At 51.7% G+C, this 56,124-nt stretch overlaps 2 protein-coding genes and 1 long non-coding RNA gene across 3 annotated transcripts; 2 read left to right on the top strand and 1 right to left on the bottom strand.

The window, feature by feature from the left end:
• The first annotated feature begins 1,323 nt into the window (after positions 1-1,323).
• On the top strand, positions 1,324-12,193 carry LOC148659623 (E3 ubiquitin-protein ligase TRIM39-like). The gene is made up of 6 exons (XM_088633854.1): positions 1,324-2,002; positions 4,904-4,999; positions 5,145-5,378; positions 5,505-5,664; positions 5,986-6,045; positions 11,359-12,193. The coding sequence occupies exons 1-6, from the start codon at positions 1,412-1,414 to the stop codon at positions 11,910-11,912; spliced, it is 1,695 nt and encodes a 564-aa protein (XP_088489980.1). The 5' UTR covers positions 1,324-1,411; the 3' UTR covers positions 11,913-12,193.
• An 8,881-nt stretch (positions 12,194-21,074) lies between these two features.
• On the top strand, positions 21,075-31,796 carry LOC148659622 (E3 ubiquitin-protein ligase TRIM39-like). The gene is made up of 6 exons (XM_088633840.1): positions 21,075-21,705; positions 24,240-24,335; positions 24,481-24,714; positions 24,839-24,998; positions 25,320-25,379; positions 30,924-31,796. The coding sequence occupies exons 1-6, from the start codon at positions 21,133-21,135 to the stop codon at positions 31,502-31,504; spliced, it is 1,704 nt and encodes a 567-aa protein (XP_088489966.1). The 5' UTR covers positions 21,075-21,132; the 3' UTR covers positions 31,505-31,796.
• Positions 31,797-32,844: 1,048 nt separating this feature from the next.
• Positions 32,845-34,523, bottom strand: LOC148659621 (uncharacterized). The gene is made up of 2 exons (XR_015939307.1): positions 34,393-34,523; positions 32,845-34,071 (listed from the first exon to the last, which is right to left on the bottom strand). It is a non-coding gene; the product is annotated as an uncharacterized LOC148659621 (long non-coding RNA).
• Positions 34,524-56,124: the final 21,601 nt, after the last annotated feature.

The following is a 56,124-nucleotide window of genomic DNA, read 5'->3' as shown; positions in this document are numbered from 1 at the left end:
GCCTGGCTTGTACAGCAGGGGGGGCAGGAACCGGAGGCAGGTGCAGGAGATCAACACTAAACTAGGAAGGGCTGGAGCCTCCTTAAGAGGAGGGGCTTACGAGCGTGACAGGCGTTTGTATTAAGGATTCCATTTGCTTGTGGTTCTCTTCCTAAAAGAGGGAACTTGCTTGTGTTTTAGGATGCCTTTGTTGTAAAAGACTTGAGGACGAAATCCTGGCTTTTCTCAGGAGTACAGCCCTGAGATTCCAGTTGGTTGTAACCAGACGACCTCTGAAAATGTCACACTGAACACCAGTGAATCTCAGCTGCAGGAGATACAGGAGGGACTTACTGTATCCAGGCTGATTAACTTCTCAGAGGTGTTGACAAGAAAGTGGGTTTCCATCACAGCACAGGAGTACTGCTTTACACAAACAGTGGTGGGAGTGTGAAACAGGTTCCACAACCCCTTAGAGTAACATGAGATGAGATGATCAGACTAATGAGTTTCTAGTAATTATCAGACACGTGGGGTGTTGTCAGTCCCTGTGGACGGAAGGAGAGCTGCTGCACACAGAGATCAGGGGCTCGCTGTTGCGCTGGGTGGATGGAGATCACAATCACACCCACATGACACTGCCCTGTCCATCTGCTCCTCTAGCGTCTCTCGGGGGAGAGATGGGCTCGTGACTCTCTGCAGCGCTCCGCAGGTCTGTGCGGCTCACAGGGGGGTCACTGCGCAGGTGAAGCACAAAGCCCTGGACGTACCCTGCTGGCCCACACGCTGCAGGGCAGAGCCAGACAGCAGGCTGGGCTCACTGGCCTGGAGAGAGAGACACAGCAGGCTGGACTGCTCGCAGTAAGAGCTCACACCCGGACAGTGAAATCCTCTGCACCATGTGGAGCTGTGACACCCCTCTGTCAAGACACAGCTGGAGGAGATCCTGGAGCCAAATAACTCCCAACGATTAAACAGCTGGATGGGCCAGCTGGCCTCCTCTTGTCTGTCACCATCATGCTCTGATCTTCTCATGCTGTGTGAGCGAGTTAGTATTATATTGTTTTGATTATTGGGAACACAAACCACTGGATTGACTTCACCTGAGCAGCTACTGACATCGACGTTTATTAAAAAAACTTATTTCTGTCAGGCTGAGTCCAAAATGACACAGAAAGTCACTTCTCTTACAACCACACACCTTCCCCAAACAACAACCACCAAAGCCGTTTCATAACTGCAGTTCTAAACCACACCCCCTGACAACCCTAATCACACCCCTAACAACCACACCCCCTAATATTCACACCCCTGCAGCTCTGTGCAGATCCAGGAAGTGAAACTCAGAGATCAGTTTCGTTTCACTAGAAACAGCCTCACTGCAGCTCCGTCTCTACTGCTCCTCTCTGTGCAGTTTTTACTTGTCAGAAAAATGGCAGAAGGCAGTATTTCAGTTTCTCAGGACCAGTTCAGCTGCTCAGTGTGTCTGGATTTGCTGAAGGATCCAGTGGCTCTGCTCTGTGGACACAGTTACTGTATGGGCTGTATTAAGAACTGCTGGGATCAGGAAGATCAGACTGGGATATACAGCTGCCCCCAGTGCAGACAGTCTTTCACTCCAAGACCTGATCTTCACAGAAACACCATCCTGGCTGAAGTGGTGGAGAAACTGAAGGAGACAGGGCTCAGTGGCCCTCCTCCTGCTCACAGTCCTGCTGGCCCTGGAGATGTGCTGTGTGATGTCTGCACTGGGAGACAGAGGGGAGCTGTGAAATCCTGTCTGGTGTGTCTGGCCTCTTACTGTCAGACTCACCTTGATCTACACAATGAGCTCAATCCAGGAAAAAAACACAAGCTGGTTGATGCCACAGGACAACTGCAGGAGAAGATCTGCTCCACTCATGACAAACTGCTGGAGGTCTATTGCCGTACTGACCAGAAGTGTGTTTGTTATCTCTGTCTACTGGATGAACACAGAGGCCATGATACTGTCTCAGCTGCAGCAGGAAGGACTGAGAAACAGGTGAGGACTTTGTGTCTGTTCATAAAGTGTCTAGTACAACATGTAAAAAGGATATTTAGTTTATTTGGGGGCTTTAAGTGATCTCTGGACTGTGTTTACTGTATCTGTAATGCTGGATCACCACTGTTGAGTTCTGCTCATGTACTCAGCTGTGATCCTCACTGGTTGTGTCTCTGAAGTGTCTCCTGTTCTTCTGTCTGTTGTTCATTATCTCCTCCTCCTCTCCTTCCCTGTTTCCCTTTTTGCTCATGAAGCACCAGTGACCCTGTACAACTGCACACAGCACACTGAACACCTCTAGAACAGACTGCACCCTCATTAATGCACAACACACTCAACACCTCTAGAACAGACTGCACCCTCATTAATGCACAACACACTCAACACCTCTAGAACAGACTGCACCCTCATTAATGCACAACACACTCAACACCTCTAGAACAGATTGCACCCTCATTAATGCACAACACACTCAACACCTCTAGAGGAAACTGCACCCTCATTAATGAAGTCCTGCTTTAATTTCAGCACAATAGTATTATTATTTATAATAATAAACTCTATTTTTATATGATAGATTTAAAATGGTTTCTCAAAGCACTTTACAGAACACAAAAGGTAGAAGGTAGAAGGGGGTTTTGGAAAACAGTATAAAAGCAAAGAAGCAGAAACAGACCCAGTTAAATTAAAACCCTTCTGAAACAGAAGATTTTGAGTCTGGATTTGAAAGAGCTCAGGGAAGGTGACTCTATGATATCCATAGGGATAGAATTCCAGAGCTGTGGGCTGCAGCAGGAGAAGCCTTGTCACCCAGAGTGCTGTCTTGGGGGACTGACAGGAGACCAGAATTAGAAGAGTGAAGGTTGTGAGGTGGGGAGTAGGATGATAGTAACTCTGACAGGTACTGAGGTGTCAAGCCATGCAGAGACTTTTACGGGATCATGAGGATTTTGAAGTCGACATGAAACCTGATAGGAAGCCAGTTCAGGGACTCCAGGACAGGAGTAACGTAATCACTTGCACTAGACCTAATCAGGATTCTGGCTGCCAAATTCTGGACATACTGAAGTTTGTTCAGTGTGGGTTTAGATACCCCAGCGTGTGGAGTGTTACAGTAGTCAATATGAGTAAAGATGAAAGAGTTGACCAGCTTTTCAACAACAGTTAGATATAACATAGGACGCAGCCTGGCAGTATTTCTGAGGTGGAAGAATGATGTTTTGACAATTTGTTGCACATGTCAAGCCTAGATCAGATATCACCCCCAAGACTGTGACTCCAGTACAGTGTCATCCACAAATAAGGATACTGCATTGGTGTGCCAAGAAGCATGCCTTCTGTCTTGTAGCAGTTTAAATGAAGGAAATTGTGAGTCATCCATGTGTTTATGTCAGAGAAGCAATTAGAGCAGAGACATGTCAGTGTCAGTTTAGTATGGACGTACTGTACTGCAGATTTGAGTATCATCAGAACTCATACATGCTGAAGGGTAGGGAGCCCAGTGTCAACCCCTGAGGAAGACCAGACTTAATGAGTCCAATTTCAGAGCTACAATCGCAGAGAGAGAGACAAAGTGAAAGTGATCAGTGAGGTAAGACTGGAACCATTGAAGAGCAGTGTCAGAAACTCCAAACACAGTCTCAAGACAAGAAAGTGAGAGGTCATGGCTGACAGTGTCGAAAGCAGCACTGAGTTCAGTAAGAATGAGGACAGAAAGAGAACGAGAATCAGAAGCCATTAGAAGATCGTTAGTGACTTTGACCAGGGCACTTTCTGTGCTGTGAGGTTGTCTGAAACCATATTGGAGTTCAAAGAGGATTATTTAACTGAAATCTAACAGCACACTGTAAACTTTCTGCATGAAAAGGTAATGAAAGGGTATGAAAGTTGGATAGAGGGTGAAAGTTGTTCAGGCTGTCCAGAGCCATGATTCTTTTTCTCACACAGGGGTAACAGCAGCAGCTGTGAATCCACTGGTACCACATCAGTGCTCAAGGATTCATTTATTATACTGAGAACTATGTGACAGAAGCAGAGAAACAGGATTGAAATAAAGTGCTGGGAAGGGGATCTAATAGGCAGGTGGTGGATCTCAGACACATAAACCAGTGAACTGTGGTATAATACCTTCACCTGCTTTATTAAATACAAGACTCACGCTGGGCTCTGCTGGAGTCAATCTGACACAGAACATGTTTCCTTTTGTCCTCTGAAATGATCTGAATTTTCCCAGAAGCAGACAGGATGTGAGATGTGGTCGGACACAGGGTCTGCCTGGTCCAGAACCTCATCCAGCGGTCAAGCACGTCAGCCACAGGGTCTCCTCTGACCACTCAGAGAAACTAGTGGCAACAAGGCTCATCAGCACTGCTGTAGTCCTCTGTTTTGAGATGCCGAGAGCAGTCAGGACACTAGTGTATATTGAGATGAATGAAATCTGAAATCTCTAGATTATGAAGGAACAAGTAATAGGTTTATTCTTCTTCAGGTGTGAGAAGGCTCCACGGCCGAAACGTTGTGTTTTCTTTCTTCTTTTTTTCAGTATGGAATAAACCTATTGCTTGTTCCTTTGCAGCCTACGCATGCTGACGCAGCTCCCCACCTGAACTATCTCTAGATGATGTTTTATATATCATTTGAAACACAATTATCTTCTTTTTACATTTCACCTCACATACAGATGTGCAGACCCAGGTGTCAGGTGTCTGCTGCGCTGCACACGCTGCCGGTGTAGATTAGACATGAAACAGGAGCATGTCAGACAGGACCAGGAAACACATCTCATGTGGATAAGACATCAGGGATACAGAGTGTGGTTTTCCCAGGGTGACTCTAAGGGGTGTCTCTGTGATGTGATTGTCTTACAGCAGAAATGTCCTGAGTGTCTCTGTTTCTCCACAGAAGCAGCTGGGGGAGACACAGACACAAACCCAGCAGAGACTCCAGGAGAGAGAGAAGAAGCTGCAGGAGCTGAGACAGGCTGTGGAGTCACTCAGAGTGGGTATTCACCAGATAAGTGGACACAAAAACACACATTTCCACAGCTGGACACTGGACAGTACCCTTTGGAAACAGAGCATACAGCATAATGTAGTTTGAGTGTTTTCCTGTGTAATAATCCACTGTGTGTCTCCTCCCTCAGAGCTCTGCACGCACAGCTGTACAGGACACTGACAGGATCTTTACTGAGCTGATCAGCTCCATTGAGAGAACACGCTCTGAGGTCAAAGAACTGATCAGAGCTCAAGAGAGGGCTGCAGTGAGTCAGGCTGAAGGACTTCTAGAGCGACTGGAGAAGGAGATCACTGAGCTGAAGAGGAGAGACACTGAGCTGAACCAGCTCTCACACACAGAGAATCACATCCATTTCCTCCAGGTAACATCACTGCTCTGTGACTCTGCAGTACAGAAGGGTGTCTCTCACACAGAGCTGCTCCTTGCTTCTCCTCAGGAATGTGTGCTGTGTTTGACTGGAAACTCCTCTTTCTCTTCCCTGCTGCAGGGTTTCCAGTCTGTCTGTGTCCCTCCTGGAGCTGGAGACTCACCCAGCATCCCTGTCCGTCCACACTTCTCTCCTGAGGCAGTGAGGAGAGCTGTCTCTGGACTGAAAGAGCGACTGGAGGATCTCTGCAAGAAGGAATCAATAAAGATTTCCATAACAGGTTAGTAGAGAAACACACTGATGTCTTTTTGGACAGCTTATATATTTCCTGTTTCTCTCTTATATTGTCAATGTATTTTTTGTGCAGTGACTGTATTTATCAGAGCAGCTTATCAGTCAATGATTCAAATTCTAGGTGAAATGTCTTAAAATCTCCAGTCTCACAAATCTTTATGACAGTAAGTGTGTTGTTATATTGTGCTGTATATAGTTTAACAGGAACGTTTTAATAGGGGCTACAGTCCCAGTCCAGTAGAACATGTTATTCCTGTTACTCTGTTACTGCAGCCCTGATGAGACATTTCTCTGTGTGTCTCCCCAGTGACTGAAGTCTACAGTCTGCTGACTCCAGAGCCCGGGTCCAGAGCAGAGCTTTTACACTGTGAGTCTGTTTTCACAACAGTTCCCCTCTGAAATATACCTGAAGCTCAAACACACAGCAGGAACAGTGATACAGAAACTGATACACACTCTGACACACACACATTGATTCACACTCTGATACATGCTGATACACGTCTGAATTCAGAAAGTCAAGCTTGCAGACAGTCACTCTGTGAGGATCAGAGACACACTGTGTCAAACACACAGATGGACACAGAAGTTCCAGTGGGTGTAGTTTATTTAAGAAAATGCACTTTATTACAACAATGTGCAGTGCACAGTGCTTACAGAGAATACAATTCTGACAACAACTCTTCTACAGAATTTAAATCGTCTCAAAAAGAGTGATTGTCCATTATCAATCATTCTATTTTGCAAGTCGTCAGTGAGGCTGGTTCACACAATAAGAGCCCCTCCAAGCCTCCTGGGTGTTACCACTGGCTGCAGTCCTGGCTTTGAAACTGCGATTGTCCATTTCTCAACAGAAGCACTAAGGAACAGTTTTTCTGGGTTTTCTTCAGTCCTCAGTCCTATCCAGTGCTCTTTTGCTCTGATGAAACAGTTCAGCAGTTCAGGAGTCGTTTAGAAACCAATGTCCTCAGGCAGCGGACTTGGGGCGACCTGGTGCTGGGCGGGTCTCAGGACATCCGAACATCAATGATGAGCGAAGGGGAATGAGAGACCTGGACATATATATCCCCAGAGACAGAGACACCGGAAGGACAGCAAAGCACAAGGAACTGGGGACAGGACAGAGTAGGAGCGCCCTTTGGCTGCAGAGGGCATGACACCTCTCTGGTCACCAGCTCTGGTGCACAGTCATCCAGCTGAGGGCCTTCAGCTTGTTGTCTAGTCCTCTGGGTTGAGTCTTTACCCAGGTCTCCCATGGGATCGTCAGCCCCTCCCCGGTGACCTGTAGGATCATCTGTCTCTCCCTGGTGACTAGTTCCTCCTTCCTCTTCCTTGTATAGTGCCTTTTGTTGGTGCAGAGCTCTGGCTGTCTCATGGCCTCATACCTCCTAGTAGGTCTCCGGTCAGTTTTCTGCTTTAGGACTGTGTTTGACACTGGATCAGATGCTTCATTGGGAGGGAGAACCACAGCCTGACAAAGTACTGAGAATTGTGACTGATGGGGTCCAGCCCCTAGTGACAGAGGTTGCAGAAGAAGATGCAGTGGAGTTTCAGAGGGAAATTCGACACATCTCTCCCCCTTCCTCACTGTCTGGCACATCTGGTTCCTTGTGATGTACTCATACCTGTTCCACCATCCCTTGAAGCGCTTGTCTTTGTCTTTCTGACAGAGGGTACACCACGACCAGGTCAGCTAAAGCCAGCAGGGTGTTTGCCTTTAGCACCCTCACTTTCCCCATGAGAGTCAGCATGCGAGTCTTCCACAGGCCCAGTTACACGTTGACCTTGACGGTCCTCTCTGTCCAGTTTATGTTCTTGTTGTCCTGGCTCTGGAATGAAACCACCAGTATCATTAGGGGCTCCATGCAAAGCTTGAGACCTTCAGGCGGCATGTTCCTGTCCCTCCAGGGTCCAAAGAGCTTGCCCTTGCTCCTTCAGTTTATTAGCCTAAAGTCTGACGCTCTGCAGTACTGCTCCCTGACCTGCAGCCCACTCTGCAACCCCCTGTCTGAAATCAGGAACAGCGTCATGTGTACTGGGAGATCTTGAGGACTTCCCCTGTGCCTCTGCCTACAGCTCTGTAATGAGAACATAGAGAAGAGGTGAAAGAGGACACCCTTGACCTACTCCAGATTCCTGGGGGATTAAATCCCAAAGATGTCTGTTCATGTTGACCCTACTGCCCACAGTACAGTATCTCTGTCCAGCAACTGAAACTTTCTCAGAATCTGAAGTGCTCCAGCCCTCTGAACAGATAGCTGTGGTTTACTGTGTCGAAGGCTTTCTCCTGGTCCAGGCTCACCACCATCATGGGCACGTTCTGGTCCTCGGCCCAGGTGATGGCATCTCTGGTGAGCTGGAGGTTCCAGCTGACTTATCACCCTCCCACCCCACATGTCTGGTCACTGTTGGTGATGTGGGGCAGGGAGGTCCTCAATCTAATGGCCAGTAGCTTGGACACGATCTTGATATCCATGCAGAGCATCTTTTGAACCCCTCCTGATGTGCTGGGAGATGACACCTTCCCTCATCCTGTGTCCAAGCTTTTTGCTGATGGAAGAGCTCTTGTTCCACCTCCACCAGGTCTGCCACTGGGGTGTTCCTGAAGCAGGTGTAGAATTCCTTGGGAAGTCCGTCTTGCCACAGCCCTTTGCCATTCTCCATCTGTCAGAATGTGTCAGAGTCTGAGACCCTGGATTTGTGAATAACTGGAATATTCAGGAGCAGAGCCAGTCTCACAATAATGATGGTATGATGACAGTGCTCTTCCCCTGCAGCTTCACAGACACACAGCCTCTTGTGAGCGGCAGCAGTGTGACTCTGGTACAGGGGCTCCTCTGGGGCCTGTAAGCCTCTCTCTTGTCTGAGAAATGGCTGCTTCTCTTCACACATCAACCAGGCTGATGGGTTAGCAGGAAGAAACAGTCAGGACTTGATCTGTCTGAACAAACAGAGCGATAGGAAAACCCAACATCATTTGTTCTTGATATCCTGCCAAAATAAGAATGTCTTAGGTTATTGTTGGTCAGTCACTAAATCTTTAAGCACAAAAACCTCAAACGCTTTAAGACTACAGTCTGCAGACATCAAATACACTTGAATTGGGAATTACACAGTAAAATGCAGGAGAGGTATAAGTTGAAGGGGGAAGAAACAGTATTTCTGTGTATTTTGCGCAGATGACTGTGAAGAGATAGGGGAATGACAGACAAAAAAAAAAGAATTCAGGACGACACACAACCTGTTACACAGTTTGTCCATTGCTGGCTTGCTGTTTACTGGGACCAACAGTAACAGGAAGCCAACAGCAGGTATAAGTCATCGTAAATGTATTCTGTTCAGTTTTGAAAGAATGAGGAAACACTCTGTACAGGACATGTTTCTGCAGTTTCACATCAAGAAGAACAGATGTTTGGAAAGCTGTGTCAATTCTACTTGTCACAGAAATGGTAAAAATGACACACGTTTAAGATCAAGATCTCTTTATTTGCCATATACAATCTCTTGCATTAGGAATTCATTTTTTCACATACAGTACCCCAGCTTGCTCTCCATGAGACACAGACACACAGACAGAGAGAAGCTTGGGGTCACAGTACAGCCTGTTTTCCTCAGATCAGCTCAGACATGTCAGAGTCAGGTGCTCATGGTTAAATTAAGAGGGGTATTTACTGGGGCTGTAGGGCTCCTCTTACTGGCCAGGGGTAATAACTTTGGGGTCTTTCTCTTCAGCCCAGCTGGTGTTCTCACATGGTCCTGGTCATTAACAGACCCAGTGGTGTGTTTCACTAAGAATGACACTGGAGTGTCAATATTATTTCACTAGTCCCACCAGAGTGAGTGTGTATTGGGGTGTTTGCCTGTGATATTGGGGACCTCGTTTCAAACAGGAGTGATCTAGAGGGTGTCTGTGTTTCCAGACTGATAGACTCTCCTGTGGAGTAAATCAGTGTTTGACACTGTGTCCTGTTCTACACAGAATAAGTGTGAAATATCAGAGGAAGATGTTGTCATGATGGCTTCAGAGTTGCAGTGTCCAGAAGAGGGCGACCTCTCTTATCTTTGAAATAAAGGCGCTCTGAGCCCAGAAATGAATTCAGGTATTATTAATAATTGCTTACACTTATATAGCGCTTTACAGGTAATGGGGACTCCCCTCCACCACCACCAGTGTGTAGCCCCACCTGGATGATGCGACTGCAGCCATAGTGTGCCAGAACACTCCCCACACATCAGCTCTCAGTGGGGAGGAGAAAAGAGTGATGAAGCCAGTTCAGAGAGGGGGTTATTAGGAGGCCATGATGGGTAAAAGCCAGGGGGAAATTTGGCCAGGACACCAGGGTTAAACCCCTACTCTTTTCAAGAAACACCCTGGGATTTTTAATGACCACGCAGGACCTTGGTTTTAAGTCTCATCCACAGGACAGCGCCTGTTTACAGTATCATGTCCCCATCGCTATACTGGGGAATTAGGACCCACATAGACTGCAGGGTGAGCACCCCCTGTTGGCCCCACTCACACCTCTTCCAGCAGCAGCCTTAGTTTTTTCCAGGAGGTCTCCCATCCAGGTTCTGACCAGGCTCACACCTGCTGAGCTGCAGTGGGCTGCCAGTTGTGAGTTGCAGAATGATATGGCTGCTGGTGTTTTTATAAATTCATGTAGGTGACTGTGTCAGCCTTTCTAGGCTCCAGGAGTCCAAAAATAAGAGCTGATAAGAATATCTTTGATCGTCACTAGATTGACAGGCAGACAGGCAAAGGGGAGTATTTACTCAGTATTAAGTATTGTAACGCTTACGGCCGACAAGTGTGTGTAAGAGCCGGCGTACCAGAGCGGGTGACGTCACCGCCCTTCCCTGTGATAGCAGGACCACAGCTACTGGGCTGTGAAGAGATCTCTCTTAAGCTCACGGGGCTAGGTCGCTGCAGAGAGACGCGGAAGTCCCGGGTTCGAGCCTCCAGTTGTGATGGGGCCGACCAGATGCGGCAAGGGCGCCTGCCGGAGCCCCCGTTGCGTTACAGTATTAATAGTTTACGCTGAAGTATTAAGTATAAGGAGAATATTAAGTCAGTATTCATTAGTCATGCGAATAAAGCTTCTTGAATCGATTAAAACCCCCATTCGCTCTGGGCATGTATAAGCCCCGCCCCCATCTGTCAGTGGTCAGAGCTCACTGATTGACAGCTGGTGTCTCCTATCAGAGAGGCGGACAGTGAGCGCGAGCAGTCTGAAGTCAGTATGAGCGCCTCTGTTTCTCTCGTCTTTCTCTCCGGGTTTCTGGATGTGTTATTTCTGCTTTAAATTGAACACTTTGGATATTTCTTCGCATTTTCAAAGTAAGGGGGAAGGCTTTCTTATATCTCAGCAAGGTTTTGCTTTTTCCATTATATTTTTTTTCTGTAAAAACGAGCATTATGCAGTCTTTGAATTCAGCACTTTTTTTATTCTACGTCATCAGGAAAATGGTCTTAGAGAAGATGAACGAGCTGCTGAACTGGGATTTGAAATAAACCGGTTTAACAGACAGGCTGTCCAGTTTCTTACAGTATACAGGTCGTTGTGGTGGGTTGTGAAGTGTTTGAAAGCGAGTGGTCGGGTTGTAGTTTCACAGTCTGATGGAGTTGAGTTGGACTGTGATCGGCAGTAGCCTGTTGTGATGTTTGTGTTTTATTCCCCAGCTGCTGTGACTCTGGACCCTGATACAGCTCACTGTGGGCTCAGCCTGTCTGAGGATGGGAAGAGAGTGAGACGGGGAGAGAAGAAGAGTCTCTCTGACAATCCTCACAGATTTGATCACTGGTGCTGTGTCGTGAGCAGGGAGGCCTTCACCTCAGGGAGACACTACTGGGAGGTGGAGGTGAATGATAACTGGATAATAGGAGTGACCAGAGAGTCTGCAGAGAGGAAAGGATGGTTCATCTTCTCTCCCCAGCAGGGTTACTGGTGTCTGTTCTCTGACTCTAACCGGTCTGTTTTCGCTGCTCTCACTGACCCTGTGACCCGTCTCCCCCTCAGTCTGCGGCCCAGGAAGCTGGGGGTGTGTGTGGATATTGAGGAGAGGAAGGTCTCCTTTTACAGAGTGGAGTCCAGAGCTCATCTCTACACTTTCACTGACATGGTCTTCCCTCAGGGGGAGAAGATCTATCCTGTCTTCTATACCTGGGATTCAGATAAAGACCTTGAGCTGCTGCCTGCTGTCAGTGTGGAGATTAAACCTGTCACTGACTCATGAACACAGGCTGACTCTCTCCCAGCTCTCTGTCCACTGCTCACACTGGGAGACGGGTTTACTGACGGGCAGTGAGATGAGGTCAGAAATATAATAGTAATTGTAGATGATGTTGTGTTTAAATTGTTTTACTATAATACATTTAAACGGGGAAAAATAACATGTACGAGAGAGGGCGAGATAACTCGCTACCAGCCTGCTGTACTCCTGACTTGTAAATATCTCTGGAAACCCTGCTTTGTTTTTTTTCTAATTTTTGAGAAAATATACTTTTAAAAATGAAATCCCGTGTGAGTCTCTTCTGCGCGCGCCGGTGACATCTCCACATGGACAGTCGCGTCGTCTAAATCCGCCGGGGCTGAACCTCTGGAGGGGCTGAACCCCCCGAAGTGTTCTCCCGAAGAGGGGCGCTCCTCCTACACAACGCCACAAGCGGCCGAGGGGAGAGGAATTTCTTAAGCGGGACCTCCCAAGGTGCTCTCAAACGCTAGAAGACCGGAAATCTCGTGCCGGCCAGCGACGTGGGGGCTGGGGCGGTAGAGAGGTTCAGCGGAACTATCAACACAAAAACGTGGAGGCGCCGCCCCACAGAAACACCTCCTGCTCCACTGGGGTCCTAACTGGTCTCGTTTGCTCTTCTAACCCCAGTTCTCCCACACGGCTAGTGAGCGATCTCCGGCCTCCGTCCCACCAGACGACTCCCTTAAGGGCTGGAGAACAGTCTAGGGTGATCTCTGAACTGGCCTCATCACTCTGCTCTCCTCCCCACTGAGAGCTGGTGTGTGGGGAGCGTTCTGGCGCACTATGGCTGCCGTCACATCATCCAGGTGGGGCTGCACACTGGTGGGCGTGGAGGGGATCCCCATTACCTGTGAAGCGCTTTGAGTGGAGTGTCCAGAAAAGCGCTATGTAAGTGTGAGGAATTATGATTATTAAACTGTCCCAAGTTTTCACTCCAATGTGGGTGACCAGGTGCGGGTGTCCAGAATCAAGGGAGTGTTGGAGAAGGGGTATGAGCAGACCCTCATGGATGAAACCGTCACCGTCCAAGAGCGGACCCCCGGCTCCGAGACCCTCTTACAAACTGCAGGGCCACGCCGCTGATGACACGCAGGGCCCCTTTGACGCAGAAGAGCTACAGCAGGGAAACCGGCCGGCCGAGCGCGTCTCTTTCCGGACCCTGGGCAGACGGCACAATCCGGGGAGGAGTGAGGAAAACGGGGAAAGAGGCAGGCAGGAGGCTGGAGGGAAACAGGGGCGTGTCCACGGTGCGCTGGTGTTCGGGGGAGGTGTGTCCGAGGCAAACTGTCCAAGGGAGTCCGAGGTGAATCCATGAGTGTAGCAATAGTCCAAGACCGGGTGATCCATCCTGACAGACGAACAGAGTTACAAGCCGGAGCGGGATCTGGCGGAGGGTCGAGGGAATAAAAGGGGGTCACGGGGCCAGACGCTCCCTCATCCCGGACCCAGAAGATCAGGACACCGTGATGAAGCCTGTGCCGCTGAGTCGCTCCTGGACTTCCGGGTGTCCATCTTCCACAGCTGAGCCCAGACTGGCAGAAACGCCTGGCTTGTATAGCAGGGGGGGCAGGAACCGGAGGCAGGTGCAGGAGATCAACACTAAAGTAGGAAGGGCTGGAGCATCCTTAACAGGAGGGGTTTACGAGCGTGACAGACCGCATCCAGAAGATTCTAGCTTCCGAGGTGAAAGAGATATAGAGTTGATGAAAAAAACACAATGAACCGCAACGGCTTCTGTGTTACGCTGGCGGGTGATTCATCCTCAAAGATGTTTCCAAATAACACCAGCGTGTGCTTCTCGGGGTATTCAGGAAGGGCGACTGGCCTGGACGGGAGCTGGGATGTGGGCCTGGGAGAACTACACTACCCGCACACCCTACACACGGTAGACCGAGACGAAGAGTCTTCTGCGCGTCGGCGAAGAGACCGGAGGCTGCAGGGACCGCCCCCCCCCCCCCCAAGGGTACGCCGGCGGCATCGAGCAGCTCGCGCTTGAAACGAAGCGCGCTGTGGACAAAACCAAGCTCACTGGCGTAGGTTTCAGACACGTCAGAGCCCGGGGAGGGGCCATCGGTGGGGGGGGGAGTGATATCGAGGGAACGATTTACAATTCGGGCACACGAAATAACGTTTCCTCTTCTCCTTCGTTTTCTTTGTGTGACTGAAGTCGCACGCACACAGAAAGTGTCTAACGGGCCAGCATGATCCCCGGCTCCTAACAACAACGCTATCAAACACTATCAAACGCGTTACTGTGTCTTTATATCAGTGCAATAAAGCCGAACTGTCTGACACTGCTGTAGATTGGGATAATGGAGAGAGATGAACTGATGAAGTTTTATTCTGGTTTGGGGAGGAGTTATTAGGGCACTGTAGCTCCTGTACTCTTGAACTTCCTAGTGAGGACTGCAGCTCTCTTTCACTGCTAGTGCCGCACCTGTCCTTGCGAAGGGCAGAGTTAGAAAACGTTATTTTGAGAGAAAACGAGGGAACGATTTAGCCTTTTCGTGCGCACGCATTGTAAATCGTTCCCTCGATATTTAACTTTTTTTTCCTACTGATGGTCCCCTCCCGGGCTCTGGAAAAGACCACCCCATGAGCCGGGCTGTGGGGGTTGTTGGGAGGGATACCCGGTTTCTAATGTACAAGCATGACCCTCTGGCGAGGGTGCTGGGTCTCAGATCAGGTGGCGGAAGTGTAAAATCGCCCCATCCTGTCAATATGACGGGCGGGTTTATCACCATGCGCGTCTATACACAGAAATCATAGAACACCCCCCTGCAGACAGCACAAACGAAGAAACCCCCCCTCCTTCGACAGCGCTGCGCTCGTGTGCCGTTGAAGGTGGCGTCGGCGCTGCTGTCGTTCCCCAGATGTAGCGCCTTGTCGTTTCGGGGTCGTGACGTCACTCAGCCCCCCCACAACCTCATAGGGGAACCGGACCGGTCTCACTCATCAGTGCCAGGTCAGACGTCAATCGTTAGACATTATATCTCGGGAACGAGAGCAGCAGGGAAGTTACTTTCACCGGCACAAGCGCAGCGCTCGCGCACGAGACCGCTGTGGCTTCCCCGCCGCGTCTTCAGCGCGTTGGCAGGTGGCGCAGGCTGCCTTTTCATCCATACACTCGCAGGTCGACCCCTCGTCAAGGGGAGATCTCCCCTCTAGCTCAGCTGGCTGGGTCCCTGTGGAGCGACGCCGGAGGCCCGGGTTCGAGTCCCCAGCGGTGGGGGGACCGACCTGAGGCGGCAGCGGAGACATTCACAGAGCTGCGATGTGTCCAGGGTGTCCCAGGAGTGCGGTGTGCCGAATACAGTGACAGCTGTGTGTCTGGGGAGCCAGGACAGGTGATCTGCTGAAGCCCGTGTAGCCTGTACAGGAGATCTGCTGAAGAATAAATTTACACGCAAAATCCTCGAAACACGTTTCGCCACAACACTCCCAGCCTCGTTTGTCGTGAGCGTGAGGGGTGAGGAAGAGTGTGAACATCCACCTCTCTTCAGCCTGTACTGCAGTGACTGTTCGCTCATCTGCCTGCCCTGCTCAGCAGCAGTGTCAACGGACAATTCAAGCGCGTTACTGGACTTTGACATTAGTGCCACAATCGCAGAGCCTCTAGCTCATTTCACACTTCCTGTTTACTCCCTTGTCTCTGTCAACAAGGTAAAATCGCTTCTGAAGAAGAACATGGTCAGTCACAGCGAAGTGTTGTGTAGAGAGAGAAACACAACTCCGAATGTGGAGATCTGTGTGAAACCCAGCGCCTTTCCCACCGCGGGGGAGAGGTTACCCACAGATCTGTGCGAGAGGCTGCTCTCCGATCCGCCTGATGGCGTCTTCCCCGCGCGCACGGATCAAGGACTCGAGTGCCCCCCCCCGTCGCAAGCGCCCCGCCATGCCCACGAGCTCCAGTCACCCCCCCCCCCCTCTCTCCCTGAGCTCTGAAACCAGTTACTCGTCTCTTCGATCGGCTGGATTACCTTTCGGCTGCCGACTCCTCGCCCTCGTTTCAGAGCCCGGCTGCTCCGATCGCTCTTGTCCCCACACTGTTTTGGGACCCAGTCGATCTCCCGCCCAGACTCCACCGGGGTGAGCCCCGCACCGGGTCCCGCCTCCTGACCCCACCTCCCCCGATCGAGAGACGAGTTTTCTTCGACACGGGCGGGAGCGTCATCCGGGGTGCGCGTCCCCGTTTCCTGCGCGTCCGTGTGTGAGATTGTGGGGGTCTCCACAGGGGGCCTGTCGCACAGGTGCGTGTCAGGGGTGTCGATGAGGGCGTTACACCGCCGGCACAGCTTCTCTTCACGACGCGTGATGATTTGCGAGGTTATAAACCCCCCATTTCTCACAGCGACCGACACCCGCCGCCGCCTTCTGAACGAGACCCGAGACCTCGCGCACAGGGCGGTTCTGAACGTCTGCCTCCGTGTCGCAACACGCGGGACCGAAACACGTTTGACGGGCTTTAACGCCGGCGCGCGCGGCGCTGTCTTGGTGATCCGCGGCGTGGCTGTGACTGCGAAGATCCGCGGATCGATGACAACAGCTTGACTGTTTAAAAAGATGAGCCATGACCTTCCCGCTGTAGAACAAACAGCGGTTTAGATTCTGACGGCGGGGGACCCGGCGTGAAATATTTCCACTCGCCCCGCTTCACGGCACAGAATTTGAACGAGCGCCTCTGAGGGCTTTTTGTTAAAGAAAAAAGCTGAAGCGTCTGACAAGCCCGTCTCCCGATCCTCTGAGCGACCCGACTCGCTGCGTGTCGGCTCAGCCCCCTGTCGTCACAGCCAGTGTCCACCAGGCCGCACACACGACCTGGCGAAACACAGAGGACCGTCGACAAGGTGCGCTTTCCCCCGCTCAGTGACCCTCCTGTACAACAGGGATCGAGACCTCCTGCCGTCGCCGTTCCGAACCGCCCGTCAGAGATCCGGCCAACGAACCCACTCGCGGGAGCCGGAGGAGTGACCCTGCAGGAGATCTGCACCGCCAAACAAGCCCACGTCCACAGGGGAAGCCAGTGACCCCCCAGACCAGGGAGAGAGGAACCGAAGCCAAGCCCTGATCCTGAAGCCGTGGTCGAAGGAGAGAACCAAGAGTCCGTAACCACAAAGCAGCAGAGAGGAATAAGGCATTTTTTTTATTCATATACAAAAATAACAAGTCACAACAAAAAAGTTAATCACGTTGCAGAACGCAGTCCATCCTTATCCTCAACCAAAAAGGGTTTTCCCCCGCTCCTCGGCAGCATGGTAGCCCTGCTGGCTGTACTCGTATGTACTCATGGAGCTGGTGGCTGAGAGGAGAATGCTGACCAAGCTCACAGCCATCATGAACGACGCCTCTCCTCCGCTTCATGGGACTGTTACTGGGCAGCGGAGCACCTTTAGCACCAGACTGCTCCAGCTGCGGTGTTCAAGGGAACGTTTCCGCAGGTCTCTCCTCCCGGCGGCTGTCAGGGTGTATAACGCTGCCCTGGGCGAGGACTGTCAGCCCTTCATCTGCTCGTCTATGGACAGCATAGTGCTCCATTGGACTTTTTGGACACTCAGTCTGTATAAAGCTATGCACATTTTGCACATATGTTATTGTTTTTACAGTGACTATGATCAGCACATTTTGCACACACCTATGTATTTATTCATTTTTATTTATTTTGTTGTCTTGTTTTATAACTATTCCGATGTCTGTTTTTGCTTGTCTTGGGCTGGCCTGCTGTAACACATCAATGTCCCTACGGGATCAATAAAGTCTCCTCTATCTATCTATCTCGGCCGCCTGCGCGATTCACCCCTCCCACGGCCGCTGGGACGAGGAACTAGGCGTAGCGCGACAGAGCGGCTCACACCGAGGACCGGCACTGAGCGGGGAGGGAGGGGGAACCGTGCTGGAGGACCAGGCGGGCCGGGGGTGTGGTGGGGGAGACGCGCTCTGAGACGCGGTCTCACTGGACTCGGGCTTCTGCCTCTTCCGCTGCCGTGCCTGCCCGTCGGGGGGTGTCGTCTGTGAGGACCCCTGTGCGGCTCTGTAAGGGGGCCGAGGTGTGGTTGGAAGTATCGGCGGCGTTTAAATTCCCCGGGTCGCCGTCTGGGCGAGAACAGCGGGTTATTAAACCGGCCGGAAGACAAACGCAGCTGAACGAAATCGCTCGGCGACAGCTCGGCGGATGATCTCCGGGCGGCCCAATGCGCAGCGTCCATCGCCTGTACCTGCGAGTCAATCTGTCCTCAGATCCAGACTGAAGACCCATGACTGCAGCCTAGTCTACTCACAGCTGACATCATAGCCTGTACCTGCGGGTCAATCTGTCCTCAGATCCAGACTGAAAACCCATGACTGCAGCCTAGTCTACTCACAGCTGACATCATAGCCTGTACCTGCGGGTCAATCTGTCCTCAGATCCAGACTGAAGACCCATGACTGCAGCCTAGTCTACTCACAGCTGACATCATAGCCTGCTGCAGCCATGGCTGCTGGTGCTGCTGTACAGGCCATTGTGTGTCTCTGTGTTGGCCCACCAGGCAGATACATCTGTTCTGACCAGACTATCCTGTTCTCCTCCCCACGTCTGGATGGCACCCAGGCTGGGCACCATCTGAGCTGGATGCTGCATCACTGCCATGGATCCAAGAGGGACCTCGTGGATATAGCTATCGTTTAGGAGGATTTAGTGGTCAACAGAGATCTGCATGGAGTACTGACACACAGAAGACATGATGGCTGGATTAATACCCTCATTCATTTCTTTCTTTTTTAATTCTATAGTGTTAGCATGCCCAAAGGGGTTGGGCAGCCAGTTGACCTTGGACCCCCAGAGGATTTTTTCTCTCCTTACTGAGGGGTTTGTGGGTCCTCTCTTCCGTTGTCTCCTGGTCTTTTCTGTTCTGTATTCACAACTTGAGGGTCACTTGCTATGTTAAGCACCTGGGGGCAACCTTGTTGTGAAAGGCACTATATAAAAATACCTTGAAATGAATGGAATATTCTGTCAAGATGAACAACACGAGTGCTTGTGCCTAGTGCTCTGCTGCTCTAAAATGATAGATTATACGGTCGCATCGCCACCGCCGCCGCCTCCAACCTGATTCTCTCAAAGTTATCGCTCTCAGGCTCTACTGCAGCACCCCTGAGCATTACATGATTAAGCGGTGCGGACGTCATCTCTATTTAATTTCGTTTCAACTCGTTTGAATCATTCTGAATTGATTTCGTCATGTGTACCTGTTCTTTCTATCTCGAAATGTTAGACGTACTCTGGTTTGGATTGTATTTCTTCTGTTATCGTTTATGCAGAAAGTTAAGAAAAAGAACGTTAGTGGTGGTGGTGGTGGCGAGGGCGCAGACCCCCCTGAACCCCGAAAACGCTACATCATTATATGGCTCTGCGGCTCAGGACCTGCGCCTCCTTCTCTTTCCGGACCCTGGGCAGACGGCACAATCTGGGGAGGAGTGAGGAAAACAGGGAGAAAGAGGCAGGCAGGGGGCTGGAGGGAAACAGGGGCGTGTCGACGGTGCGCTGGTGTTCGGGGGAGGTGTGTCCGAGGCAAACTGTCCAAGGGAGTCCGAGGTGAATCCATGAGTGTAGCAATAGTCCAAGACCGGGTGATCCCTCCTGACAGACGAACAGAGTTACAAGCCGGAGCGGGATCTGGCGGAGGGTCGGGGGAATAAAAGGGGGTCACGGGGCCAGACGCTCCCTCATCCCGGACCCAGAAGATCAGGACACCGTGATGAAGCCTGTGCCGCTGAGTCGCTCCTGGACTTCCGGGTGTCCATCTTCCACAGCTGAGCCCAGACTGGCAGGAACTTATACAGCAGGGGGGGCAGGAACCGGAGGCAGGTGCAGGAGATCAACACTAAACTAGGAAGGGCTGGAGGCTCCTTAAGAGGAGGGGCTTACGAGCGTGACAGGTGTTTGTATTAAGGATTCCATTTGCTTGTGGTTCTCTTCCTAAAAGAGGGACCTTGCTTGTGTTTTAGGATGCCTTTGTTGTAAAAGACTTGAGGACAAAATCCTGGCTTTTCTTAGGAGTACAGCCTTGAGATTCCAGTTGGTTGTGACCAGACGACCTCTGAAAAACGTCACACTGAACACCAGTGAATCTCAGCTGCAGGAGATACAGGAGGGACGTACTGTATCCAGACTGATTAACTTGTGTTGACAAGAAAGTGGGTTTCCATCACAGCACAGGAGTACTGCTTTACACAAACAGTGGTGGGAGTGTGAAACAGGTTCCACAACCCCTTAGAGTAACATGAGATGAGATGGTCAGACTAATGAGTTTCTAGTAATTATCAGACACGTGGGGTGTTGTCAGTCCCTGTGGACGGAAGGAGAGCTGCTGCACACAGAGATCAGGGGCTCGCTGTTGCGCTGGGTGGATGGAGATCACAATCACACCCACATGACACTGCCCTGTCCATCTGCTCCTCTAGCGTCTCTCGGGGGAGAGATGGGCTCGTGACTCTCTGCAGCGCTCCGCAGGTCTGTGCGGCTCACAGGGGGGTCACTGCGCAGGTGAAGCACGGAGCCCTGGACGTACCCTTTTGGCCCATACGCTGCAGGGCAGAGCCAGACAGCAGGCTGGGCTCACTGGCCTGGAGATAGAGACACAGCAGGCTGGACTGCTCGCAGTAAGAGCTCACACCCGGACAGTGAAATCCTCTGCACCATGTGGAGCTGTGACACCCCTCAGTCCAAACACAGCTGGAGGAGATCCTGGAGCCAAATAACTCCCAACGATTAAACAGCTGGATGGGCCAGCTGGCCTCCTCTTGTCTGTCACCATCATGCTCTGATCTTCTCATGCTGTGTGAGTGAGTTAGTATTTTATTGTTTTGATTATTGGGAACACAAACAACTGGATTGACTTCACCTGAGCAGCTACTGACATCGACGTTTATAAAAAAAGCTTCTTTCTGTCAGTCCAAAATGACACAGTAAGTCACATCTCTTACAACACCACACCTTCCCCAAACAACAACCACCAAAGCCGTTTCATAACTGCAGTTCTAAACCACACCCCCTAACAACCCTAATCGCACTCCTAACAACCACACCCCCTAATAATCACACCCCTGCAGCTCTGTGCAGATCCAGGAAGTGAAACTCAGAGATCAGTTTCGTTTTACTAAAAACAGCCTCACTGCAGCTCCGTCTCTACTGCTCCTCTCTGTGCAGTTTCTACTTGTCAGAAAAATGGCAGAAGGCACTTTTCCATTTTCTCAGGACCAGTTCAGCTGCTCAGTGTGTCTGGATTTGCTGAAGGATCCAGTGGCTCTGCTCTGTGGACACAGTTACTGTAAGGGCTGTATTAAGAACTGCTGGGATCAGGAAGATCAGACTGGGATCTACAGCTGCCCCCAGTGCAGACAGACCTTCACCCCAAGACCTGATCTTCACAGAAACACCATCCTGGCTGAAGTGGTGGAGAAACTGAAGGAGACTCCTGCTCACAGTCCTGCTGGCCCTGGAGATGTGCTGTGTGATTTCTGCACTGGGAGACAGAGGGGAGCTGTGAAATCCTGTCTGGTGTGTCTGGCCTCTTACTGTCAGACTCACCTCCAGCCTCACTATGAATCTCCTGCTTTCAAGAGACACAAGCTGGTTGAGGCCACAGGACAACTGCAGGAGAAGATCTGCTCCACTCATGATAAACTGCTGGAGGTCTATTGCCGTACTGATGAGATGTGTGTTTGTTATCTTTGTGTAATGGATGAACACAGAGGCCATGATACTGTCTCAGTTGCAGCAGGAAGGACAGAGAAACAGGTGAGGACTTTGAGACTGCAATTAAGCTCAAGTAAAAGATGAAAAAAGGACATATAGTATATTTGGTGCTCTAAGTGATCTCTGGACTGTATTTACTGTATCTGTAATGCTGGATCTCCACTGATGAGTCCTGCTCATGTACTCAGCTGTGATCCACACTGTTGTGTCTCTGAAGTGTCTCCTGTTCTTCTGTCTGTTGTTCATTATCTCCTCCTCCTCTCCTTCACTGTTTCCCTCTTTACTGTCCTCATGAAGCACCAGTGAACCTGTACAACTGCACACAGCACACTCAACACCTCTAGAACACACTGCACCCTCATTAATGCACAGCACACTGAACACCTCCAGAACAGACTGCACCCTCATTAATGCACAGCACACTCAACACCTCTAGAACAGATTGCACCCTCATTAATGCACAGCACACTCAACACCTCTAGAACAGACTGCACCCTCATTAATGCACAGCACACTCAACACCTCTAGAACAGACTGCACCCTCATTAATGCACAGCATACTCAACACCTCTAGAACAGACTGCACCCTCATTAATAAAGTCCTGCTTTAATTTCACCATAACTGTATGATCAATAATAATAAACTATATTTTTATTTGACACCTTTAAAAGTGGCAAAGCAATTTACAGCACAAAAAATGCGCAGTGAGAGGAGAAAGTAGAAGGGGGTTTGGAAAAACAGCAGAAAAGCAAAGGGGCAGAAACAGACTCAGTTAAATTAAAGCTCTTAATGAATAGAAGATTGTGAGTCTGGATTAGAAAGAGCTCAGGGAAGGTGACTCTATGATATCCATAGGGATAGAATTCCAGAGCTCAGGGCTGCAGCAGGAGAAGCCCTGTCACCCAGAGTGCTGTCTTGGGGGACTGACAGGAGACCAGAATTAGAAGAGTGAAGGTTGTGAGGTGGGGAGTAGGATGATAGTAACTCTGACAGGTACTGAGGTGTCGAGCCATGCAGAGACTTTTAGGGGATCATGAGGACTTTGAAGTCGACATGAAACCTGATAGGAAGCCAGTTCAGGGACTCCAGGACAGGAGTAACGTACTCACTTGCACTAGACCTAATCAGGATTCTGGCTGTCATATTCTGGACATACTGAAGTTTGTTCAGTGTGGGTTTAGATACCCCAGCGTGTTGAGTGTTACACTAGTCAATATGAGTAAAGATGAAAGAGTTGACCAGCTTTCAGCAACAGTTAGCTATAACATAGGACACAACCTGGTGGTATTTCTGTGGTGGAAGAATGATGTTTTGACAATTTGTTGAATATGTCATCCTGGATCAGATATCGCCCCCAAGTTATTCAATTTTGACTGTGACTCCAGTACAGTGTCATCCACAGATAAGGATACTGCATTGGTGTGCCAAGAAGCATGACTTCTGTCTTGTAGAAGTTTAAATGAAGGAAATTGTGAGTCATCCATGTGTTTATGTCAGAGAAGCAATTAGAGCAGAGACATGTCAGTGTCAGTTTAGTATGGACAGACTGTACTGTAGATTTGAGTATCATCAGAACTCATACATGCTGAAGGGTAGGGGGCCAGTGTCAACCCCTGAGGAAGACCAGACTTAATGAGTCCGATTTCAGAGCTACAATCGCCGAGAGAGACAAAGTGAAAGTGATCAGTGAGGTAAGACTGGAACCATTAAAGAGCAGTGTCAGAAACTCCAAACACCATCTCAAGATAATAGGCAGGTGGTGGATCTCAGACACATAAACCAGTGAACTGTGGTATAATACCTTCACCTGCTTTATTAAATACAAGACTCACGCTGGGCTCTGCTGGAGTCCATCTGACACAGAACATGTTTCCTTTTGTCCTCTGAAATGATCTGAATTTTCCCAGAAGCAGACAGGATGTGAGATGTGGTCGGACACAGGGTCTGCCTGGTCCAGAACCTCATCCAGCGGTCAAGCACGTCAGCCACAGGGTCTCCTCTGACCACTCAGAGAAACTAGTGGCAACAAGGCTCATCAGCACTGCTGTAGTCCTCTGTTTTGAGATGCCGAGAGCAGTCAGGACACTAGTGTATATTGAGATGAATGAAATCTGAAATCTCTAGATTATGAAGGAACAAGTAATAGGTTTATTCTTCTTCAGGTGTGAGAAGGCTCCACGGCCGAAACGTTGTGTTTTCTTTCTTCTTTATTTCAGTATGGAATAAACCTATTGCTTGTTCCTTTGCAGACTATGCATGCTGACGCAGCTCCCCACCTGAACTATCTCTAGATGATGTTTTATATATCATTTGAAACACAATTATCTTCTTTTTACATTTCACCTCACATACAGATGTGCAGACCCAGGTGTCAGGTGTTTGCTGCGCTGCACACGCTGCCGGTGTAGATTAGACATGAAACAGGAGCATGTCAGACAGGACCAGGAAACACATCTCGTGTGGATAAGACATCAGGGATACAGAGTGTGGATTTCCCAGGGTGACTCTAAGGGGTGTCTCTGTGATGTGATTCTCTTACAGCAGAAATGTCCTGAGCGTCTCTGTTTCTCCACAGAAGCAGCTGGGGGCGACACAGACACAAACCCAGCAGAGACTCCAGGAGAGAGAGAAGAAGCTGCAGGAGCTGAGACAGGCTGTGGAGTCACTCAGAGTGGGTATTCATCAGAGGAGTGGACACACAGACACACATTTCCGCAGCTGGACACTGGACAGTACCCTTTGGAAACAGAGCATACAGCATAATGTAGTTTGAGTGTTTTCCTGTGTAATAATCCTCTGTGTGTCTCCTCCCTCAGAGCTCTGCACGCACAGCAGTACAGGACACTGACAGGATCTTTACTGAGCTGATCCGCTCCATTGAGAGAACACGCTCTGAGGTCACAGAGCTGATCAGAGCTCAAGAGAGGGCTGCAGTGAGTCAGGCTGAAGGACTTCTAGAGCAACTGGAGAAGGAAATCGCTGAGCTGAAAAGGAGAGACTCTGAGCTGAACCAGCTCTCACACACAGAGGATCACATCCATTTCCTCCAGGTAACATCACTGCTCTGTGACTCTGCAGTACAGAAGGGTGTCTCTCACACAGAGCTGCTCCTGGCTTCTCCCCAGGAATGTGTGCTGTGTTTGATTGGAAACTCCTCTTTCTTCCCTGCTGCAGAATTTCCAGTCTGTATGTGTCCCCCCTGGAGCTGGAGACTCACCCAGTGTCCCTGTCCGTCCACACTTCTCTCCTGAGGCAGTGAGGAGAGCTGTCTCTGGCCTGAAAGAGCGACTGGAGGATCTCTGCAAGAAGGAATCAAGAAAGATTTCCACAACAGGTTAGTAGGGAAACACACTGATGTCTTTCTGGACAGCTTATATATTTCCTGTTTCTCTCTTATATTGTCAATGAATTTTCTGTGCAGTGACTGTATTTATCAGAGCAGCTTATCAGTCAATGATTCAAATTCTAGGTGAAATATCTTAAAATCTCCAGTCTCACAAATCTTTATGACAGTAAGTGTGTTGTTATATTGTGCTGTATATAGTTTAACAGGAATGTTTTAATAGGGGCTACAGTCCCAGTCCAGTAGAACATGTTATTCCTGATACTCTGTTACTGAAGCCCTGATGAGACATTTCTCTGTGTGTCTCCCCAGTGATTGAAGTCTACAGTCTGCTGACTCCAGAGCCCTGGTCCATAGCACAGCTTTTCCACTGTGAGTCTGTTTTCACAACAGTTCCCCTCTGAAATATACCTGGAGCTCAAACACACAGCAGGAACAGTGATACAGAAACGGATACACACTCTGACACACACACTGATTCACACTCTGATACATGCTGATACACGTCTGAATTCAGAAAGTCAAGCTTGCAGACAGTCACTCTGTGTGGATCAGAGACACACTGTGTCAAACACACAGATGGACACAGAAGTTCTAGTGGGTGTAGTTTATTTAAGAAAATGCACTTTATTACAACAATGTGCAGTGCACAGTGCTTACAGAGAATACAATTCTGACAACAACTCTTCTTCAGAATTTAAATCGTCTCAAAAAGAGTGATTGTCCATTATCAATCATTCTATTTTGCAAGTGGTCAGTGAGGCTGGTTCACACAATAAGAGCCCCTCCAAGCCTCCTGGGTGTTACCACTGGCTGCAGTCCTGGCTCTGAACCTGCGATTGTCCATTTCTCAAAAGGAGCACTAAAGAACAGGTTTTTCTGGGTTTTCTTCAGCCCTCAGTACTGTCCAGGGCTCTGGTGAAACAGTTCAGCAGTTCAGGAGTCATATAGAAACCAATGCTCTCAGGCAGCGGACGTGGGGCGACCTGGTGCTAGGCGGGTCTCAGGACATCCGAACGTCAATGGTGAGCCAAGGGGAATGAGAGACCCGGAAATATATATCCCCAGAGAGAGAGACACCGGAAGGACAGCAAAGCACAGGAAACTAGGGACAGGCCAGAGTAGGAGCTCCCTCTGGCTGCAGAGGCCATGACAGTACCCCCTCCCCTTCATGGGCGGCTCCTGACGCCCATACAAATAAGCGAGCTGCACAGCACTGGGGGGAGGAAAAACCTCATTTAACTGAAAGGAAACCTCCGGGAGTCCACGGCTGAGAGCTACCCCCTCCTCCAGGGTAGAAACCTTTATTGGGTAGTGGAAGGGTGGGCCGGGGTTGTGCTCCGGAGACATAAAACAAAAAAAGACAAGTAAACAAGCACAAACAACGACAGAAATAAACCTGGGAGACCAGGGTAACAAACCACAATAAACAGATAGGAACCAAGAGTTCTACAACACAGGGGACAGGGGGACCAGAGAGAAGGGGAAACCAGGAAGTGAAAAAAGCAAAACACCAGGCAGAAACAAAGAAAAGGACAAAAACCCAGGAAAATTACCACAGACTGGGCAATAGGCACATTCAACATTCTATCACTGATATCGGAGTGGACAACCCGAGGAAAGCCAGGCACAAAGCTCACTCACAGGCACAGGAGTCGGAAAAAGAATCTCGCGATTAGAATAGGAGAGCTGAGAGAAAAAAAAAGCCCAGAGGAAAAAAAACTACGTAAAAACAAAAAAGCGCCGCTCGCAGGGTCAGTAGGAGGCTCAGCATTCTGTCACGGATGTCGGAGGGGACAAATCGTGGAGAGGCAGGAGAGTCCATATGAGAGTCAGCGTGCGATTCTTCCTCAGGCCAAGTTACACTTTGACCTTGACGGTCCTCTCTGTCCAGTTTATGTTCTTGTTGTCCTGGCTCTGGAATGAAACCACCAGTATCATTAGGGGCTCCATGCAAAGCTTGAGACCTTCTGGCGGCATGTTCCTGTCCCTCCAGGGTCCAAAGAGCTTGCCCTTGCTCTTTCTGTTTATTAGCCTCAAGTCTGAGGCTCTGCAGTAATGCTCCCTAACCTGCAGCCCACTCTGCAACCCCCTGTCTGAAATCAGGAACAGCGTCATGTGTACTGGGAGATCTTGAGGACTTCCCCTGTGCCTCTGCCTACAGCTCTGTAATGAGAACATAGAGAAGAGGTGAAAGAGGACACTCTTGTCCTACTCCAGATTCCTGGGGGATGAAATCTCAAAGATGTCTGTTCATGTTGACCCTACTGCTTACTTCAGAGTATAGTTGTTAGAGTGGGCTGCTAGAGCAATAGGATCCTATGCAGGACTCTGGAGTGGAGAAAGCACTGAGCAGAATCGCAAGGCAAAAACGAAAACCAGGAGGCAGGTGAGTAAGTCGGTACACAGGGTGGCGAACAGGAGGCAACAATCCAAATCACTAGGCAAAAATCCAATCCGGGAAGCAGGCGAGACGATCGAAACACGGAGGCGTAAACGGGGAAGCAGCAATCCAAATCACAAGACGAAAGAGTAAACGAAAGACAGACTAGGAATTCGAAAACCTGAGACAAACCAGAAGTAAACCGCGCACTAGGGAGCTCTAGGAGAATCCGCAATAGTGAGCGGGGAAGTGAGGAAAAAGGAGAACTAAAATAGAGATGGGAGAGAAAGGTGATTGGCGTTACTTGCGGCGTGAGCTTGTTTTACAGGGTGTGTGCGTGGGAATGCGAGAAGGAAGAGCGGCGCGAGTGGAATGCGTAACAATAGTATCTCTGTCCAGCAGCTGAAACTTTCTCAGAATCTGAAGTGCTCCAGCCCTCTGAACAGATAGCTGTTCTTTACTGTGTCGAAGGCTTTCTCCTGGTCCAGGCTCACCACCATCATGGGCACGTTCTGGTCCTCGGCCCAGGTGATGGCATCTCTGGTGAGCTGGAGGTCCCAGCTGACTTATCACCCTCCCACCCCACATGTCTGGTCACTGTTGGTGATGTGGGGAAGGGCGGTCCTCAGTCTAATGGCCAGTAGCTTGGACACGATCTTGATGTCCATGCAGAGCATCTTTTGAACCCCTCCTGAAGTGCTGAGAGATGACACCTTCCCTCATCCTGTGTCCAAGCTTTTTGCTGATGGAAGAGCTCTTGTTCCACCTCCACCAGGTCTGCCACTGGGGTGTCCCAGAAGCAGGTGTGGAATTCCTTGGGAAGTCCGTCTTGCCACAGCCCTTTGCCATTCTCCATCTGTCAGAATGTGTCCGAGTCTGAGACCCTGGATTTGTGAATAACTGGAATATTCAGGAGCAGAGCCAGTCTCACAATAATGATGGTATGATGACAGTGCTCTTCACCTGCAGTTTCACAGACACACAACCTCTTGTGAGAGGCAGCAGTGTGACTCTGGTACAGGGGCTCCTCCAGATGTTTGGAAAGCTGTGTCAATTCTACTTGTCACACAAATGGTAAAAATGACACACGTTTAAGATCAAGATCTCTTTATTTGCCATATACAATCTCTTGCATTAGGAATTCATCTTTTCACATACAGGACCCCAGCTTGCTCTCCATGAGACACAGACACACAGACAGAGAGAAGCTTGGGGTCACAGTACAGCCTGTTTTCCTCAGAGCAGCTCAGACATGTCAGAGTCAGGTGCTCATGGTTAGTTTAAGAGGGGTATTTACTGGGGCTGTAGGGCTCCTCTTACTGGCCAGGGGTAATAACTTTGGGGTCTTTCTCTTCAGCCCAGCTGGTGTTCTCACATGGTCCTGGTCATTAAGAGACCCAGTGGTGTGTTTCACTAAGAATGACACTGGAGTGTCAATATTATTTCACTAGTCCCACCAGAGTGAGTGTGTATTGGGGTGTTTGCCTGCGATATTGGGGACCGTGTTTCAAACAGGAGTGATCTAGAGGGTGTCTGTGTTTCCAGACTGATAGACTCTCCTGTGGAGTAAGTCAGTGTTTGACACTGTGTCCTGTTCTACACAGAATAAGTGTGAAATATCAGTGGAAGATGTTGTCATGATGGCTTCAGAGTTGCAGTGTCCAGAAGAGGGCGACCTCTCTCATCACTGAAATAAAGGCGCTCTGAGCCCAGAAATGAATTCAGGTATTAATCATAATTGGTTACACTTATATAGCGCTTTACAGGTAATGGGGACTCCCCTCCACCACCACCAGTGTGTAGCCCCACCTGGATGATGCGACTGCAGCCATAGTGTGCCAGAACACTCCCCACACACCAGCTCTCAGTGGGGAGGAGAGCAGAGTGATGAAGCCAGTTCAGAGAGGGGGGTTATTAGGAGGCCATGATGGGTAAAAGTCAGGGGGAAATTTGGCCAGGACACCAGGATTAAACCCCTACTCTTTTCAAGAAACACCCTGGGATTTTTAATGACCACACAGGACCTTGGTTTTAAGTCTCATCCACAGGACAGCGCCTGTTTACAGTATCATGTCCCCATCGCTATACTGGGGAATTAGGACCCACATAGACTGCAGGGTGAGCACCCCCTGTTGGCCCCACTCACACCTCTTCCAGCAGCAGCCTTAGTTTTTTCCAGGAGGTCTCCCATCCAGGTGCTGACCAGGCTCACACCTGTTGAGCTGCAGTGAGCTGCCAGTTGTGAGTTGCAGAGTGATATGGCTGCTGGTGTTTTTATAAATTCATGTAGGTGACTGTGTCAGCTTTTCTAGGCTCCAGGAGTCCAAAAATAAGAGCTGATAAGAATATCTTTGATCTTCACTAGATTGACAGGCAGACAGGCAAAGGGGAGTATTTACTCAGTATTAAGTATTGTAACGCTACAGGGACTCAGGCGGGCGCCCTTGCCGCATCAGGTCGGCCCCACACTGTCCGGGGCTCGAACCCGGGACTTCTGCGTCTCTCTGCAGCGACCTAGCCCCGTGAGCTAAAGAGAGATCTCTCTACAGCCCAGTAGCTGTAGTCCTGCTATCACAGGGAAGGGCGGTGACGTCACCTGCTCTGGTACGCCGGCTCTTACACAGTACCTGTCGGCCGTAAGCGTTACAGTATTAATAGTTTACCCTGAAGTATTAAGTATGAGGAGAGTATTAAGTCAGTATTCATTAGTCATGCGAATAAAGCTTCTTGAATCGATTAAAACCCCCATTCGCTCTGGGCATGTATTAGCCCCGCCCCCGTCTGTCAGTGGTCAGAGCTTACTGATTGACAGCTGGTGTGCCCTATCAGAGAGGCGGACAGTGAGCGCGAGCAGTCTGAAGTCAGTATGAGCGCCTCTGTTTCTCTCGTCTTTCTCTCCGGGTTTCTGGATGTGTTATTTCTGCTTTAAATTGAACACTTTGGATATTTCTTCGCATTTCCAAAGTAAGTGTTAAGGCTTTCTTATATTTCAGCAAGGTTTTGCTTTTTCCATTATATATTTTTCTGTAAAAACGAGCATTATTCAGTCTTTGAATTCAGCACTTTTTTATTCTGCGTCGTCAGGAAAATGGTCTCAGAGAAGATGAACGAGCTGCTGAACTGGGATTTGAAATAAACCGGTTTAACAGACAGGCTGTCCAGTTTCTTACAGTATACAGGTTGTTGTGGTGGGTTGTGACGTGTTTGAAAGAGAGTGGTCGGGCTGTAGTTTCTCCTGCAGTCCGGTCGGTCCTGTGTTTATTAATAATGTCGTTTAAAAAATAAAGTTTCATCGCTGTGAAAACAAGTGTTTAATGTTTGTATTTAGAGGATATTGGGATCACTCCCATGTGTAAAACTAGTGAAACAGTGAAGAAGATGTCGTTTCTCTGGAAGGGAAGAGCAGATATTAGTAATTGACCTGTGTTTCTCTCTCGGTGTGTTTGGGGACAAAGACATTTCACAGTCTGATGGAGTTGAGTTGGACTGTGATCGGCAGGAGCCTGTTGTGATGTTTGTGTTTTATTCCCCAGCTGCTGTGACTCTGGACCCTGATACAGCTCACTGTGAGCTCAGCCTGTCTGAGGATGGGAAGAGAGTGAGATGGGGACAGAGGAAGAGTCTCTCTGACAATCCTCACAGATTTGATCTCTGTCCCTGTGTCGTGAGCAGGGAGGCCTTCTCCTCAGGGAGACACTACTGGGAGGTGGAGGTGAATGACAACTGGAGAATAGGAGTGACCAGAGAGTCTGCAGAGAGGAAAGGGGGGATCAGCTTCTCTCCCCAGCAGGGTTACTGGTGTCTGGAGTCTATATCTTACCCGTTTGCTGTTCTCTCTAATATTTTCTCTTATGGTTTCTCTGCTCTCACTGCCCCTGAGACCCCTCTCCCCCTCAGTCTGCAGCCCAGGAAGCTGGGGGTGTGTGTGGATATTGAGGAGAGGAAGGTCTCCTTTTACACAGTGGAGTCCAGAGCTCATGTCTACACTTTCACTGACATGGTCTTCCCTCAGGGGGAGAAGATCTATCCTGTCTTCTGGACCTGGGATTCAGATAAAGACCTTGAGCTGCTGCCTGCTGTCAGTGTGGAGATTAAACCCGTCACTGACTCATGAACACAGGCTGACTCTCTCCCAGCTCTCTGTCCACTGCTCACACTGGGAGACGGGTTTACTGACGGCCAGTGAGGTGAGGTCAGAAATACAGTAGTAATTGTAGAAATGATGATGTTGTGTCGTGTTTAATTTTTTTATTTACTATAACACATTTAAACGGGGAAAATACCATAACGAGAGAGGGCGAGATAACACGCTACCAGCCTGCTGTACTCCTAACTTGTAAATATCTCTGGAAACCCTGCTGTGTTTTTTTTCTAATTTTTAAGAAAATAAACTTTTAAAAATGAAATCCCGTGTGAGTCTCTCCTGTGAAGCTGCCAGAACGGGGAGGGACCCGCTGACGTCACCACAGCCAGGAGGAATAGGGACTGTGACGCAGACAGGAAGTGGCTCAGGGTGGTTGTGGGAGTTGTAGTTTATCACCAGCGCTGTGTCTGTGAGCAGCTCCAGCCAGTCTAATACCCGGCTCCCTTTAATACAGGGATACATGACTATATTCGGTATTTTATGTTCGTTTGGGGTTTATTTTTACTGTGGTGGTTTGTGAGAGACGTTTTATTTGATCTCTGATCGTGATCCAGGGAAAAGTGGATGCTTCTTTCTAGTCTTTTCTTTATTTTATTTCCCAATGAAGTTTGGTAATGGGCCAGTGAAAGCTCCGCTTTCCTTCATATGAAGCCCAAAAGTTTGTTGGTAGCGGCGAGTTTTTTTCTTCACGGACAGAAACTTGGGCTCCGTGTCAGTCTTGTGTTCTGTCCTGCCGTTTGGATATTTCATGTGGACGATTCTCTGTCCACAGAGGGACTGTGTCGTGAGAGGTAGTTTTAACACACTCCCTTGTGCGCTGGTTAGTGTGGTAATTGTGAGACGCTCCCTAGAGCAAGCGGGTTAGAAGATGGCGACAGACCTGCTGTTCAAGTGAAAAGTGAAGTTAAACTCATTCCTGGTGTTGTGTTCAGCTGTGTTTAATATATATAAACTAACCCGAAACACGAGAGACTGCACTGCTTCGGCAGTTTGTGTATTCAACATCATCATCTGTGGGATTATTTGTGAAACTTTGGGATGTACAGTATATAAATATATTTCATTTCGCTTATTTTTGTTCCTCTGTATTGGAACAAAACGCGCTACAATTCGTTACTTGTTCAACTTTTGTTTTAATCCCAGCCGTGTCCAGACTCTCAGAACAACCTGTGAAACGTCCAGTTCAGGACTCTCAGTACCGCCCTCTCCGACCGCATCTGAAATATTTCACTTTGTTCGCTTCGTGACGCAGTGCTGTACCGCTGGAAAACACTGTTGACAAAATGAGTATCGAACTTCGAGCTGTTAAATATTTTCTTAGAAATACATTTTATTATGCACATAAATTAAACTTCTTGACTAAAATGTCTGTATGACTCAAATAGCTGTTTTACTCAACTAAAAGTAAGACTTATTATAACTAAAATGTATGGAATATTGAAACAGGAAGGAGACTCGGAGACGCTTCAGAGAACATGTCAGGGCTGTGAAGATGAAAGATTTCTCCAAGCCCCTAGTTTCTCATTTCACCTCAGACGGCCATGATCACACCGATCTCTCTCTCTGCATTCTCAAAGAAGATTTTCTCAACTCCCACAGCAGTAAGACAACAGAAACAAAAATGATCCTGAAATTTGATTCACCCCTTCTCAACTGGCTGCTGGACTTTCTTATCGAGAGACCACAGGTGGTGCGGATAGGCAATAAAACATCAACACCACTCACCCTGAGCACTGGAACCCCACAAGGCTGCTGTCTGAGTCCAAGGTTGTACTCCCTGTTCACTCACGACTGCACAGCAAGACACAGCAACAACCGCATCATTAAGTTTGCTGATGACACCACTATAATAGGACTGATCAGTGATGATGACGAGTCCACTTACAGTTATGAAGTCGTACAGCTGCTTAGGTGGTGTCATAGCAATAACCTGGACTTGAACGTAAAGAAAACGAAAGAGCTAATAGTGGACTTTCGGAGACACAGGCCACACACTCACAGCCCACTCAGTATTGATGGAACGGAAGTGGAAACAGTCGCCAGCTTTAGGTTTTTGGGAATTCACATCTCTAAAGATCTAACCTGGACTGTGCACACTGACTCTATCATGAAGAAGGCTCAGCAGCGCCTTTATTTCTTGAGGTGCCTCAAGCGCTGGGGGATGCCAATACATGTGTTGGTGAACTTCTACCGCTGCACCATCGAGAGCGTCCTCACCAACGGGATCACCGTGTGGTATGGCAATACCTCTTCGCGAGAAAGAAAGGCACTGCAGAGAATGGTCAATATGGCCCAGAAGATCATCGGTTGCGGTCTCACCGAGATTAAACAGCTCTATGAGGACCGCTGCCGTGGTAGGATTCTGGCCATCACAGAGGACAGTCACCACCCCGGGCATGAGCTCTTCACCCCACTGCCCTCAGGCAAGAGATACAAGAGCATACGGACACTGACCACCAGATTCTTCAATAGCTTCTATCCACAAGCAGTGAGACTGGCGAACACAATTAGCCATCCCCCTCGGACCACACCTACACCTGTCACGCCCTCTGCAGCCAGAGGGCGCTCCTTCTCTGTCCTGTCCCTAGTTTCCGGTCTGCTGTCCTTCCTGTCCCTCTCTTTCCCTTGGGCTATATATTTCCGGGTCTTGCACTCTGTCCTCGCTCAGCATTGACGTTCGGATGTCCTGAGACCCGCCTAGCACATCCGCTCCCAGAGGGCATAGGTTTCTATACGGCATTCCTGAACTCTTTGCACTATGAGCCCGGGCCTTTTTCCCGTCTCGCCGCTACGCATATGGGTCTTTTTCCGCTCTCCTGCTCCCCACGGTTAGTCCCTTTGGACGTCCGTGACAACACCATCACCATCTACCTCTTTATGATTTCTTATCTATCGCACATCTCCAGGCACTGTTTACACGTCTGTATTGTTTACATTCAAACTGTCTACATGTTTACTTGCACATTGTCTACTGTCTGTATCTATATTGTCCTGATGCACTGTCTGCACTTTGTTTTGTTTTTTACACTTGTTTTACAATCGAGAGACTTCCTGTCAGTAAGAATTCCATTGGACCAGTACCGGTTACATATGGCAGTAAAGTTCAAGTTCAAGTTCAAGGTTCTGCTGCAGCACCCCTGACCATCACATCACCTCCTTCCTGCCCCCACATTCTCTGATTCTGTCCCTCAGCAAAAAATGCTTTCGCAAGTTCAAGTCTTGTACTGACGTGCGGACGCTTGGCGTTAGTCAGGGGTCGGTCCTTCACCACTTCTTTTCACTCACTCACAGCCACAAAACACCACTGCCAGGTCCCGGAGTCCTGACTTTAGAGCTGTCTCCTCTGTAGAAGTTATGTCCAAACGGGTGGGTTTGGGTGGAAGGGGATGTACCTCTGCAAAAACAGCTTTTAGGCGCTCCGAATCTCTTCATTGCTCGCCGTAGCTACTGAGCTATGTAGCTCTCAAGATGTGCCGTATTACCTCAATCGACAAGTCTCCAATTGCATTATTAGTTCTTTCCAAAGGTTTGGCACGTTTTGATCTGGACAGCAGTCAGGTCACTCTGCAGCTCACAACTGGCAGCCCACTGGAGCCCAGCAGGGGGCGCTCTCTCCCAGCTCCCAGCCCACTGGAGCCCAGCAGGGTGCGCTCTCACCCAGCTCCCAGCCCACTGGAGCCCAGCAGGGGGAGCCTGGCCAGTACCTGGAGGGGAGACTCCTGGGAGAGGTGTGAGTGGTGCCAGCAGGGGGCGCTCTCACCCAGCTCCCAGCCCACTGGAGCCCAGCAGGGGGAGCCTGGCCAGTACCCGGAGGGGAGACTCCTGGGAGAGGTGTGAGTGGGGCCAGCAGGGGGCCCTCTCTCCCTGCGCTCTGTGTGGGTCCTAATGCCCCAGTATAGTGATGGGGACACTATAGTGTAAAACAGGCACTGTCCTTCGGATGAGACGTAAAAACGAGGTCCTGACTCTCTGTGGTCATTAAAAATCCCAGGGTGTTTCTCGAAAAGAGTAGGGGTGTCTTGGCCAAATTTCCCATTGGCCCTTACCAATCATGGCCTCCTAATAACCCCCCTCTCTGAACTGGCTTCCCTCTGCTCTCCTCCCCACTGAGAGCTGGTGTGTGGTGAGTGTACTGGTGCATCATCCAGGTGGGGCTGCACACTGGTGGTGGTGGAGGGGATCCCCATGACCTGTAAAGAGCTTTGAGTGGAGTGTCCAGAAAAGCGCTATATAACTGTCAGCAATTATTATTATTATTATTATTATTATTATTATTTTATCTTTGTTCTTCCAAATATAATATGCATGTGGTGCAAAGCTGTGCCAACATCATAAGATCTGATTGGGATGTGTTCTCTGAGCACATTGACGTTGTGGAGTTTGTCTTCTACACCACTTTGGAGGGCTTTGTAAAAGAGTCCTTCACTCCAAATCGAGTCAAATGCTTTTTCGAAATCGACAAAGCAGCCAAAAATGTTTCCTTTGTGTTTCTGGTGGACGTGTTTGTCTATCAGTGTGTGTAGGGTGTAAATGTGATCAGATGTGCGGTGATCTGGCAAGAAGCCAATCTGACTCTTGCTCAGGACACTGTGTTCAGTAAGGAAGGCCAGTATTCGTGTGTTCAGGATACTGCAGAATACCTTCCCCAGGTTACTGTTCACACAGATGCCCTGTAGTTGTTGGGATGGAGTCTGTCTCCACTCTTACAGATGGGTGTGATCAGTCCTTGGTTCCAGGCCTCGGGGAAACAGCCGGCTGTCATGATGAGGTTGAGGAGTTTGAGCAGGGCTGGTTTCGATGTTTTTTTTTAAATGATTCAGTGTTTAAAGAATTTACAGATACAACTACAACTAGAGGAGCAGAGACCAGTACAAGAGGAAAAAGACACAATCAGAAAAAAAACAATTAACCGCCAGAGATGATGAAGGAAATTATATAAGAAGATTATTTTTGACATAGAACAAACGTTCACTTGCTTTTGCACTTTTCAGATTCCTAGAGAAGGAAAATAAATGTTTCAAACTTATTGAAACAGGAGCCGGGGGGTCCATCCGAGACAGACGGGTTCCGATCCGGAACGGGATCCGGGGCAGGGACAGGGACTCGAACCAGGCGCTGCGAGCCCCGGGTCAGGGGTCAGGGTGAAGTCGGGGTGAAGCCGTGCCGTCGGGGCTCTCCTGGAGCTGCTGGCAGGCGGGTCTTCCCAGTGCTGAGCCCGGAACAGCGGGAGGGGCAGGACTGGGGGCAGGGGCCCGTCACCAGGAGACATCGGAGAGGACCGGAGCGCCCCCTAGAGGAGGGGTGGGGATGGTGACACGTCCCAGACTCCTCGACTTCCTCTCGGCTTGTTTCGTCACGCGTGTCCCTCGCTGCTGTTTGAGTGTGTGCGCCGTGTCCTGTTTCACTGTGGCGGAGCTGAGCTGCACGTCTGCGGGTCGTCTGTGCTCTCGGCGCGCTGCTGCCCAGACAGGAGGCTGCCATCAGGTGTGCCACCGCAGTGAGACACGCCTCTCTCCCCTGTTAATCATTACCACCCGCCACCCACACCAGAAACACGCGCAGGATCATAACCAGAGAAATAAAGGTTCTCTCTCACTCCATCTGTATTAACCCCTCTCTCTCTCTCAGTGCAGTGTTAATGTACTGGAGTGTCCAGTCAGTGTGTCTGTATTAACCCCTCTCTCTCTCAGTGCAGTGTTAATGTACTGGAGTGTCCAGTCAGTGTGTCTGTATTAACCCCTCTCTCTCTCAGTGCAGTGTTAATGTACTGGAGTGTCCAGTCAGTGTGTCTGTATTAACCCCTCTCTCTCAGTGCAGTTTTCATGTACTGGAGTGTCCAGTCAGTGTGTCTGTATGAACCCCTCTCTCTCTCTCTGTTTCTCGTGAGACTGAGTGAGTGAGTGGGCGGAGCTTCGGTGGGTTTGATCATGTGGCGGTGTTTTCTTCACTGGGTTTGTGTTTTTCTGTCTCTTTTTGGGGAAAAGCGGGGTTTATTTTCTCATCATGGCCGGTTCTGGAGGCTCTGATCCTCCAGACCTCTCCTTTGAGAAACTAACTCGACGCCATGGTGTGAAAATCTCCCCTGCCGAGTTCTGTCCGCTTGAGAGGTGCGTTCTTGCGGTCGGGGAGGTCGTGGGCTGCAGGAACATCAGGTCCGCTTCCCGCATGAGTGGAGGGATAGTCATTTTCCTGCAATCTACCGATTTGGCAAACACCCTGGTGGAGAAGGGAGTCGTCCTGGACGGCACCTTCACCCCAGTACTGCCTCTCGCGGCCCCGGCTCGAAAGATCACCCTCTCCAACGTGCCTCCGTTCATGAGGAACGAGCTGCTGGAGAGGGAGCTGTCCCGGTACGGACAGGTGGTCTCTCCGATCAGGAGGGTCCCTCTGGGCTGCAGGGCACCGCAGCTGAAGCACGTCGTCTCTTTCCGGAGACAGGTCTACGTCATCCTAAAAAAACCCACGGAAGAGCTCAATGTGGCCCTTAAATTTCGTATTGACAGCTGCGACTATGTTGTATTCGTGACTTCGGAATCGATGAAGTGCTTCAGGTGCGGGAGCGAGGGGCATGTGGTGAAGAACTGCCCGGAGGTGGAGGAAGAGACAGGCAGGGAGCCTCAGCCCCAGGGCGCACAGGAGGCTAGCCGACAGCGTCAGGCAGCGGGGAGCGGAGCAGCGCAGGGAGGCAGCGGGGAGTCAGAGCCCACGGCCGGGGTGCAGGAGAGGAGATCGCTGGAGGGAGCAGGTGAGCCCGAGCCGGTGGCGTCCCAAGCAGGAGAGCAGATAGTAAAGAGTGGACCACCGCAGCCCTCAGAAGAGCAGGGAGCCCCCCACACCGGAGAGCAAGAGATGAGCGCTGGCGGAGAGATGAGCGCTGCTCAGGAGAGTCAGGGAGAGAGAGAGCAGGTAGTGACACCGACAGGGGAAAACGCGTCTCAAGCGCCAGCGAAAATTTTAGACACGGTGTGGGGAGGAAATGAATTATCATCTGAAAAAATAGATGATGGTTTTAAGACGCCGCGGAGAAAGCGCACGAAAAAATCTGTGCAGAGTGCGGTGCAGAAGAAGCGCAGCACAGAGAGCTCGGTGGAGGGCGGCTCTGTCGCCGGCCCGGGGGCCGCGAGTGACTCCGACACCGGGAGAGTGAGGACGCGCTGGAGTGTCCTCGCCGCCACCGCCGCCGCCGCCCGGAGCTCCTCGGAGTCCGGGAGCGACGACGAGGGCGGCTTCACCGACTCCTCCCTCGTCTCGGGCTCCTCGGCCCGGCGGAGCAGCAGAGGAGGCTACAGTTTCCAGAGCATTAGGGAGTTCTTAGAGAAGACTAAAGGTAAGAGGGGAACTGTGGTCGAGGACTTTTTTCCCGACACCGAGCTCTTTGTCCTCTCCGCGACGCGCCATCTGAAGAGGGGCTCGGGTGCGAATGACTTCAGCGATCAGGAGAGATGGCGCCTGAAGAGCCTTTTAGGTAAGATCAAGGCAGGACCGCGGAACGCACCTCAGCACGAATGAGTCCTGTCCCTCACGTCACATCACTATCCGTCTGCGTGCTTCATGTCTGTTCGTGTTTTATGTCTTTTCTTTTCCGCAAACATGGGCGACATTAGGATAGGGAGTTTGAACACCAATGGGTGCAGGAGGGCTTTGAAGCGAGCTGCGGTGTTGGAGATTATCAAAGAAAAGAGCGTGCAGGTGACTTTCCTGCAGGAGACCCACACCGACAGCTCCAACATCATCGCCTGGCAGCGGAGTGGCAGGGGGACATCGTGTACAGTCACGGGTCCCCTGTGAGCGCGGGGGTCGCGGTGCTGTTCTCTGTGGGGTTCAAGCCCCTCTCTATCGCCGTCCAGGAGGTGGTGAAGGGTCGCCTGCTACTCGTGCGAGTAGTTGTCGGGAAGAAAACCGTTTTTATTAACGTTTACGCACCCACCGACGGCGGGGAGAGGGTCACCCTCTTCAGGGAGCTTGAGACTGCACTGGCGACCTGCCAGCCTGAAGAGCTGGTCTTCCTGGGGAGGGATTTCAACTGCACAGAGAGCAGCACACTGGACAGGAATCACGCAGAGCCACATGGCCCGTCGGCCAGGGAGCTGCGCAGGATCCTCATCAAGTCTGACCTCACTGACATCTGGAGGAGATGTCATGGGGACACGAGGCAGTACACCTGGGCCCAGGTCAGGGGGAATACCCTCTCTCTGGCCAGGCTAGACCGACTTTACTGCCGTAAACAACATTACAGCATCGTCAAGCAGTGCTCCATCTGTCTAGTGGGCCTGTCGGACCACTGTCTCACTGTCTGCACAGTCGCTGTGCCATCAGTGAGGTCCCGCAGTGCCTACTGGCACTTTAATACCCAGGTGCTTGACGATGCTCACTTCTGCGACTGCCTCGTGTTCTTCTGGCAGCAGTGGAGGAGTCAGAAAGCCCACTTTGTCTCCCTGAGGCAGTGGTGGGATATTGGTAAGGTGCAGATTCGCCAGTTCTGCCAGCAGTACACTGGAAGTGTCACGAGAGGTATCCGTGAGTCCATGAAAGCTCTGGAGAGAGACATTCTGGAGCTCCACCAGGCTCTGGAGTGTCGTACAGACAGGAGGCTAATTGATGACCTCCACACCCAAAAAGAATCACTCATTGGCCTTCTGGACACAAAAGTACAAGGAGCTCTAATAAATTCTAGGGTTCAGAGTGCATCACAGGTAGACGCCCCGACTCGCTATTTCTTCGGCCTAGAGAAGAAACCGGGCCAGAGCCGGCAAATCCACTGCCTGTGCTCGGAGACAGGGCAGGAGCTGCACGAGGCTGGGCAGATCCAGGAGAGGACCGTGCAGTTCTACAAAGCGCTCTTCTCCAGCGAGGCTAGTGAGGACTCGGTCCGCACACGCAGGTTCCTTGAAGACCTTCCACAGGTCCCGGAAGAGGAGAGGGCAGGGCTGGAGAGGCCTCTCTCCCTGGAGGAGCTCTCCACTGCACTCAGTGGCTTGAGCAATGGCAAGACCCCTGGTCTCGATGGCCTGCCAGCCGAATTCTATCGTGCCTTCTGGGCTGTGCTGGGTCCTGACCTGCTCGATGTATATTTGGAAAGTCTGGAGCAGGGGGACCTGCCACTGAGTTGCAGGAGAGCTCTTGTCACCCTGCTGCCCAAGAAAGGGGACCTGTGTGACATTAAGAACTGGAGACCTGTTGCCCTGCTGTGTGTGGATTATAAAATCCTGTCCAAGGCTCTGGCCAACAGGCTGAAGGTGGTGCTGGGGTCTGTGGTGCACTCCGACCAATCGTACTGCGTGCCCGGAAAGTCAATCTTTGATAACATTTTTCTGATTCGAGATGTTTTGGCCACCTCCAGACTATTGGGTTTAGATACTGGTCTCATTTCGTTAGACCAGGAAAAGGCCTTCGATAGGGTTGAACATCAGTATTTGTGGAGGACCATGAGGTCCTTCGGGTTCAGCCCCATCTTTGTTGCCATGATTCAGGTGCTGTACAGTGACATCTTCAGTGTGCTAAAGGTCAACAGAGGGCTGAGTGCTCCGTTTCCAGTGCGGAGGGGAGGCGACAGGGCTGTGCACTCTCAGGAATGCTCTACTCCCTTGCCATCGAGCCTCTGCTACATCAGCTGCGCCGGGTCATCAAGGGGCTGTCCATCCCGGGCTGCCCCGATTCCACTGTCAAGATCTCGGCGTACGCTGATGATATCATGGTCGTTGTCAGTGGAGAACAGGATGTCAGGGCGCTACAGACAACTTTGAGTGATTTCCAGCGGCTATCATCAGCCAAAGTGAACTGGGCCAAGAGTAGCGCCCTACTCCTGGGGGAGTGGAGCGAGATGGGTCCCCCAGCCTTGCCAGAGAGGCTCAGCTGGACCAGAGGGGGACTCAAATACCTGGGGGTGCACCTGGGGGATGCCCCTCTCTCTTATCACCCCTCTCTCCCCTCTCTCCTCTCGCCCTTCTCTCTCCTCTCGCCCCTCTCTATCTTCTCACCCCTCTCTCTCCTCTTTCTCCTCTCTATCTTCTCTCCCCTCTCTCCCCTCTCTCTCCTCTCGCCCCTCTCTATCTTCTCGCCCCTCTCTCTCCTCTCGCCCCTCTGTATCTTCTCTCCCCTCTCTATCTACTCGCCCCTCTCTTTCCTCTCACCCCTCTCTATCTTCTCGGTCCTCTCTCTCCTCTCTCCTCTCTCCCCTCTCTATCTTCTCTCCCCTTTCTCCTCTTGCCCCTCTCTATCTTCTCACCCCTCTCTCTCCTCTCTACACTCTCTCTCCTCTCGCCCATCTCTATCTTCTCGCCCTTCTCTATCTTCTCGCCCCTCATCCCTCTCTCCTCTCTCCACTCTCTCTCCTCTCTCCCCTCTCTCTTTTCACCCCTCTCTCTCCTCTCTCCGCTCTCTATCTTCTCTCCCCTCTCTCCTCTCGCCCTTCTCTCTCCTCTCGCCCCTCTCTATCTTCTCTCACTCTCTCTCCTCTCAACCCTCTCTCTCCTCTCCCCCTTCTCTCTCCTCTCGCCCCTCCCTATCTTCTCGCCCTTCTCTATCTTCTCGCTCCTCTCTCTCCTCTCTCCCCTCTCTATCTTCTCGCCCCTCTCATCTTCTCTCCCCTCTCTCTCCTCTCAACCCTCTCTATCTTCTCGCCCTTCTCTATCTTCTCGCCCCTCTCTCTCCTCTCTCCTCTCTCTCCTCTCTCCCCTCTCTATCTTCTCGCCCCTCTCTTCTTCTCGTCCCTCATCCCTCTCTCTCCTCTCTCCTCTCTCTCTCCTCTCTCCGCTCAATATCTTCTCTCCCCTCTCTCCTCTCGCCCTTCTCTCTCCTCTCGCCCCTCTCTATCTTCTCTCCCCTCTCTTTCCTCTCGACCCTCTCTCCTCTCTCCCCTCTCTCTCCTCTCGCCCCTCTCTATCTCCTTGCCCTTCTCTATCTTCTCACCCCTCTCTCTCCTCTCTACACTCTCTCTCCTCTCGCCCCTCTCTATCTTCTCGCCCTTCTCTATCTTCTCGCCCCTCATCCCTCTCTCCTCTCTCCTCTCTCTCTCCTCTCTCCCCTCTCTCTTTTCACCCCTCTCTCTCCTCTCTCCGCTCTCTATCTTCTCTCCCCTCTCTCCTCTCGCCCTTCTCTCTCCTCTCGCCCCTCTCTATCTTCTCTCACTCTCTCTCCTCTCAACCCTCTCTCTCCTCTCCCCCTTCTCTCTCCTCTCGCCCCTCCCTATCTTCTCGCCCTTCTCTATCTTCTCGCTCCTCTCTCTCCTCTCTCCCCTCTCTATCTTCTCGCCCCTCTCATCTTCTCTCCCCTCTCTCTCCTCTCAACTCCCTCTCTCCTCTCTCCCCTCTCTCTCCTCTCGCCCCTCTCTATCTTCTCGCCCTTCTCTATCTTCTCGCCCCTCTCTCTCCTCTCTCCTCTCTCTCCTCTCTCCCCTCTCTATCTTCTCGCCCCTCTCTTCTTCTCGTCCCTCATCCCTCTCTCTCCTCTCTCCTCTCTCTCCTCTCGCCCCTCTCTTCTCACCCCTCTCTCTCCTCTCTCCGCTCAATATCTTCTCTCCCCTCTCTCCTCTCGCCCTTCTCTCTCCTCTCGACCCTCTCTATCTTCTCTCCCCTCTCTTTCCTCTCGACCCTCTCTCCTCTCTCCCCTCTCTCTCCTCTCGCCCCTCTCTATCTCCTTGCCCTTCTCTATCTTCTCACCCCTCTCTCTCCTCTTTCTCCTCTCCCCTCTCTCCCCTCTCTCTCCTCTCTCCCCTCTCTATCATCTCGCCCTTCTCTATCTTCTCGCTCCTCTCTCCCCTCTCTATCTTCTCGCCCCTCTCTTCTTCTCGTCCCTCATCCCTCTCTCTCCTCTCTCTCCTCTCTCACCTCTCACCCCTATCTATCTTCTCGTCCCTCTCTCTCCTCTCTCCACTCTCTATCTTCTCGCCCTTCTCTCTCCTCTCGCCCCTCTCTATCTTCTCTCCCTCTCTCTCCTCTCAACCCTCTCTCTCCTCTCTCCACTCTCTATCTTCTCGCCCTTCTCTATCTTCTCGCCCCTCTCTCTCCTCTCTCCTCTCTCTCCTCTCTCCCCTCTCTATCTTCTCACCCTTCTCTCTCCTCTCATCCCTCTCTATCTTCTCACCCCTCTCTCTCCTCTCACCAGCTCTCTATCTTCTCGCCCCTCTTTCTCCTCTCCCCTCTCTCTCCTCTCGCCCCTCTCTATCTTCTCTCCCCTCTCTATCTACTCGCCCCTCTCATCTTTTCACCCCTCTCAATCTTCTCTCCACTCTCTCTCCTCTCTACCCTCTCTCTCCTCTCGCCCCTCTCTATCTTTTCGCCCTTCTCTATCTTCTCGTCCCTCTCTCTCCTCTCTCCTCTCTCCCCTCTCCCCTCTCTATCTTCTCGCCCCTCTCTATCTTCTCGCCCCTGTCTTCTTCTCGTCCCTCACCCCTCTCTCTCCTCTCTCCTCTCTCTCTCCTCTCGCCCCTCTCTCTTCTCACCCCTCTCTCTCCTCTCTCCGCTCAATATCTTCTCTCCCCTCTCTCCTCTCGCCCTTCTCTCTCCTCTCTCCGCTCAATATCTTCTCTCCCCTCTCTCCTCTCTCCCCTCTCTCTCCTCTCGCCCCTCTCTATCTCCTTGCCCTTCTCTATCTTCTCACCCCTCTCTCTCCTCTTTCTCTTCTCTATATTCTCTCCCCTCTCTCCTCTCGCCCTCTCTCTCCTCTCGCCCCTCTCTATTTTCTCGCCCCTCTCATCTTCTCTCCGCTCTCTCTCCTATCAACTCCCTCTCTCCTCTCTCCCCTCTCTCTCCTCTCGCCCCTCTCTATCTTCTCGCCCTTCTCTATCTTCTCGCCCCTCTCTCTCCTCTCTCCTCTCTCTCCTCTCTCCTCTCTCTCTCCTCTCGCCCCTCTCTTCTCACCCCTCTCTCTCCTCTCTCCTCTCAATATCTTCTCTCCCCTCTCTCATCTCGCCCTTCTCTCTCCTCTCGCCCCTCTCTATCTTCTCTCCCCTCTCTTTCCTCTAGACCCTCTCTCCTCTCTCCCCTCTCTCTCCTCTCGCCCCTCTCTCCCCTCTCTCTCCTCTCGCCCCTCTCTATCTCCTTGCCCTTCTCTATCTTCTCACCCCTCTCTCTCCTCTTTCTCCTCTCTATCTTCTCTCCCCTCTCTCCCCTCTCTCTCCTCTCTCCCCTCTCTATCTTCTCGCCCTTCTCTATCTTCTCGCTCCTCTCTCTCCTCTCTCCCCTCTCTATCTTCTCGCCCCTCTCATCGTCTCACCCCTCTCTCTCCTCTCAACTCTCTCTCTCTTCTCGCCCCTCTCTTCTTCTCGTCCCTCAACCCTCTCTCTCCTCTCTCCTCTCTCTCTCCTCTCGCCCCTCTCTCTTCTCGCTCCTCTCCCTCCTCTCTCCGCTCAATATCTTCTCTCCCCTCTCTCCTCGCCCTTCTCTCTCCTCTCGCCCCTCTCTATCTTCTCGCCCCTCTTTCCTCTCACCCCTCCCTATCTTCTCGTCCCTCTCTCTCCTCTCTCCTCTCGCCCCTCTTTATCTTCTCTCCCCTCTCTCTCCTCTCTCCCCTCTCTATCTTCTCGCCCCTCTCTCTCCTCTCAAACCTCTCTCTCCTCTCGCCCCTCTCTATCTTCTCTCCCTCTCTCTCCTCTCTCCCCTCTCTATCTTCTCTCCCCTCTCTTCCCTCTCTCTCCTCTCTCCCCTCTCTATCTTCTCGCCACTCTCATCTTCTCAACCCTCTCAATCGTCTCTCCCCTCTCACCCCTCTCTATCTTCTCGCCCTTCTGTATCTTCTCGTCCCTCTCTCTCCTCTCTCCTCTCTCCCCTCTCTATCTTCTCGCCCCTCTCTATCTTCTCACCCCTCTCTCTCCTCTTTCTCCTCTCTATCTTCTCTCCCCTCTCTCTCCTCTCGCCCCTCTCTATCTTCTCGCCCCTCTCTCTCCTCTCGCCCCTCTGTATCTTCTCTCCCCTCTCTATCTACTCGCCCCTCTCTTTCCTCTCACCCCTCTCTATCTTCTCGGTCCTCTCTCTCCTCTCTCCTCTCTCCCCTCTCTATCTTCTCTCCCCTTTCTCCTCTCGCCCCTCTCTATCTTCTCACCCCTCTCTCTCCTCTCTACACTCTCTCTCCTCTCGCCCATCTCTATCTTCTTGCCCTTCTCTATCTTCTCGCCCCTCATCCCTCTCTCCTCTCTCCACTCTCTCTCCTCTCTCCCCTCTCTCTTTTCACCCCTCTCTCTCCTCTCTCCGCTCTCTATCTTCTCTCCCCTCTCTCCTCTCGCCCTTCTCTCTCCTCTCGCCCCTCTCTATCTTCTCTCACTCTCTCTCCTCTCAACCCTCTCTCTCCTCTCCCCCTTCTCTCTCCTCTCGCCCCTCTCTATCTTCTCGCCCTTCTCTATCTTCTCGCCCCTCTCTCTCCTCTCTCCTCTCTCTCCTCTCTCCCCTCTCTATCTTCTCGCCCCTCTCTTCTTCTCGTCCCTCATCCCTCTCTCTCCTCTCTCCTCTCTCTCTCCTCTCTCCGCTCAATATCTTCTCTCCCCTCTCTCCTCTCGCCCTTCTCTCTCCTCTCGCCCCTCTCTATCTTCTCTCCCCTCTCTTTCCTCTCGACCCTCTCTCCTCTCTCCCCACTCTCTCCTCTCGCCTCTCTCTATCTCCTTGCCCTTCTCTATCTTCTCACCCCTCTCTCTCCTCTCTCCTCTCTCTCTCCTCTCTCCCCTCTCTCTTTTCACCCCTCTCTCTCCTCTCTCCGCTCTCTATCTTCTCTCCCCTCTCTCCTCTCGCCCTTCTCTCTCCTCTCACCCCTCTCAATCGTCTCTCCCCTCTCTCTCCTCTCAACCCTCTCTCTCCTCTCCCCCTTCTCTCTCCTCTCGCCCCTCCCTATCTTCTCGCCCTTCACTATCTTCTCGCTCCTCTCTCTCCTCTCTCCCCTCTCTATCTTCTCGCCCCTCTCATCTTCTCTCCCCTCTCTCTCCTCTCAACTCCCTCTCTCCTCTCTCCCCTCTCTCTCCTCTCGCCCCTCTCTATCTTCTCGCCCTTCTCTATCTTCTCGCCCCTCTCTCTCCTCTCTCCTCTCTCTCCTCTCTCCCCTATCTTCTCGCCCCTCTCTTCTTCTCGTCCCTCATCCCTCTCTATCCTCTCTCCTCTCTCTCTCCTCTCGCCCCTCTCTTCTCACCCCTCTCTCTCCTCTCTCCGCTCAATATCTTCTCTCCCCTCTCTCCTCTCGCCCTTCTCTCTCCTCTCGACCCTCTCTATCTTCTCTCCCCTCTCTTTCCTCTCGACCCTCTCTCCTCTCTCCCCTCTCTCTCCTCTCGCCCCTCTCTATCTCCTTGCCCTTCTCTATCTTCTCACCCCTCTCTCTCCTCTTTCTCCTCTCTATCTTCTCTCCCCTCTCTCCCCTCTCTCTCCTCTCTCCCCTCTCTATCTTCTCGCCCTTCTCTATCTTCTCGCTCCTCTCTCCCCTCTCTATCTTCTCGCCCCTCTCTTCTTCTCGTCCCTCATCCCTCTCTCTCCTCTCTCTCCTCTCTCACCTCTCACCCCTATCTATCTTCTCGTCCCTCTCTCTCCTCTCTCCACTCTCTATCTTCTCGCCCTTCTCTCTCCTCTCGCCCCTCTCTATCTTCTCTCCCTCTCTCTCCTCTCAACCCTCTCTCTCCTCTCTCCACTCTCTATCTTCTCGCCCTTCTCTATCTTCTCGCCCCTCTCTCTCCTCTCTCCTCTCTCTCCTCTCTCCCCTCTCTATCTTCTCACCCTTCTCTCTCCTCTCATCCCTCTCTATCTTCTCACCCCTCTCTCTCCTCTCACCAGCTCTCTATCTTCTCGCCCCTCTTTCTCCTCTCCCCTCTCTCTCCTCTCGCCCCTCTCTATCTTCTCTCCCCTCTCTATCTACTCGCCCCTCTCATCTTTTCACCCCTCTCAATCTTCTCTCCACTCTCTCTCCTCTCTACCCTCTCTCTCCTCTCGCCCCTCTCTATCTTTTCGCCCTTCTCTATCTTCTCGTCCCTCTCTCTCCTCTCTCCTCTCTCCCCTCTCCCCTCTCTATCTTCTCGCCCCTCTCTATCTTCTCGCCCCTGTCTTCTTCTCGTCCCTCACCCCTCTCTCTCCTCTCTCCTCTCTCTCTCCTCTCGCCCCTCTCTCTTCTCACCCCTCTCTCTCCTCTCTCCGCTCAATATCTTCTCTCCCCTCTCTCCTCTCGCCCTTCTCTCTCCTCTCTCCGCTCAATATCTTCTCTCCCCTCTCTCCTCTCTCCCCTCTCTCTCCTCTCGCCCCTCTCTATCTCCTTGCCCTTCTCTATCTTCTCACCCCTCTCTCTCCTCTTTCTCTTCTCTATATTCTCTCCCCTCTCTCCTCTCGCCCTCTCTCTCCTCTCGCCCCTCTCTATCTTCTCGCCCCTCTCATCTTCTCTCCCCTCTCTCTCCTATCAACTCCCTCTCTCCTCTCTCCCCTCTCTCTCCTCTCGCCCCTCTCTATCTTCTCGCCCTTCTCTATCTTCTCGCCCCTCTCTCTCCTCTCTCCTCTCTCTCCTCTCTCCTCTCTCTCTCCTCTCGCCCCTCTCTTCTCACCCCTCTCTCTCCTCTCTCCTCTCAATATCTTCTCTCCCCTCTCTCATCTCGCCCTTCTCTCTCCTCTCGCCCCTCTCTATCTTCTCTCCCCTCTCTTTCCTCTAGACCCTCTCTCCTCTCTCCCCTCTCTCTCCTCTCGCCCCTCTCTCCCCTCTCTCTCCTCTCGCCCCTCTCTCCCCTCTCTCTCCTCTCGCCCCTCTCTATCTCCTTGCCCTTCTCTATCTTCTCACCCCTCTCTCTCCTCTCTCCCCTCTCTATCTTCTCGCCCTTCTCTATCTTCTCGCTCCTCTCTCTCCTCTCTCCCCTCTCTATCTTCTCGCCCCTCTCATCGTCTCACCCCTCTCTCTCCTCTCAACTCTCTCTCTTCTCGCCCCTCTCTTCTTCTCGTCCCTCATCCCTCTCTCTCCTCTCTCCTCTCTCTCTCCTCTCGCCCCTCTCTATCTTCTCGCCCCTCTTTCCTCTCACCCCTCCCTATCTTCTCGTCCCTCTCTCTCCTCTCTCCTCTCTCCTCTCTCCCCTCTCTATCTTCTTGCCCCTCTCTCTCCTCTCGCCCCTCTTTATCTTCTCTCCCCTCTCTCTCCTCTCTCCCCTCTCTATCTTCTCGCCCCTCTCTCTCCTCTCAAACCTCTCTCTCCTCTCGCCCCTCTCTATCTTCTCTCCCTCTCTCTCCTCTCTCCCCTCTCTATCTTCTCTCCCCTCTCTTCCCTCTCTCTCCTCTCTCCCCTCTCTATCTTCTCGCCACTCTCATCTTCTCAACCCTCTCAATCGTCTCTCCCCTCTCACCCCTCTCTATCTTCTCGCCCTTCTGTATCTTCTCGTCCCTCTCTCTCCTCTCTCCTCTCTCCCCTCTCTATCTTCTCGCCCCTCTCTATCTTCTCGTCCCTCATCCCTCTCTCTCCTCTCTCCTCTCTCTCTCCTCTCGCCCCTCTCTCTTCTCACCCCTCTCTCCCCTCTCTCCTCTCGCCCTACTCTCTCCTCTCGCCCCTCTCTATCTTCTCACCCCTCTCTTTCCTCTTTCTCCTCTCTATATTCTCTCCCCTCTCTCCCCTCTCTCTCCTCTCTCCCCTTCTTATCTTCTCGCCCCTCTCATCTTCTCACCCCTCTCAATCGTCTCTCCCCTCTCTCTACTCTCAACTCTCTCTCTCCTCTCTCCCCTCTCTCTCCTCTCGCCCCTCTCTATCTTCTCGCCCCTCTCTCTCCTCTCGCCCCTCTGTATCTTCTCTCCCCTCTCTATCTACTCGCCCCTCTCTTTCCTCTCACCCCTCTCTATCTTCTCGTCCCTCTCTCTCCTCTCTCCTCTCTCCCCTCTCTATCTTCTCCCCCTTTCTCCTCTCGCCCCTCTCTATCTTCACACCCCTCTCTCTCCTCTCTCCTCTCTCTCTCCTCTCGCCCCTCTCTCTTCTCACCCCTCTCTCTCCTCTCGCCCCTCTCTATCTTCTCTCCCCTCTCTATCTTCTCTCCCCTCTCTCTCCTCTCAACCCTCTCTCTCCTCTCTCCCCTCTCTCTCCTCTCGCCCCTCTCTATCTCTTGCCCTTCTCTATCTTCTCACCCTTCTCTCTCCTCTTTCTCCTTTCTATCTTCTCTCCCCTCTCTCCCCTCTCTCTCCTCGCTCCCCTTCTTATCTTCTCGCCCCTCTCATCTTTTCACCCCTCTCAATCGTCTCTCCCCTGTCTCTCCTCTCAACTCTCTCTCTCCTCTCTCCCCTCTCTCTCCTCTCGCCCCTCTCTATCTTCTCGCCCCTCTCTCTCTTCTCTCCCCTCTCTATCTACTCGCCCCTCTCTTTCCTCTCACCCCTCTCTATCTTCTCGTCCCTCTCTCTCCTCTCTCCTCTCTCCCCTCTCTATCTTCTCTCCCCTTTCTCCTCTCGCCCCTCTCTATCTTCTCACCCCTCTCTCTCCTCTCTCCTTTTCTCTCCTCTCGCACCTCTCTCCTCTCACCCCTCTCTATTTTCTCACCCCTCTCTCTCCTCTTTATCCTCTCTATCTTCTCTCCCCTCTCTCCCCTCTCTCTCCTCTCTCCCCTCTCTATCTTCTCGCCCCTCTCTCTCCTCTCTCTCCTCTCTCTCCTCTCTCCCCTCTCTATCTTCTCGCCCCTCTAACTCCACTCTCCCCTCTCTATCTTCTCACCCCTCTCTCTCCTCTCACCCCTCTCTATCTTCTCGCCCCTCTCTATATTCCCGTCCCTCTCTCTCCTCTGTCCCCTCAATCTCCTCTCTCTCCTCTCTCCCCTCTCTATCTTCTCACCCCTATCAATCTTCTCTCCCCTCTCTCTCCTCTCAACTCTCTCTCTCCTCTCTCTCCTCTCTCTCCTCTCTCCCCTCTCTATCTTCTCGCCCCTCTCTCTCCTCTCTTCCCTATCTTCTCACCCCTCTCTCTCCTCTCACCAGCTCTCTATCTTCTAGCCCCTCTTTCTCCTCTCCCCTCTCTCTCCTCTCGCCCCTCTCTATCTTCTCTCCCCTCTCTCTCCTCTCTCTCCTCTCTATCTTCTCACCTCTCTCTCTCCTCTCGCCCCTCTCTCACCTCTCTCCGCTCTCTATCTTCTCTCCCCTCTCTCTCCTCTCAACCCTCTCTCTCCTCTCTCCCCTCTCTCTCCTCTCGCCCCTCTCTATCTCCTTGCCCTTCTCTATCTTCTCACCCTTCTCTCTCCTCTTTCTTCTCTCTATCTTCTCTCCCCTCTCTCTCCTCTCGCACCTCTCTATCTCCTTGCCCTTCTCTATCTTCTCACCCCTCTCAATCGTCTCTCCCCTATCTCTCCTCTCAACTCTCTCTCTCCTCTCTCCCCTCTTTCTCCTCTCGCTCCTCTCTATCTTCTCGCCCCTCTCTATCTACTCGCCCCTTCATCTTCTCTCCACTCTCTCTCCTCTCTACACTCTCTCTCCTCTTTACCCTCTCTATCTTCTCGCCCCTCTCTATCTTCTCGTCCCTCATCCCTCTCTCTCCTCTCTCCTCTCTCTCTCCTCTCGCCCCTCTCTCTTCTCACCCCTCTCTCCCCTCTCTCCTCTCGCCTTTCTCTCTCCTCTCGCCCCTCTCTATCTTCTCACCCCTCTCTCTCCTCTCGCCCCTCTCTATCTTCTCTCCCCTCTCTATCTTCTCTCCCTCTCTCTCCTCTCAACCGTCTCTCTCCTCTCTCCCCTCTCTCTCCTCTCGCCCCTTTCTATCTTCTTGCCCTTCTCTATCTTCTCACCCCTCTCTCTCCTCTTTCTCCTCTCTATCTTCTCTCCCCTCTCTCCCCTCTCTCTCCTCTCTCCCCTTCTTATCTTCTCGCCCCTCTCATCTTCTCTCCCCTCTCTATCTACTCACCCCTCTCTTTCCTCTCGCCCCTCTCTCTTCTCACCCCTCTCTCCCCTCTCTCCTCTCGCCCTTCTCTCTCCTCTCGCCCCTCTCTATCTTCTCACCCCTCTCTCTCCTCTCGCCCCTCTCTATCTTCTCTCCCCTCTCTATCTTCTCTCCCTCCCTCTCCTCTCAACCGTCTCTCTCCTCTCTCCCCTCTCTCTCCTCTCGCCCCTTTCTATCTTCTCGCCCCTCTCTATCTTCTCACCCCTCTCTCTCCTCTTTCTCCTCTCTATCTCTCTCCCCTCCTTCCCCTATCTCTCCTCTCTCCCCTCTCTATCTTCTCTCCCCTCTGACTCCACTCTCCCCTCTCTATCTTCTCACCCCTCTCTCTCCTCTCACCCCTCTCTATCTTCTCGCCCCTCTCTATATTCCCGTCCCTCTCTCTCCTATCTCCCCTCTCTATCTTCTCGCCCCTCTCATCTTCTCTCTCCCCTCAATCTCCTCTCTCTCCTCTCGCCCCTCTCTATCTACTTCCCCTTCTCTATCTTCCTACCCCTCTCTCTCCTCTTTCTCCTCTCTATCTTCTCTCCCCTCTCTCCCCTCTCTCTCCTCTGTCCCCTCTCTATCTTCTCGCCCTTCTCTATTTTCTCGCTCCTCTCTCTCCTCTCTCCCCTCTCTATCTTCTCGCCCCTCTCATCTTCTCACCCCTCTCAATCTTCTCTCCCCTCTCTCTCCTCTGTCCCCTCTCTATCTTCTCGCCCTTCTCTATCTTCTCGCCCCTCATCCCTCTCTCCTCTCTCCTCTCTCTCTCCTCTCTCCCCTCTCTCTTTTCACCCCTCTCTCTCCTCTCTCCGCTCTCTATCTTCTCTCCCCTCTCTCCTCTCGCCCTTCTCTCTCCTCTCGCCCCTCTCTATCTTCTCTCACTCTCTCTCCTCTCAACCCTCTCTCTCCTCTCCCCCTTCTCTCTCCTCTCGCCCCTCCCTATCTTCTCGCCCTTCTCTATCTTCTCGCTCCTCTCTCTCCTCTCTCCCCTCTCTATCTTCTCGCCCCTCTCATCTTCTCTCCCCTCTCTCTCCTCTCAACTCCCTCTCTCCTCTCTCCCCTCTCTCTCCTCTCGCCCCTCTCTATCTTCTCGCCCTTCTCTATCTTCTCGCCCCTCTCTCTCCTCTCTCCTCTCTCTCCTCTCTCCCCTCTCTATCTTCTCGCCCCTCTCTTCTTCTCGTCCCTCATCCCTCTCTCTCCTCTCTCCTCTCTCTCCTCTCGCCCCTCTCTTCTCACCCCTCTCTCTCCTCTCTCCGCTCAATATCTTCTCTCCCCTCTCTCCTCTCGCCCTTCTCTCTCCTCTCGACCCTCTCTATCTTCTCTCCCCTCTCTTTCCTCTCGACCCTCTCTCCTCTCTCCCCTCTCTCTCCTCTCGCCCCTCTCTATCTCCTTGCCCTTCTCTATCTTCTCACCCCTCTCTCTCCTCTTTCTCCTCTCCCCTCTCTCCCCTCTCTCTCCTCTCTCCCCTCTCTATCATCTCGCCCTTCTCTATCTTCTCGCTCCTCTCTCCCCTCTCTATCTTCTCGCCCCTCTCTTCTTCTCGTCCCTCATCCCTCTCTCTCCTCTCTCTCCTCTCTCACCTCTCACCCCTATCTATCTTCTCGTCCCTCTCTCTCCTCTCTCCACTCTCTATCTTCTCGCCCTTCTCTCTCCTCTCGCCCCTCTCTATCTTCTCTCCCTCTCTCTCCTCTCAACCCTCTCTCTCCTCTCTCCACTCTCTATCTTCTCGCCCTTCTCTATCTTCTCGCCCCTCTCTCTCCTCTCTCCTCTCTCTCCTCTCTCCCCTCTCTATCTTCTCACCCTTCTCTCTCCTCTCATCCCTCTCTATCTTCTCACCCCTCTCTCTCCTCTCACCAGCTCTCTATCTTCTCGCCCCTCTTTCTCCTCTCCCCTCTCTCTCCTCTCGCCCCTCTCTATCTTCTCTCCCCTCTCTATCTACTCGCCCCTCTCATCTTTTCACCCCTCTCAATCTTCTCTCCACTCTCTCTCCTCTCTACCCTCTCTCTCCTCTCGCCCCTCTCTATCTTTTCGCCCTTCTCTATCTTCTCGTCCCTCTCTCTCCTCTCTCCTCTCTCCCCTCTCCCCTCTCTATCTTCTCGCCCCTCTCTATCTTCTCGCCCCTGTCTTCTTCTCGTCCCTCACCCCTCTCTCTCCTCTCTCCTCTCTCTCTCCTCTCGCCCCTCTCTCTTCTCACCCCTCTCTCTCCTCTCTCCGCTCAATATCTTCTCTCCCCTCTCTCCTCTCGCCCTTCTCTCTCCTCTCTCCGCTCAATATCTTCTCTCCCCTCTCTCCTCTCTCCCCTCTCTCTCCTCTCGCCCCTCTCTATCTCCTTGCCCTTCTCTATCTTCTCACCCCTCTCTCTCCTCTTTCTCTTCTCTATATTCTCTCCCCTCTCTCCTCTCGCCCTCTCTCTCCTCTCGCCCCTCTCTATTTTCTCGCCCCTCTCATCTTCTCTCCGCTCTCTCTCCTATCAACTCCCTCTCTCCTCTCTCCCCTCTCTCTCCTCTCGCCCCTCTCTATCTTCTCGCCCTTCTCTATCTTCTCGCCCCTCTCTCTCCTCTCTCCTCTCTCTCCTCTCTCCTCTCTCTCTCCTCTCGCCCCTCTCTTCTCACCCCTCTCTCTCCTCTCTCCTCTCAATATCTTCTCTCCCCTCTCTCATCTCGCCCTTCTCTCTCCTCTCGCCCCTCTCTATCTTCTCTCCCCTCTCTTTCCTCTAGACCCTCTCTCCTCTCTCCCCTCTCTCTCCTCTCGCCCCTCTCTCCCCTCTCTCTCCTCTCGCCCCTCTCTATCTCCTTGCCCTTCTCTATCTTCTCACCCCTCTCTCTCCTCTTTCTCCTCTCTATCTTCTCTCCCCTCTCTCCCCTCTCTCTCCTCTCTCCCCTCTCTATCTTCTCGCCCTTCTCTATCTTCTCGCTCCTCTCTCTCCTCTCTCCCCTCTCTATCTTCTCGCCCCTCTCATCGTCTCACCCCTCTCTCTCCTCTCAACTCTCTCTCTCTTCTCGCCCCTCTCTTCTTCTCGTCCCTCAACCCTCTCTCTCCTCTCTCCTCTCTCTCTCCTCTCGCCCCTCTCTCTTCTCGCTCCTCTCCCTCCTCTCTCCGCTCAATATCTTCTCTCCCCTCTCTCCTCGCCCTTCTCTCTCCTCTCGCCCCTCTCTATCTTCTCGCCCCTCTTTCCTCTCACCCCTCCCTATCTTCTCGTCCCTCTCTCTCCTCTCTCCTCTCGCCCCTCTTTATCTTCTCTCCCCTCTCTCTCCTCTCTCCCCTCTCTATCTTCTCGCCCCTCTCTCTCCTCTCAAACCTCTCTCTCCTCTCGCCCCTCTCTATCTTCTCTCCCTCTCTCTCCTCTCTCCCCTCTCTATCTTCTCTCCCCTCTCTTCCCTCTCTCTCCTCTCTCCCCTCTCTATCTTCTCGCCACTCTCATCTTCTCAACCCTCTCAATCGTCTCTCCCCTCTCACCCCTCTCTATCTTCTCGCCCTTCTGTATCTTCTCGTCCCTCTCTCTCCTCTCTCCTCTCTCCCCTCTCTATCTTCTCGCCCCTCTCTATCTTCTCACCCCTCTCTCTCCTCTTTCTCCTCTCTATCTTCTCTCCCCTCTCTCTCCTCTCGCCCCTCTCTATCTTCTCGCCCCTCTCTCTCCTCTCGCCCCTCTGTATCTTCTCTCCCCTCTCTATCTACTCGCCCCTCTCTTTCCTCTCACCCCTCTCTATCTTCTCGGTCCTCTCTCTCCTCTCTCCTCTCTCCCCTCTCTATCTTCTCTCCCCTTTCTCCTCTCGCCCCTCTCTATCTTCTCACCCCTCTCTCTCCTCTCTACACTCTCTCTCCTCTCGCCCATCTCTATCTTCTTGCCCTTCTCTATCTTCTCGCCCCTCATCCCTCTCTCCTCTCTCCACTCTCTCTCCTCTCTCCCCTCTCTCTTTTCACCCCTCTCTCTCCTCTCTCCGCTCTCTATCTTCTCTCCCCTCTCTCCTCTCGCCCTTCTCTCTCCTCTCGCCCCTCTCTATCTTCTCTCACTCTCTCTCCTCTCAACCCTCTCTCTCCTCTCCCCCTTCTCTCTCCTCTCGCCCCTCTCTATCTTCTCGCCCTTCTCTATCTTCTCGCCCCTCTCTCTCCTCTCTCCTCTCTCTCCTCTCTCCCCTCTCTATCTTCTCGCCCCTCTCTTCTTCTCGTCCCTCATCCCTCTCTCTCCTCTCTCCTCTCTCTCTCCTCTCTCCGCTCAATATCTTCTCTCCCCTCTCTCCTCTCGCCCTTCTCTCTCCTCTCGCCCCTCTCTATCTTCTCTCCCCTCTCTTTCCTCTCGACCCTCTCTCCTCTCTCCCCACTCTCTCCTCTCGCCTCTCTCTATCTCCTTGCCCTTCTCTATCTTCTCACCCCTCTCTCTCCTCTCTCCTCTCTCTCTCCTCTCTCCCCTCTCTCTTTTCACCCCTCTCTCTCCTCTCTCCGCTCTCTATCTTCTCTCCCCTCTCTCCTCTCGCCCTTCTCTCTCCTCTCACCCCTCTCAATCGTCTCTCCCCTCTCTCTCCTCTCAACCCTCTCTCTCCTCTCCCCCTTCTCTCTCCTCTCGCCCCTCCCTATCTTCTCGCCCTTCACTATCTTCTCGCTCCTCTCTCTCCTCTCTCCCCTCTCTATCTTCTCGCCCCTCTCATCTTCTCTCCCCTCTCTCTCCTCTCAACTCCCTCTCTCCTCTCTCCCCTCTCTCTCCTCTCGCCCCTCTCTATCTTCTCGCCCTTCTCTATCTTCTCGCCCCTCTCTCTCCTCTCTCCTCTCTCTCCTCTCTCCCCTAT

Source organism: Lepisosteus platostomus, chromosome 6, assembly GCF_059453375.1.
Source record: "Lepisosteus platostomus isolate fLepPlt1 chromosome 6, fLepPlt1.hap1, whole genome shotgun sequence".
NCBI lineage: Eukaryota > Metazoa > Chordata > Actinopteri > Semionotiformes > Lepisosteidae > Lepisosteus > Lepisosteus platostomus.
This window is presented reverse-complemented; position numbering and strand designations above follow the sequence as displayed.

Bases quoted from the DNA above. Each gene is read 5' to 3' on its own strand.
- LOC148659623 (XM_088633854.1), top strand. From the start codon at position 1,412: ATGGCAGAAGGCAGTATTTCAGTTTCTCAGGACCAGTTCAGCTGCTCA. The intron at 5,379-5,504 runs GTAACATCACTG...TCCCTGCTGCAG, and splicing joins ATCACATCCATTTCCTCCAG to GGTTTCCAGTCTGTCTGTGT. The intron at 5,665-5,985 runs GTTAGTAGAGAA...GTGTCTCCCCAG, and splicing joins AATAAAGATTTCCATAACAG to TGACTGAAGTCTACAGTCTG.
- LOC148659622 (XM_088633840.1), top strand. From the start codon at position 21,133: ATGGCAGAAGGCACTTTTCCATTTTCTCAGGACCAGTTCAGCTGCTCA. The intron at 24,715-24,838 runs GTAACATCACTG...TCCCTGCTGCAG, and splicing joins ATCACATCCATTTCCTCCAG to AATTTCCAGTCTGTATGTGT. The intron at 24,999-25,319 runs GTTAGTAGGGAA...GTGTCTCCCCAG, and splicing joins AAGAAAGATTTCCACAACAG to TGATTGAAGTCTACAGTCTG.